This window comes from Taudactylus pleione, unplaced genomic scaffold (assembly GCF_031769625.1).
Source record: "Taudactylus pleione unplaced genomic scaffold, aTauple2 ptg000257l, whole genome shotgun sequence".
In the NCBI taxonomy this organism is placed as follows: domain Eukaryota; kingdom Metazoa; phylum Chordata; class Amphibia; order Anura; family Myobatrachidae; genus Taudactylus; species Taudactylus pleione.
Window position 1 is genome coordinate 497,262 of NW_028284659.1, and position 62,705 is coordinate 559,966.

The window sequence follows — 62,705 nt, forward strand, 5'->3', positions numbered from 1 at the left end:
GTGTGGCACAGAGCTAAGTGACCTTTGTGTGGGGTGTCACATTACAATCACGTCATTCTGGCCGCGCTCTGCGCTATAGAGATGCACAAAGTGGGTGTTACACATTCAGACGCACGGCTGTACACCAGGAAAAGTGCTTATGCTTACATTATCATAAAGTCACAGCCGTAACTGCCGCCAATGACGATAAAGCAGTCTTTGGCAGCGCACGGCTCAGAATCAGCCTCTAAGGGAGAGTTAAAATGATTTCCAGCATATGTAATCCTCAGCTATACACAAATACGCCAAACAATAGTTCTCCGAGTCTTTACCCACTTACCTGGCATGGTTGTATCGTTTCTGACCACGCCAGGCTGTGAGTTACCTCACAAGCAATGCGACCAGTCGGAAACGCACAGCGGGAGGCTGCCAGGAGATAATCTCCCAGCATCCGCCATTGGCAGAGACACCTCCTGGCCCATCTGCACCCCTGCATCCGCCACCAGTGTCTGCCCTGCAGCTGACCCTTGCTGATCGGGGAGCACAGCAGGACCCCCCGCCCGCTGGCTGCTACTCTCCACAGCCGCTGGGGAAATGTAAATCCAGGAGCCTCTAACCCTCTAGTATATACCTGGCTGATGCAGAGAGGACCATCCGGTGGGGCAGTTCCAATGTTGCAATGGTCTGACCATCGATACCCATACATGCCTACTCTCCCAGGATGGCCGGGAGTTTCCCGAAATATCGGGTTGTGCTCCCGGCCCCCCAGAAAAGTAGGCAAATCTCCCGGCCATCGTCACCCCCCTCCCCTCCCACAGCGGGGCTGACTGGTGACACAATTTGTGCTGAATTGCATCATCACAGCCCCGCCCCCTGCTTTGCAATTCCTTTAAGCTCAGCATTGTGAAGATTGGACGGAGCCATAATGACGCGATCACTCGGCCACGCCCCTGGTTCCGCTCCCAATACATCATCATTGCCGGCCACACCCTCTGCCGTATACAGACATTCAGCTCCCTCCCTGGAGGAGGGAGCTGAATGTCGAATGTCGGCAAGTATGTCGATAGTCCAATATATCAATGACCAATATGTAAAAAAAAAAAAATCAATATTTATGTTATGTGTTTAAAAGAAATGTTTAACAAAATCATGTTGGATCAGTTATAAATAGATGTTCTTGACCTAATTCTATCATTAAAATATAACCCAGTTAAGTGGTTACGAGAAAACAGAATTTAATTGTCTTAATTGCCATCAGCCTTCCAATATCTTCCCATAGTATCTCATTATTCCCAGGTGACAATACGGAAGTACATTGCGTTATCGGCCTTTTCTTCCTGCTTGTTCCGCTATTAATTACGCCTTTCCTGCCCTCACCCTTTCTCAATATTTACATTTGTCTGTTGAAGACGATATCTTTGTAATGTAATTACAGCATAATTCAGTTTGTCTGTACTTAGCCATGTATTTATCACCCTATGAGTAGCTCTTTGGCTACGTACAGTGCTCATTATTATTCCGGTTATGTAACAAAGTGCACAATTTGGAGATGTTCTTCCTCTATATTACACCCAGCAGGAAGTCAAACATCTAATGTAAGACACCGTTTGTGCCTGAATGGCCACATTAAACATTCGGGGGTAGAAGGGATTATTACATGCATAGCAAAGATAAGGGTGCGATATTCTGCTGCGGGAACACCTGCAAGTTTTTGCCTTTAGAATGATTACTCTAATAATACGGGAATACTCGCAGGAGATCCCGCAGCGACAGCAGATTGCACCCTATTATATAAGCCCCCAGGTATAGGAACAATTGCTGTCACTTTTTCCATTGCAGCCATGTGACAAAATCCCAAGCAACAACCCACAATTCATATAGTAATAAATAACTAGTACATAACTTCAAAGCACATGATAAAATACAGATAACTAGACCGGAATCAGTATGTAATACCGGCGACTGTTTAGCCGCCGGTTCAAATCCCGACACAAGAAGCCCGACATGATCCAGATGCTGGCTGGTAAGTACCCTAACCCTCCCCTCTCCCCCCACTAACCCTATCCCTCCCTTAGGGGTGCCTAACCCTAAAACTCCCATGGTGGTGCCTAACCCTAAGCCCCCCCCCCCCGGGGGTGCCAAAACCAAACCCCCCTTCCCGCACCCTAAACCTAACCCTCCTGGGGTTTTGCCTAACCCTAACCTACCCCCGGCAGTGCCTAACCCTAAATCCTCCCCCTAGGTGTGCCTAACCATAATCTTCCCCCCAAAACCTAACAGTAACCCTGCTACACTCCCTAAACCTAACCCTTCCTCCTCCACGGAGCTCACGTTAATGATGCCCGGGACTTACCTCGTTCGCACTGCCGTCCTTCGGCATTCTGTCGTCGGGATTCAGATAGGCGTCGGTATTTTGACGACTATCTGAAGTCCACCATCAGGCTCCTCATGTTGGGATATAGACAAGCGGCATTTAGTCCGCAAGTCTATAAACTGCATCCCAACTAGACCATTTCACAGTATATACACATACATTTCAGCTAACTCAACACAATTTACTTTAGCACAACAGGAATTTATTAATCTGTATAATAAGTGAGAAAGTCTGTGAGGTTGTCTGTTTGTCCTTTATGCACAGACAGAGCTTTGTACCTAGCAACACTAAATTTGGCAGGGTGGTGTAGTTTGGACAGGATTAGGTTTTTGCCTAAGTTAAACTTTGTCAGGGCCACACACTGTCACACAATCCCATAAAACTGGGACACTTAAATTACACAGGTTCAGGGGCTGAGGGGCTGGCTTCATACTCACACTGTCACACTCTGTCAGCCTCATGAGCATCTCAGCACTCAATGCATTTAGACTGTGGCAGGCATCATAATCAATCCACAGTCTTTGATCCTGGCAAAGCTTAGCATACGGCGATTACAAATACAAAACAGAAATTATATATCTGCACACATAAATATATTAGAAGTGTCTCATATACCTTGTCAATACTCCTAAATATTATATCAAGATGATGCAATAGTGGGTGCAGCCTAAACAACCAAATGAGACCAAACAAAAGAAAAAAACAAAAGCGTTTGTACCTGGTTGGCGCACTAATGGATTACTTAAAATATAATCTTTATTAATTTATCAATAAAATAGACTTAAACCATATCTCTCAGTTTAAATCAGTTTACAGTGAAATATATTTGTTAAAAGTAAAGATGAAAATCAAAATAATGAGTGATTGAATGTTGGTGTTCAAAATGAATAATGAGTGTATTAAGAAGCTACTGTATCTGTTTCTATTGTGTCTAATTGTTCTTTTTAGCATTAATATTCAGGTCAGAGGTTCAAAAATAGCAATAGGATAATCAGAAGTGCTCCAAGAGAAGTAAAAACATATCCACGTGAGACCCTAATATAAACCTAAGGCAAAAAAACCCAATGCGGATTCATCAGATTTATAGGTAATTTTAATACACATTGGAGAGAGATAACCAGTATCCTTCAGAATCATTGGCCAATACTACGGACAGACAAGGATTTACAAGAAATCCTACCACAGAAAGTGGAAACTAGCTGGAGAAGAGCTCGGAACATCAAAGGTCGACTAGTACATACTGTAGTCACTTTTCTACCATGCAAATGAAGAAAATCTTGAAAAATGGTTTCTCGGAATGTGGACATGTCGTTGCATGACTCCCAAACATTTGTCCTTGATAAATTTAACAAGATAAGGACAATCACAAGCCATATTACATGCACCATTGTGGGCACCAAATACCATCTAGAATGCCCATCTGGTAAAGTCTATGGGCCTGATATAGACCCGGACGCAAGTGGTCGGACGCATGTACGGCGTACGAGCCGAAAAATGCAAATTCAAGCGCTCGCTCGTAATTTCGTACGCAGCTATTCTTCCGCCCCATAGTCTACCAACCCCTCCTCTAGCTAACGAGCGAGCCAAATTGCGACCGTACATCTCCAATTGTGCATGCATGGAACGCTCGCACCAGTCCAAACCGGAAGTGGGCCTGTCAGTTTTCGATTACCTGCTCGTTCATTCTGCATACATCCTTTAATCGTATCATGCCAATCAACAGATCAGTTAGCTTAATTGCTCTTCACCTTTTTTTTTCTTTTTTTTTTTTCATTTTCAATAAACTTTACTCTTGTCCGTGTTTGTTTTTTCACGCAGAATACGTACGGTTTAAACAATGGTTTCCTTTATCCAAAATACATGTTTTGGGCATTTTTCATATTGTTTTCTGTGTTTTGTCTGACGCATATTTTACTTGTTTCATTTTTTGGGTTAAATTAGCTAACGCATGTCACTGCATTAAGCCAATCATAACTCTCATTAGATTTTTTAGCCTGTCGAACACATGACTCATACATTAACCAATAGAATGGTTCCTGTTAATTTTCCAAATACATTAGCCAATCAAAATTATTATCTGGTCTTTATTAAAACTGGTTTTTCATAAATCCTCCATTGCCATCATGAGAGCCTCTGCGTTCACCAGGCGGGAGCTTCTAGTCCCGACGGACGTAATGGACCGGCGGATAACCAGCCAGCCTCCCCCCATCAGCAACAGAGAAAAGCGATCCGCCTATGCGGAGGTTCGCCGCCGCCTGCGCTCCTTCGGCTCATGCCGACAGATTGGCCAGCTGGAGCGCAGGTGGTCGGATCTCCAACGATGCACGCCACGCTTGCTGGCATGTTTTCGCCAGCGTATAGCTGAAAGTAAGTTTTTTTTTTTCGCTTTCCATTTTTATTTTGCGGCCCTATCTGCGCGTGCATGTTTTCATTCTTGCCCTGTTTGTTTATTTACTACATATCTGCATGTGCAAGTTTTCATTCTTGCCCTGTTTGTTTATTTACTACATATCTGCGTGTGCATGTTTTCATTCTTGCCCTGTTTGTTTATTTACTACATATCTGCGTGTGCATGTTTTCATTCTTGCCCTGTTTGTTTATTTACTACATATCTGCGTGTGCATGTTTTCCTTTTTTTTTTTTTTTATTAATTTTTGAGGATGTTTTCAAGGTAAAAAATTAATCATAACTTAAATTGTTATCCATCATTTAGGGGCAGAGCGCAGTCTACGCCGGCATCGGCAGCAACGCCGTCGGCCTCGTCCCCTATCCCCAACTCCCAGCCAATCCTCCTCTCCCCACCCTACCCCTAATTCACCCTCCAACCCAGCCTGGGCAGACCCGGACGCCCATCCCTCTCCGATACTTCCCATCCCTCAAAATTCCCCCTCCCCTCAACCCCCCTCTGTCTTTTCATCACCCTCCCCTCCAACCACCCCTCTCTTTTACACCCCCTCCCCCCCTTCAGAAATCACCCCTCCTCCAACAGACCTGCATTTGCTGACTTTCGAGGAGGACGATGGTGGTGCTACAGGTCCAGGCGTCATTGGCAATGGTATGTTTCCCTTTTTTTGTTTTATTTTTTTTTGGGGGGGGATGTTATCCTTTGCCTGTGCATTTTTCAAATTTGACTTATTTATAATGTTTGTTATATATATCTTGATTTAAAAATGTCTATGATGTTTGGCCCTTACACATATCACACATGTCCAAACACTCATACTTGTATCTCTTGTTTACGGTACCCACAAAAGTAGTTTTTCAGCGTACTTCTCATTTTTTAAATTTTTGTTTTTTCAGAGTCATTTTTTGGAATTTACTTGGGCCAAGAATGTTGGCTTTGAATTGTAATGTTTGGCAAAATTGACACTTTTTATAAAGTTGTATTTCCTTTGGAAGTTGTTTGTCAAACAAAATTTCGGATTTTTTGTATTAAGCACCTCAATTTTTTAACCCACAGAGGACCAGAGGCGGCTGACGGAGGCAGCAGCTTGTGTGCAGAGGCTGAGGGGCCATGTTATAGGCAAGCCGGTGGTCCTCGATCACATGGCGGAGATCCTACGACTTTAATTTTTTTGTTTGTGCCAAATTTGGCCATGTTTTCTTTAAAATAAAATAAAAATTTCGTTTAAAGTCTCATTCCTTCTCTGTAAATATTATATTGTTTAACCTTACATAAGTCGACTAGTGCAGAAAGTATTTTAAAGTAATGTAACTTAGATTCTAGAAAGCTGAATTATGTAAGCTGGCACATTCAACACCTAACAATACTAATAGGTTTGTCGTTTTTTTTTGTTTTTTTTTTGCGGGTGTAAGGTAAATATTAAATGAAACCTGTTTAGGCCGAGATTAGAAAACATACTGATTCACCATAATACCTTGGGGTGTTTGTTTTGAGCCACTAAGCATCGTAAAATACTGCAAAATGTAAAACATTACAGGATTAGCCCTTAAGCAAGTTTGCATTTTTTGAACACGGTTACACTTGCATGTAATTTAGAAAGGAAATCTTTTTTTTAATGTAACCAACATTTATTTACTCAAAATTAAGAAACACAAAGTGGTTAAGGACAATAAATACACACAGTCAAAACACTCTTCAAAAATCAGCCTACACACCAAATATACAAAAACAAAACAATCAAGAACTGTTTGATGAAGTAGCATGCCAACATGATTCCACAAATGAGTTGATGACAAATTTGGTCCAGAAGTTAAATCCAATGTGTCCACATGAAGTCATTTTTGACGATCAGGTAGTAGACATGGTTTTCACGATAAATATTATGGAATAAAACACACAAACAAAACAAAAATTAAAATTGTTAATTACATTATTACATGTCTACATTGTGTCATCTCACTTCATTTTGGTCAATAATTACCTGAAAAAACGGGCCACAACATCATCACGTATGGCCCCCCCACATACAGACCTCCGACCAACCTCGGGGGGGCCATCCTCAGGCTGCATTGGGACACCACTCCTTATGGCGATGTTGTGAAATATCCCACACAGGACCACAATTTTCAAAAACCATATCCGGCAAATACATGAGCTTGCCACCAGAGCAGTGGAGGCATCTGAATCGGCCTTTTAAAAGGCCAATACAGCGCTCCACCACTTGCCTGGTGGCTGTAAATGCGGAATTATACTCACTTTGTGGCCCTGGTGTGGGAGCCAAATAAGGAGTGAGCAGCCAGGGCGTGCAAGGGTAGCCACTGTCTCCTGTGAACAAGAAATTACAACATCAGGATCACTGTGTATCAAGCTTTGCATTGCTTTCTAAAAAATGTCTACACTTACCCAGAAGCCACGCATCACCAGCTTGTAGGTTGTTTAATTTATGCCAAATCCCTGATTGACGGATGACGAATGAGTCATGTGCACTCCCAGGTAATTTTGCATTCAGGGACAGGATCTGGAGGGAGGCTTCACATACCACCATTACATTCAGTGAGTGATAGTGTTTTCTGTTCAGAAAAATGGCCTCCAGCCATGGAGGCTGAAGTGGTATGTGAGTACCATCCACAACCCCTATGATGTGTGGGAAGCCAGCAATTTGGTAAAAATTGGCCTTCGCCACACTAAGGGCACCCATATCCAAAGGCATTTGAATAAAATGATGGAGGTGCTTGAAAAGGGCCTCCATCACTGCCCTCAGGATCCTTGAAAAGGAGGATTGGGAGATTCCCGCAACTATTCCCACCGTGTTTTGAGGCACAGAAATGTAACACCGCCATAAATTGCGTAAGTGGTGGTATTGCTCTAGGACTGTCAATTTGCCGCTCAAGATCACTCTCTATTAATGAGAGAATGTCTATGATGATTTGGGGTGGAAGACGGTAGCACCTTAACACCTCATCATCGGGCATTCCAAAAAGGGTGACACGTGTTCTATATATCTGGGGCCGAGCACACCTACGATGCCTACCCCTGGGACGAGATTGAGGTTAGTCGGCTTCCGGCAGCATGGCCACAATAATACGACCAACATCAACCTGAAATGGTAAGAATTGTAGTTATGGTATGTTGCCCCCCAAAAAAACCAAAAAATACTTATCTTTATGATACAATCCAAAGATGCTTACATGCCGGGGTATTGTCATGATTTCAAAAACCTACATTTCAAAAGACCATAATAAGTTAAGATTTTGTGGTGGCCATTTTGTAATCTTGTTTTTTGAAAATACACAAAAATAAAGGGGGTAAACACACATTTCGAAAACTAGGAAACCGAGATTGAGAGGACTTCCACAATTTGACAGAAACAAAAAAAGCCAGAATTTGAACGCTAAATGGTTCGCATTTTTACAAGGGGAATCAAGCCTACAAAAGTGCGTTAAATGGTTCGCATTTTTCACAACCCCAAAAACCAAGAAAAAAACCGTAAAGACCCCAAAATATGCGAAGAACAAGACATGAACATTTAACAAACAAGTTAAAATCAAAACTTACCAATACACGATAAAGAAGTCACAGAACAAAAACGTCATTGGGGCACAGCCAAAAGAAACCTACAAAAATCAAAAAAAGGAGAACCATATTTTACAAAAGGATGAGGGGAAAAAACTTACACAGAAAAAACACCACAACTAAAAAAAACCACACCAAAAAATGCGAACGGAAAGTAAACCAAAAAAAATGCCTCTAACACAATCCAAAAATCTGCCAAACACAACTCCCTCCAACAAACCACTCCGAACAATGTAACCTCCAACAAACAACAACCGCCACCTCGACTCGAGGCGCCAAAAGCCATAAATAGTGTTTCTTTTCCCACTCAAATTAAGGACGGATCATAGGAAGGCACAATCAATGATGCGGTGGAATAATAAGGACACATGTATAAATACGTCACGGAAAAAAACAAACGGTCTGGTGTAGTTCTTGTTTTTGCTTGAAAAATGGCTACAGACCAGCCAAACAATGGCCAAGAGGCGGCCGGTAAGTATTTCTCACATTTCTAATCAAGGCTGATTTGGAAACAGAATATAGTGAAAGATTGACATCTAAATTCAAATTAATTTAATGTAAATAGGTGTTGAGGATGACATGGAAGAGGCTGCTGGACCCAGTATTCCGGCCAAAGCTGGCAAAAAGAAAAGGCAGCCACAATTCACAAGAAAGGAGATGGAGGTTTTGGTTCAGAAGTGTGTGGACATCCTGCCACAGGCAGACAGGAATATGGGTGTAAGCCAGAAGTGGAGAATGTGGGAGGAGATAGCCAGTGCTGTCAATAGGGTGGGTGATTATGTCCGTCTAGCCCGGGATGTCAAACGCCGGTAAGTAAAACCTTAAATTCGAAAAAAAACAGGGAAAAAAAATGCAGGAATAATGCCTACTTTTTCACCCACAGATGGCAAGACTTCAAATATTGCCTGAAGCAAAAACTGGCTGACAGGGCTAGGCATGCAAGGGGGATAGGTGGGGGTCCCACCCCTGTGTCATTGGAGCTGAATGATTTGGAAGAGCTGGCACAGGGGTGTGTGCAGGATGTGGAGGTGTTTGGCGATACGGACATGCCAGACTTTGCAGCTCCTCATGTTGTCCCAGGTAAGTGTTGTGATGTAACCAACTCTGAAATGTTATTGTGACAATATGTAGTTTCTAATGTGACTCTTTTCTCTTTTTTCTCACAGAGACACAGGCGGATGAGTCTGCTCCAGAGGGGAGCCTTGGCCGCAGAATTTCTGCTGGCTCTGCAGGGGAGGAACCAGTACATCCGGCTGAGGACCCTGCAGAAGCCAGTCCAGAGCAATCCCCCTCGCAGGCAGTGGCACTCCTCACAGAACTCAATTTTAAATCGTATTACCATACGGAGATTCTGCAGAGGATGGACGCCAGTCTGCTACGGGTGGCTGAGGCCCTGGAGCAAAATGCTGCGGCCAACGTGACCATTGGTCAGGCCCTGGCTGAAAATACCAGGGCCAACATCAGAATCGCCAATGCCCTGGAGCAGCTCGTTCGCCAGCACATGGTGGAGCCGACCTCCCTTCCTGCCGGAACATCAGGATCCTCCACCTCTGGCCCAACAACAGCCATTCCTCCAAATGTGCCTAGCCCTGTGCCTAGTCCAGATTCCACAACATCTGCCTCTGGACAGGCCAGCCAGAGGACATCCCGGACCCGGTCTGGCGCCCACCCTACCCCAGCCAAACGGGGAAAAAAACGATGACAGCACTGGCTAATTTTCCCACACTCCTTCTGTGCTTGCCCCATATTCCTTTCTGGCCAAAACTTCCCTCTCCTTTCTTGTGAATTATTTTTAATTTGTTTGTTTAAGTTGCCCAAACCTTTTAATATGTTTGTCCTAATTATTTGTTATTTGTGTCTAACAGTGGCCAAAAAGTGTTTTGGCAAAATGGTCCCGAAAACGTTTAAAATGTGTGTGTAAAATTAAAATTTTGAAAAATGATCTACATTGTATTGTGACATTATTTTATAAATGGTTTAGAGTTAATCCTGGCCCAAGCCAAAAACGACCTCCAAAAAAAAAAAAGTGTTTTTAAAAAAAGGGCTCTTTAAGGAACACTTTAAAATTAAAAAAAGGATGCAAATTCTCCTGGCCAAAGCAAAATGGTAAAATACACACAAACATGATGACATTATTGTTACAATAGCACAAAACCAAAATAAAAATAAAAAAACATTCCTACAAATGTACGCTAATTGATTGTGTAATCCTGAAATTAGCAGCTGTGATTTCCACCTGCGTACGGTTTTGTGCTAACCAAAAAAACTCTTTTCAAAACACATTACAAGCTGGTTTTCAATTCAAAGTTGATTGTTTTTCTGACAAGCCGTGATAAGTCGATGATACATCGAGGAGGCCCGGACCGGAGGACAAGCCCATCGCCATTGTGGTCGAGTAATCCACACCCCAAGCTGTGCGAGCAGTTTGAACGGAAAGAGGATCAGCCAGTGACGTATGACTTGGTACGAACACATTTGACGTTCGCATCTGAAAATTTATGTACGCCCAAAAAACGCCTCGCCACGCCTGCGTTTTTCCATCTCCACCCCCGTCAACGCCCAAAAATGGCCTGTTCTGTCAATCACATTTGACATGTCACTTCCTGTTCGCAATTTGACGAACGAGACAAAAAAAGCTCGCAATCTGCCTTACACACATGCGCAGTGGAACACCGGCGCATTCGTGGTTTCCTAACATCGGAACGCAACGAGCGTACTGATGCTAACGAACGGCTCTGAATGAGGGCCTATATTGGAAAGACATTTAGACCTCTCAAAGTACACACATTAGAACATGTGGGGACTATAGGCATTGCCAGCAGAGATATTAGAAAATGTAGAATTGTAACATCTGTGGCAAGTCACTTCCAGAAACTCCATAATAGTGACCCAAGTGGCCTGAAAGCTTTTGGCATGAAACATATACGTCCAGGGATACATGGGGGAGACTTCGACCGAGAACTCCTCAAAATGGAAACACAAATGTTTTTCCTTATGGACAGCCTATACCCAAAAGGATTGAATGAAGCCAATAGTTATGCTGTTTTCCTATGATGTTGATGTATATATGATTGTTAATGGTGTACAGATGTACATATAAGTGTCAGTAATATATACGAATAGTGCAGAATGTGTTTAAAGCATATTATTTCAGATATACCTATAACATCAATGAATTTCCTCTGGAAATATTCTAAACATTTTCACCCACACTATATACAGTAAGTATTTTTATATCCTCAGATAAATGTATTTTGTGAAATCTTTTACAATTGAAAAATACCTTTAATATATTAACAACATTGAGAGTTGCTCATGAAATTGTTAAGGACTGAGGGTTAGTCTTGGTTAGACCTGGTGAAAACAGCCTAGAGGGCTGATTTGCATGATTTGGTGGTAGCCGAAAGGCTAGAGGTGAGAGCCAACCTTTGGGGTGTTGGAGCAGCCTTGAGGGCCGATTTAGATGTAGGAAGTGGGGGCCAATAGACTGAAGGTGTGATGCAGCCAATGGGCTGTTGAAGCAGCCTTGAGGGCTGGTAGCGGCCTGAGGGTCGGGAGCAAGATGCAGCCTTTGGGCTGGTTTACCATGGTAAGTTGTGACCTGGGGCCCCAGGGTTAGATGCAGCCTTTGGGCTGATGAGTCTTACATGAAAGACGTAGCTCTGCTACCAATGTCGCTGGGATGACACTGCGACGGTGCACTGGTTTGCGCACTGGGAATACAAAGTTGCTACCAATGCCGCCAGGATGACACTGGCGACGATGCACGGGATAGCGCACCTGGAACACTGAGTTGCGGCCTATGTCGCCGGGTTGACACAAGTCGCCGGGCTAGACTGGCACTTCAGGAGGAAGCACACCGTGCCGCCTAGATGACAAAAACGACACGAGCAGGTGGAATGCAGACTGCGCCACCTGGATGGTACAAACAGCTGCAAACAAACGCAGCAAAACTTGCACAGTAACTCAACTGAGAATCAGGAGACTGGAACAACCAGAAGTATGAGCAACTCTATCACCGGCATGGAGTGCAGGGCTGGCTGTACATTTAACAGATACAAAGTACAATCAGAGGAAGCCTTGTAAGTCTCCCTAATGACAGACCAGTGAGCAGCTGGCCTGTGCATACTGACAAATACATTAGTGAGCAGCTGATACTGCACACAGGCAGACAGTTAATTACTGAACACCTGTGATCAGCACACAGGATTAAATGCAGTGTCAAAATGATCTGCTAACCGCTGTAATGGCTCAACAATTTCTAACAATACGGAGAGTAATTTTTTTATACCAATTTATACTCAGGTGCATTCACGTACTGTTAGGCATATTACGCACATATTCACTGTGTTCTATCCCCCTATCTTCTCTTTCCTTCACTTTTGAGGCGCACACTCATATTATTGTTTTGAAAGATTTGTATTTTGATTGATCACATTGTTTCTTTTCACCAATTTCCTATCTCTTACCCATTACAGCACATCGTACTATTGGGTAACATGAAGGAGACTACACCATGTACACAATTGTATTTTATCACTGGTAGAGAATATAGTAGGGTATTAAGGTAATTACACATGCACAGTTTATTAAATAACATACTACTCAAATTATGTTATTTATATATAAATAACATAATTTGAGTAGTATACAGTATATACAGTAGTATACAGTTTATTAATTAGACTTATAGGTAACTGAATTTTGCTGCAGAGTGTTATTCTTCCTCCTGTGCCTGCTTTATTAAGTTGACTTATAGGTAACTAGCTTTTTCTTCACCGAATCCTTCTGCTATTGTTTCTAATACCTTATGATTGGTAATTGTTAATTTGTTAAAAGGATTCTCTCCAGCCTGTTGACCAAAGTGAAGGCTTGATTTATTTCTAGCCCTTGATGTTTGGGATGTGTTGCTTGTTTAGTTAAGCCATTTTTATTGCTAGCTTTCTTTTGGCTGGCCAATGGGGGGGGGGGGGTTAATTAATTAGTGTCCACACTTTCCTGCATCTCTGTATAAGTGTCAGTAACTAGCTGGATAGCTGGCTGGATGCTGCAGGTTTGCAAAGGACAGGTTTTTTTAAGTATAAAAACTGTAGCATTAGACCTGCGTTAAACCGAGGTTAAACAGAAGGTGGGAACTCTAAAATACAAAAACAAAAAACCACAACGGTCTAAAGATTCAGGACAGTTACAACTGGATTCCCTGCACAATCAAGCCAAGAACATAACACTACGATTGCTGTGAATACTTCTGGCCTTTGAATTCGCACATACATCTCAATGCTTATCATACTTGTCCCCATGTTAGTTTACATCTTTCTCTTTGAAACATGGTCCTTTATCTTAGCTCTCCTGCCCAGCCTCACATCCTCTATCTTAGCTCTCCTGCCTAGCCTCACATCCTCTATCTTAGGTCTCCTGCCTAGCCTTACATCCTCTATCTTAGCTCTCCTGCCTAGCCTCACATCCTCTATCTTAGCTCTCCTGCCTAGCCTCACATCCTCTATCTTAGCTTTCCTGCCTAGCCTCACATCCTCTATCTTAGCTCTCCTGCCCAGCCTCACATCCTCTATCTTAGCTCTCCTGCCCAGCCTCACATCCTCTATCTTAGCTCTCCTGCCTAGCCTCACATCCTTTATCTCAGCTCTCCTGCCTAGCCTCACATCCTCTATCTCAGCTCTCCTGCCTAGCCTCACATTCTCTATCTCAGCTCTCCTGCCTAGCCTCTCATCCCCTATCTCAGCTCTCCTGCCTAGCCTCACATCCTCTATCTCAGCTCTCCTGCCTAGCCTCACATCCTCTATCTCAGCTCTCCTGCCCAGCCTCACATCCTCTATCTCAGCTCTCCTGCCTAGCCTCACATCCCCTATCTCAGCTCTCCTGCCTAGCCTCACATCCTCTATCTCAGCTCTCCTGCCTAGCCTCACATTCTCTATCTCAGCTCTCCTGCCCAGCCTCACATCCTCTATCTCAGCTCTCCTGCCTAGCCTCACATCCTCTATCTCAGCTCTCCTGCCTAGCCTCACGTCCTCCATCTCAGCTCTCCTGCCTAGCCTCACATCCTCTATCTTAGCTCTCCTGCCTAGCCTCACATCCTCTGTCTACTTACAATCTGCGTTATTATTCACATTCTGCACACATTACATCCCCACTTTTAATCCTCTCAATAACAAACTTGTTAATCTGCATACATATTTACCATCACTGTTCTCTCACTTGTATTTCTACAAATCTCTTGCACTCATATTTCATTTACATTTCCAAATTTCATTCCTCTTGTTTACTTATAAACGCCATGACAAGGTTTTCTTCAACTCCCTCCTTCACTCAGTCTCTACGTAATCCTCTGTTCTGCCCCCTGCTTCCACCTTTATCCTTTCCCCCTTATCTCTTCCACCTCATCCTCCCCTTCTCCCCCCTCCTCTGTCTGCCTACTCTTCACTCCTCTCCCATTACTCCACTTTCTTCCTGTTCTACCCCCCTCTGTCCTACTAACCCACCACTAATCCCTCCTCCTACTCTCCTCTCCCTGTCTCTTCACCCCACTGCCATCCACATCTCCCTTCCTGCCCACCTCCTACAGGTTCCCTCTCTAGCTTAGGTACCCTCACCATCACTAAACTCTATTCATATCGGTCCCCCAAATTTATATCACCTCCATGCTACAGCAACCTGGATAATCTTATTCACATCTCCCCCACAAACGCTGTCTCTCTGTCCTGTGCCCTCTGGAATGCCAGGTCAGTCTGTAATAAACTGGTCCCCACCCATGACCTATTCCTCTCCAACTCCCTGAATCTCCTAGCCATTACTGAAACTTGGATCTCACCCTCTGACACCACTTCTCCTGCTGCTCTATCATCTGGGGGCTTTGCCTTTTCCCACACCCCCCGGCCTGGGGGTTGCCATGGTGGTGGTGTTGGGGTCCTTCTATCCACCAGTTATTCCTACCAGCTAATACCCTCTGAACCATCCCTTACATTTCCCACATTTGAGGTTCATGCTATACGCCTCTTCCAACCAGTAAACCTCAGAGTAGCTGTCATTTACCACCCCCTGGCCCTCCCTCCAAATTCTTTGACAACTTCGCTTCCTGGCTTCCTCACTTTCTCTCCTCAGTGCTTCCCTCCATTATCCTAGGTGATTTTAATATTCCTATTGACATTCCCACAGAATCCTCTGCAGCTAAACTCCTTACCCTCACCTCTTCATTTGGTCTTGACCAATGAACCTCATCACTCTCCCATGTGAGTGGGCACTCACTTGACCTGGTCTTTACTCACAGTTGTGATATTTCTGATTACTCCAATTCCCCATTCCCCCTTTCCGACCATCACCTTCTCCCTTTTAACTTATCCCTCTCTCCTTCCCCTCCTCTACCTCCAAAGGCTACCATTGCTAAGTGTAATATTGAGGCTATTGACACTGTTGCTTTTTCCTCCCTGATGGACTCTCTTCTCTCCCCTATCCTTTCTCTCTCCTGTCCAGAACAAGCTACTTCCCTGTACAATTCCTCCCATACTTCTGCTCTTGACTCTGTTGCACTGGCAATAACTATTCACCCTTGCAGATCCACACCACAACCCTGGCATTCCAAATGCACCAGATACCTGCAAAAGTGTTCAAGAATTGCCGAGCGTCAGTGGAGAAAATCACGCTCTAAGGCTGACTTCCTCCATTTCAAATGTATTCTCTCATCCTACAGTGCTGCCCTGTCCCTCTCCAAACAAACATATTTCAAGAACCTCATCTCCTCCCAGTCCTCAAACCCCTGGCGTCTCTTTGCCACTTTCAACTCCCACCTCTGCCCTTCTCCTCCTCGCCTCTCCTCCTCGCTCTCTACCCTTGACTTTGCCACCTACTTTACATCTAAAATTGACTCCATATGTGAGGGCATCATATCCCATCAGACCCTCAGCACTCCTCCCCCTCCTTTCCCTGACCACCCCTCCCTTTCTGCCTCACCAACTCTGACATCCTTCTCCCCTGTTTCTGGAGAGGAACTCATGGCCCTCATCCGGTCCTCCCCTCCTTCCACCTCCCCTCCTCACCCTATCCCTTCCCATCTCCTCTGTTACCTGTCTCCTTCTGCCTGTTCCCATCTTGCTCACCTCCTTAATCTCTCCCTATCATCTGGCACTGTCCCTTCTGCATTCAAACATGCCCTTGTCTCCCCCATTCTTAAAAAATCCTACCCTTGTTCCTAACACTCTCTCCAACTACCGTCCCATCTCGCTTCTCCCTTTTGCTTCCAAACTCCTTGAGCATATTGGTTACAACCGCCTCACCACCTTTCTTTCCTCCCACTCTCTCCTTGACTCATTAAATCTGGCTTCCGTTCTCTCCACTCCACTGAAACTGCCCTCACAAAAGTCAGCAATTACCTCCTTGCTGCTAAATCCACTACTACCTGCTCACTCTCCTTGACCTCTCTGCTGCATTTGACACTGTAGAACAACCTCTTCTCCTGCAAATCCTTCACTCTCTTGGTTTGCATGGCACTGCCCTCTCCTGGCTTTCCTCCTACCTCTCTGATCGTTCCTTCTCTGTGTCCTCTCATGACTCCTCTTCCCCCCCACTTCCACTAACAGTAGGAGTTCCCCAAGGACCTCTCCTTTTCTCCATATATACATCCTCTTTAGGTGAACTCATAAACTCCTTTGACCTCCAATATCATCTCTATGATGATGATACTCAAATTTACCTTTCCACCCCTCGCTCCTTACCCGTATTTCCAACTGCCTCTCTGCTGTCTCTTCATGGATGTCCCAGCGCTTTCTTACACTTAAAATATCTAAGACTGAGCTGATCATCTTTCCACCCTCTTCCACTACCTCACTTCCCACAATTTCATTATCTATTGATGGCACAACTATCTCCTCTAGCCCCAAAGTGCGCTGTCTTGGAGTTATCCTAGACTCTTCCCTCTCATTTAAACCACACATTCAGCACCTCTCGCAGTCCTGCCATTTCCACCTAAAACATATCTCCAGGATTAGACCCTTCCTCACCCAGGATGCCACTAAAACACTCATCCACTCACTGATCATCTCCAGATTGGACTACTGTAACCTTTTCCTAGCTGGCCTCCCAGTCTCTCACCTCTCTCCACTACAATCTATCCTCAATGCTGCTGCTCGGCTCATCTTCCTCTCCAGATGTTCTACATCTGCTTCCCCTCTCCTTCAAGCCCTTCACTGGCTCCCCTTCCCCTTCAGATGCCAATTCAAGGTTCTTACACTCGCCTACAAAGCCCTCACTAATTCCTCTCCCGCATACATTTCTGACCTTCTCTCCCTTCACACTCCTGCCCGTCCACTTTGCTCAACAAATGCATGCCGCCTCTCTTGCCAACTGATTACTTCCTCCCACTCCCGCATCCAAGATTTTGCCCGTGCTGCTCCCTATCTTTGGAATGCTCTCCCTCTCCCTATCAGACTCTCCACCTCACTGCATATCTTCAAATGGACTGTCAAGACCCACTACTTCATCAAGGCCTTCCAGCTCTCTTCCTAACTCTCTTCATGCTATTTCCTCGCTATCTTCCCCTTCTGTGTCAACCCTGTCTGTCTGCCCCTCCCCATTAGAATGTAAGCTCTCACGAGCAGGGACCTCTTCCCTCATGTGCTTCTCTTTACATTTTCTTCGACTCTTTACTCCCCATAAGGGCACCTAACACGTGACTGCCAACTCCCTGTTGCTTATTGTGAGGGGCGTTTCAAGAGAGGAGGGAGCCCAGGTTCAGTCTCTGTCCAGGACCCCCTCCTCTCTCTCCGGTGGCCGGTACACGCACTGGGATCAGTGCCGCAGTGGTATAATCTGGGCACTAGTCTGTGCCCATAGTCTACAGTGCATGTACAGGTCACCGTGAAAATGGCAGCTATTTTCCAGGCTTTTTTTGGCAGTGCTGACACCGGCACCAACGTGGGACTCCAGAGTATAATATGGGTTCAGGGTGTGTGGTGTGTGATCCCCAAACATATCTACAGGGGACCTCAGTAGATATTAGAGATATTTGCCTCATTCCCCCATTTTCCACCACAATAGCAGCAGCTTTATGGCTGAATTTACCAGGCTACAGAATGCTTCGGCCCCTGGTCTGAAGATGGCGTTCGCCATTATAGCCTATCGGCAGCATTTCACTAACAGCACCGGGTCACTCACCACTCTCGCATGTGCGTTTAGCAGCCTGTACGTGCGCAGTAGTGCGGAAAATGAAAAGTAAAGTGATCGCTAATGTTTCAGTTGGTTTTTACACATCGCAGGGACGGACTCCATGATGGCGGTATTTAATTTGTTATTACTGACAATAACGACAAATACAAATTTTGATTATCGGGTCAAAAACCTGATAAATAGTAAATCACTCTCTAGTGAGTTAATAGGTTTCATTCACATGCTGGTTACCTTCACTTCATGTAGTTCTTCCTCCCAACATTCTCAGTGGTAAGTAGTTTAAGTCCCCTGCCAGGGGCGCAGCAATACCTATAGGGGCCCCACAGCAAAATGTTTCTACAGTTTATACATTATGATTATTATTGATCTAACTATCTGCCAGCTTAGGTGACATACAATGTGTAAATGAATATTGATTAGACTATATTAAGTAATATAAATGAAAACAAAAATATTTAAAAAGAAAAGATGTAGTCTCCCTAATCCTAGTAGTTGTGCTCCTTGTAGGAGATGTGGGTGAGTGGGTAAGCTTGTAACCATACACAGCTACACCTCCTCCCAGGCAGCAGCACACTGGTAAGGACAGAAGCTGTAACTAGGCTCAGGGCCAGGGCCGGTAGGTTCAGGGCCAGGGCCGGTAGGTTCAGGGCCAGGGCCGGTAGGTTCAGGGGCAGGGCCGGTAGGTTCAGGGGCAGGGATGAGCCCCGTAGCAACCGCACCTCTTGCACTTAATGTAGCTACGACCTTGTACCCTACTCAGTTTACCCAGGTAACATGCATAGGTCCTGATTCTAAGTCGGGAGTAAAGCAAATAAGAACAGGTATTTTGCACCTTAGTAAAACCATGTTGCACTGTGGGAGGGGATGGGAGGGGGGGCTGCGGTGGCAGATATAACATGAGCAGAGAGAGTTAGATTCAGGAGGGACCTGTCCTAGATCACATCTGTAAGAAGAAATCAAAAGCAGCCAGTATTCACTCTACATGCAGAAATAATGTATGTATTCCCCCCCCCCCGCAGTGTGACTTGGTTTCTTCCAGATATACGGCTTCTTCCTTTTCTTTCATCAGCCCCACAATACATCTCTTTCCTTTTAATCTTGGTTTGGGGAAATATGGACATGGCGCGGGTAGCTTGGTGGTAAGGACTAGTGTATCTGATTATTGCACTTGCAATGTTGGTCTGTAGGCTAGGACACGCTAATACTTACTACTAATGGTTCTGAGGTCCTGACCAATCTGATAAGGTCACTTAGTGGAACATAGAGAATAGAGAATCACAGACCCAACATAGATCTTTTCAAAAATCTTTATTGCTCTTTATTTATTCTTAGGGCAATCCTCAGGAAGCACACATTTCCCCTCCATATTCTTATAATACCCTGGCTTACAGATACAGCCTGTTATACATTGCATGGTGCAGATTTCTATCTTTTTACCAATGTCTTCGCAGTTTCGACCACAAGCGCTGGCGCACTCTGTGTACGTTGTGTTCCCACAGCAGGAATCGCACTTTTCCTTATCCACACAGCTCCCATTGGCATCCAGGAATAAGCCTTCCTTACAGAAACAGCCCTCCTGACACTTCTTATTAATACAGACAGGAGACTCTCTGTAATTCATGCAGGATGGAGGACAGGAACTTCCACACGGGTTATATACTTTGTTCTCTCCACATTCCATAGGGGTGGCTGTAATAATACAATAACATAGTGACAGTAGTACAATACTCTGTAGACCAAAGATTCATCCTGTCTCTAATGAGGTGATGCATGACTTTCCCAGCGGGTTGGGTACGGCCTCAGGATGGTCAGCCTGCCAGCAGCGGAATCCAGATGGTTAAAATGCAAACAATTTCTGTAAGTACTCTGAGGCTTACCCTAACCTTAACCCTCACATACCCCTACCACAGCGTAACATTAACTAATTAGTAGCGTTATTGTATACTTACTTTGTGTACTTGCTGAATTTATTAGCATGAAGCCCAGACCTGCAAAACAGAGAAGATTTATACGTTTTGTATTGGTAGAATGATGAATATGATGATTAAATACTGTCCCAGTAGAAGATTATGGGCTCCATATGACAATGGTACAAATATCTTGCAGCATAATTCATTTATTATCACGGTGATACCAATGACAATGTCACCGGTATTTACCATAGCGTACCTATCCGACAACATCTAGCGGTGTCTCCCTCCACCTTGGTGTCCTCTGCTGAGCTGCAAGAGCTGGAAGGCTGTGCTGGGTCCACATTGCTGGCGATGGGATCCATACTGCTAACGCCATCACCAGATGCCATGACATAAGCAGTTCAGTCACAATCAGCGACAAGCTGAGCTTAATACTGTTTGCTAAAAACCGCACTAAGGTCATCACAGCCCCATTAGAGAGTGCTAAAGGGCTTACGACTCATTCTCAAATGGAGCCCTCAATAAAATCCCATTAGAGGTGCCTCCAGGGTTACATATTATCCCAGCAACAGTGCTTACAGAAATATTTACCATCCTTGTAGAGATAGGCATAGGGGTATGTGTACTGTACCGAGATATGTTTAATATGCTAGCGGACGGGATCGCGACCATCGATACATCGATGCCAGAATCCCGACGCCCGGCATAATACCAAAGCCGATATCCCGAAGACATCAGGATTCCGACATTGACAACCCGACCTCCGACATCCCAAAGGTAAATATATGGGTAAGTATTACACTTAGCCCAGGGATGGGGAGGTTAGGGTTAGGCACCCCCATGAGAGATTAGGGTTAGAAGCACCCCCCGAGGAAGGGGTAGGATTAGGCTGCGGGATGGGGGGGATTAGGCTTAGGCACCCCCTGGGGAGCTTAGGGTTGGGGCGGAAAGGGAGAGGGACAGTGTACTGGACCTATGGGCTTCTGGCGTCAGGATTTGAAATGAACCATAGCAGCAAAGTGTCTATAGGATTAATAACCATCCTTGTAGAGATAGGCATAGGGGTATGTGTGCTGTACCATAGCAGCAAAGTGTCTATAGGAATAATTACCATCCTTGTAGAGACAGGCATAGGGGTATGTGTACTGTACCATAGCTGCATAGTGCCTATAGGAATAATAACCATCCTTGTAGAGATAGGCATAGGGGTATGTGTACTGTACCATAGCAGCAAAGTGTCTATAGGAATAATTACCATCCTTGTAGAGACAGGCATAGGGGTATGTGTACTGTACCATAGCAGCAATGTGCCTATAGGAATAATTACCATCCTTGTAGAGATAGCCATAGGGGTATGTGTACTGTACCATAGCAGCATAGTGCCTATAGGAATAATTACCATCCTTGTAGAGACAGGCATAGGGGTGTGTGTACTGTACCATAGCTGCATAGTGCCTATAGGAATAATTACCATCCTTGTAGAGATAGGCATAGGGGTATGTGTACTGTAATATACGGTAGCAGCAAAGTGCCAATAGGAATAATTACCATCCTTGTAGAGATAGGCATAGGGGTATGTGTACTGTACCATAGCAGCATAGTGCCTATAGGAATAATTACCATCCTTGTAGAGATAGGCATAGGGGTATGTGTACTGTACCATAGCTGCATAGTACCTATAGGAATAATTACCATCCTTGTAGAGATAGGCATAGGGGTATGTGTACTGTAATATACGGTAGCAGCAAAGTGCCTATAGGAATAATTACCATCCTTGTAGAGATAGGCATAGGGGTATGTGTACTGTAATATACGGTAGCAGAAAAGTGCCTATAGGAATAATTACCATCCTTGTAGAGATAGGCATAGGGGTATGTGTACTGTACCATAGCAGCATAGTGCCTATAGGAATAATTACCATCCTTGTAGAGATAGGCATATGGGTATGTGTACTGTAATATACGGTAGCAGCAAAGTGCCCACAGAATAAAATATAAGCAAAGTCGGGGTACCTATAGGAAAACATTCCACCACAATGGAGTGCCGAGTTTAAAATGTCAACCCAGCATATTGTCTACATGAGTAAATACTAGGGGTGTGCACCGGCCACTTTTCGTGTTTTGTGTTTTGGTTTTGGATCTGGATCTTTCTTCGTGTTTTGGATCTGGATTGGTTTTGCCAAAACCACCCTTCCGTGTTTTGGGTTCTGGGTTTTGTGTTTTGGATCTGTATTTTTTTGAAAAAAAGCATAAAAACAGCTAAAATCACAGAATTTGTAGGTTTTTCTGCTCCTATGCTATTATTAACCTCAATAACCTTAATTTCCACTCATTTCCAGTCTATTCTGAACACCTCACAATAGTGTTTTTATGTCCAAAAGGTTGCACCGAGGTAGCTGGATGACTATGCTAAGCGACACGAGTGGGCGGCACAAACACGTGACCCATCTAGGCGTGATACTGCAGTGGCAGACAGGATGGCAGTTAGAAAAACTAGGCCCCAAACTGTACATAATGCAAAAGAAAAAAAAGAGGTGCAAGATGGAATTGTCCTTGGGCCCTCCCACGCACCCTTATGTTGTATAAACAGGACATGCACACTTTAACAAACCAATCATTTCAGTGCCAGGGTCTGCCACACAACTGTGGCTGAAATGATTGGTTCGTTTGGGCCCCCACAAAACAAGCTGGCAATTAATGTGTCCCTGCCCAAACTGGCTCTACGGAGGCAAGATGTCATCCTCATCCTCCTCATCCACCAATTCCTCACCCTCTTCAGTGTGTACATCCTCATCCTCACAAAGTATTAACTCGTCCCCACTTGAATCCACCACCACAGGTCCCTCTGTACCTTCTGGAGGCTGGTCTCCCTGGAAGAGCTGATAATTCATTTTGATGAACATCATCTTCTCCACATTCTGTGGAAGCAACCTCCTACGCCTTTCGCTGACAAGGTTCCCGGCTGCACTAAACACTCTTTCGGAGTACACACTGGAGGGGGGGCAACTCAGGTAAAATAGAGCCAGCTTGTACAGGGGCCTCCAAATTGCCTCTTTTTCCTGCCAGTACAGGTATGGACTGTCTGACATGCCTACTTGGATGCTGTCACCGATGTAATCCTCCACCATTCTGTCAATGGTGACAGTATCATATGCAGTGACAGTAGACATGTCAGAAATTGTTGCCTGGTCCTTCAGTCTGGACCAGATGTCCAAACTTGGTCCTGCCTGCCCTGCATCACCGCCAGTGGGTTGCTTAGGATACCTAAGTTTTTTCGTGGCAGCCCCAGTTGCGGGAGAAAATGAAGAAGGAGCCGTTGACTTGTCACGCTCCGCTTCAACTGACAGTGAGTTCACCAGCAGGTCTTTGCACCTCTGCAGGCTTGTGTCGGCCGGAAAGAGAGACACCACATAGGCTTTAAACCTAGGATCGAGCACGGTGGCCAAAATGTAGTGGTCTGATTTCAACAGATTGACCACCCTGGAATCCTGGCAAAGCGAATGAAGGGCTTTATCCACAAGTCCCACATGCCGAGCGGAATCTCTCCGTCTTAGCTCCTCCTTCACTTTCTCCAGCTGCTTCTGCAAAAACCTGATGAGTGGAATGACCTGACTCAAGCTGGCAGTGTCTGAACTGACTTCACGTGTGGCAAGTTCGAAGGGCTGGAGAACCTTGCACAACACGGAAATCATTCTCCACTGCGCTTGAGTCAGGTGCATACCCCCTCCTTTGCCTATGTCATAGGTGGATGTATAGGCTTGTATGGCCTTTTGCTGCTCCTCCATCCTCTGAAGCATATAGAGGGTTGAGTTCCACCGCGTCACAACCTCTTGCTTCAGGTGATGGCGGGGCAGGTTCAAGAGTGTTTGCTGGCGCTCCAGTCTTCGGCACGCAGTCGCTGAATGGCGAAAGTGGCCAGAAATTTTTCGGGCCACCCAAAGCGTCTCCTGCACGACCCTGTCGCTTTTCAGAAAATTCTGCACCACCAAGTTTATTGTGTGAGCAAAACATGGGACGTGCTGGAATTTGCCCAGATGTAATGCCCGCACAATATTGGTGGCGTTGTCAGATATCACAAATCCCCAGGAGAGTCTAAGTGGGGTAAGCACTGGGCGATGATTTCCCTCAGTTTCTCTAAGAGGTTGTCGGCGGTGTGCCTCTTACTGAAACCGGTGATACACAGCGTAGCCTGCCTTGTAACGAGCTGGCGTTTCTGAGAAGCTGCTACTGGTGACACTGCTGCTGTTGCTGCGTAAGGTGATACATCTACCCAGTGGACTGTCACAGTCATATAGTCCTTAGTCTGCCCTGTTCCACTTGTCCACATGTCCGTGGTTAAGTGGACATTGTGTACAACGGCATTTTTCAGGAAACTGAGGACACTTTTTCTGACGTTTCTGTACAGTCTCGGTATCGCCTGCCTAGTGAAGTGGAATCTAGATGGGATTTGGAACCGGGGATACACTACCTCCATCAATTGTCTAAATCCCACTGCACTAATGGCGGATACCGGACGCACGTCTAACACCAACATAGCAGTCAAGGCCTCAGTTATACGTTTTGCTTCAGGATGACTGCTGTCGTACTTCATCCTCCTCGCTAAGGACTGTTGGAGGGTCAATTGTTTAGTAAAAGTAGTGGTGTTCCTACTTCTTCTCTGGGATGATGAACGACTCCCAGCAGCAGCAACAGCAGCAGCGGCAGCAGTAGGCGTAGCAATGCAGGATCCTCCGGAGGAATCCCGGATAGGAGAGTCAGTCATGCCAGTGACATGGCCTGCAGGACTACTTCCGATCCTGACTAAGGAGGAAATTGACGAGGAGGGAGTTGACGGTGTGGTTTGCAGGCGCTTGGATACAACAGGACAACGGGATTTAGGTGTCTCTGGACTGCTTACGGTCTTAGCCAAAGTTTCTGAACTTGACAGTAACTTTTCATGAACGCGCTGCAGGTGCCGTATAAGGGAGGATGTTCCTAGGTGGTTGACGTCCCTACCCCTACTTATTTCACCTTTACATATGGTACATATGGCAAGACAGTTGTTGTCCGGATTTGGATAGAAATATTGCCAGACCAAAGAGGTGGAATGTTTGGTCTTCTGCCCAGGCATGACCGTGATGGGCTTTTTCATCCCACGGACAACAACTGTCTCCCCCGGAGCCTGATTTAAACAAACCACATCACCATCAGAATCCTCCTCGCCAACTTCCTCCTCAGCGCCAGCTACACCAGTATCCTCATCCTGTTGTACTTCAACAGTGACATCTTCAATTTGCATATCAGCAAGTGGACTGTGGGTGCTCCTTTCAGCACTTGCAGGGGGCGTGCAAATGGTGGAAAGAGCCACCTCTTCCCGTCCAGTGCTGGGAAGGTCAGGCATCGCAACCACCACCACACTTGGACTCTCCTTGGGGATTTGTGATATCTTCTTAGAAAGCACAGTTCTTCGCTGTGCTTTTGCCAGCTTAACTCTTTTGATTCTTTTAGTGGGAGGAGGGCTTCCATCGTCATGTGAAGCTGAACCACTAGTCATGAACATACTAGGGATCGACCTTAGCCGTTCCTTGCCACTCCGTGTCGTAAATGGCATATTGGCAAGTTTACGTTTCTCTTCAGATGATATAAATGTTTTTTTCAAGGTCATTTTCCTGAACTTTGTCATTTGGGATTGTATGTGCCCACTACTATGACATTGGGCATCGGCCTTGGCAGACGACGTTGATGGCATGTTTTCGTCTATGTCATGACTAGTGGCAGCAGCTTCAGCACTAGGAGGAAGTGGTTCTTGATCTTTCTCTATTTTATTTTTATCGGAGAAAGTTTGGTCCTCCATTTATGTTATATCGATTTGATATATACGTGCGGCTAAACACAGAAAATATTTTTTTATTTTTGCTGGAGAGTAGTGCACTTTGTGGGTTACACCAGCCTTTAAGAAATGAGCCAGCCGGCTTTTTACTTATGGGACACAGGCGCACGCTTGGCGCTGCTCCTTGTTGATGCACGTTCGGCTACTGCGCACACAATTCACAAAAACAGAAAATTTATTTTTTTTTGGTTTGGAGTGTACTTTGGGGGTTACAGCACCCTTTAACGGTCAAGCCAGCCGGCCCTTTACTTATGACACAGGCGCATGCTTGGCACTACTTTGTTGATGCACGTGCGGCTACTGCGCACACAATTCACAAACAGAAAATATTTTTTTTTTTGGTTTGGACTGGAGTGTACTTTCGGGGGTTACAGCACCCTTTAACGGTCAAGCCAGCCGGCCCTTTACTTATGACACAGGCGCACGCTTGGCACTACTTTGTTGATGCACGTGCGGCTACTGCGCACACAATTCACAAACACAGAAAATAATTATTTTTTTGGTTTGGACTGGAGTGTACTTTGGGGGTTACAGCACCCTTTAACGGTCAAGCCAGCCGGCCCTTTACTTATGACACAGGCGCACGCTTGGCACTACTTTGTTGATGCACGTGCGGCTACTGCGCACACAATTCACAAACACAGAAAATTATTTTTTTTTGGTTTGGACTGGAGTGTACTTTCGGGGGTTACAGCACCCTTTAACGGTCAAGCCAGCCGGCCCTTTACTTATGACACAGGCGCACGCTTGGCACTACTTTGTTGATGCACGTGCGGCTAATGCGCACACAATTCACAAACACAGAAAATATTTTTTTTTTTGGTTTGGACTGGAGTGTACTTTCGGGGGTTACAGCACCCTTTAACGGTCAAGCCAGCTGGCCCTTTACTTATGACATAGGCGCACGCTTGGCACTACTTTGTTGATGCACGTGCGGCTACTGCGCACACAATTCACAAACACAGAAAATAATTTTTTTTTTGGTTTGGACTGGAGTGTACTTTGGGGGTTACAGCACCCTTTAACGGTCAAGCCAGCCGGCCCTTTACTTATGACACAGGCGCACGCTTGGCACTACTTTGTTGATGCACGTGCGGCTACTGCGCACACAATTCACAAACACAGAAAATAATTTTTTTTTTGGTTTGGACTGGAGTGTACTTTCGGGGGTTACAGCACACTTTAACGGTCAAGCCAGCCGGCCCTTTACTTATGACACAGGCGCACGCTTGGCACTACTTTGTTGATGCACGTGCGGCTACTGCGCACACAATTCACAAACACAGAAAATAATTTTTTTTTTGGTTTGGACTGGAGTGTACTTTGGGGGTTACAGCACCCTTTAACGGTCAAGCCAGCCGGCCCTTTACTTATGACACAGGCGCACGCTTGGCACTAATTTGTTGATGCACGTGCGGCTACTGCGCACACAATTCACAAACACAGAAAATAATTATTTTTTTGGTTTGGACTGGAGTGTACTTTGGGGGTTACAGCACCCTTTAACGGTCAAGCCAGCCGGCCCTTTACTTATGACACAGGCGCACGCTTGGCACTACTTTGTTGATGCACGTGCGGCTACTGCGCACACAATTCACAAACACAGAAAATATTACTTTTTTTGGTTTGGACTGGAGTGTACTTTCGGGGGTTACAGCACCCTTTAACGGTCAAGCCAGCCGGCCCTTTACTTATGACACAGGCGCACGCTTGGCACTACTTTGCTGATGCACGTGCGGCTACTGCGCACACAATTCACAAACAGAAAATAATTTTTTTTTTGGTTTGGACTGGAGTGTACTTTCGGGGGTTACAGCACCCTTTAACGGTCAAGCCAGCCGGCCCTTTACTTATGACACAGGCGCACGCTTGGCACTACTTTGTTGATGCACGTGCGGCTACTGCGCACACAATTCACAAACACAGAAAATAATTTTTTTTTTGGTTTGGACTGGAGTGTACTTTCGGGGGTTACAGCACCCTTTAACGGTCAAGCCAGCTGGCCCTTTACTTATGACACAGGCGCACGCTTGGCACTACTTTGTTGATGCACGTGCGGCTACTGCGCACACAATTCACAAACACAGAAAATATATTATTTTTTTAGCACTTGGGGGGAGCACCCCTGATGGACAGAGCACCCCCTGGACAAAACTACAGCACCCCTTTAGGACTGGGACACTGCACAGGACTTTGGAGTGGACACAGCCCCTATGGAGAACTGACTGCATAACACAGTCCAGCCAGCCCCTATGGACTTTGAAGTAGTGGACACAGCCCCTATTAGCAACAGCAGCACAGCACAACACAGCCAGCCCCTATGGACTTTGAAGTAGTGGACAACAGCAGCACTACACTACACTACACTACACAGCCCTAACTCCCACCCTCCCTCTTCACTGTCCACAGCCGAGTGAGAAAATGGCGCCGACGCGGGTACCTTATATAGGGTCCAAAACCCGCGAGACTCGGAAGGCGGGATGATGACGTTTTGCCTCGATTTCAGATCCGAGTCAGGCGGGAAAAGTCGAGCCTGACTCGGATCGGACTCGGATCGGGGGGGCTCGGGGGGGTTCGGATTTCAGAAATCCGAACCCGCTCACCCCTTGTAAATACCTACTTAAAGAGTATAAATGCTTAAACCTCATCACAGCCTACAGTACAGTATATACACTAATCTGAGGGCTGTGACCAGAAAATCACATACCTGCCCCATTGTAGTCACAGTATCTCTCTCTAACTCTCCTGTGTAACCAGAGATTCCAAAGTGATAATATCCAATCACATATGTAAGTGTCGGGCACCCAGGAAGAACTACTGCTACCAGCAAGACAAGAGGACAATTTACCAGCAGCCAGAAGGGGCCGTATTGAGAATGGGCTACTTATGATACAAATGAAATACATAAAGGAATGGTATTATCAGATATGAACTCACCAAAAGTCATCAGTAGGTTCATTGATGTCAGTCCCATGTTTAATAAATGTTCTTGATCGGTTTCCTGCATAGGAAGTGAGAGATTGGGAGAATGACAAAAACACAGAGTAACATACACAACTGAGAGCCGCACAGAGCATATAACAGTCTGTGATACCAAGATACATATCATAATATTTCATTAAGGAACCAGACATACATTTAGTGAGTAGTGAACTGAAATGTAGAAACTATATGACAACACCCCTTTCAGATATGAGAGCCGGGAAATTGCCGGATCTAGTATCAACCTGGCAATTTCCCGTGTCTCAGCCCGACCCTGGTAAGGAGCACGGTCGGGGACCTGGGACCAGTGGCGGGCTGGGCCGGGGGGCAGGGTGCCATGTGCCCCACGGGCCGCAGTGTCATGCGGGCCGCGGCCCGGTGCAGTCTGTGTCACTGTGACACAGACTGCACCGTGTGTGTAGCGCTGACCGGATGGAGTTTGGTCAGCGCTACACTGACAAACACACAGTCGCTGGCTCCGGCAGCTGTGTGTTTGTTTAGGTCAGCAGCCAATGAGAGTCTGTGGTTTTTTTTATTTCGTATTTTATATTACGTGTGTCTGCTGGGGGGGGGGTGTCTGGCACTACTGGGGGCACTACAAGGGGGGGGGTGTCTGGCACTACTGGGGGCACTAAAGGGGGGGGTGTCTGGCACTACTGTGGGCACTACAAGGGGGGGGTGTCTGGCACTACTGGGAGCACTACAAGGGGGGGGACTACTACTACTGGGGGCACTACAAGGGGACTACTATTACTACTGGGGGCACTACAAGGGGGGTGGGGGACTACTACTACTGGGGACTACTACTACTGGGGACACTACAAGGGGGGGACTACTACTACTGGGGGCACTACAAAGGGGGGACTACTACTACTGGGGGCACTACAAGGGGGGGACTACTACTAATGGGGGCACTACAAAGGGGGGGGACTACTACTACTGGGTGCACTACAAAGGGGGGGACTACTACTACTGGGGCACTACAAGGGGGGCTACTACTACTGGGGGCACTACAAGGGGGGTACTACTACTACTGGGGGCACTACAAAAGCGGGGGACTACTACAAGGGGCACTACAAGGGGAGGGGACTACTATTAGGGGCACTGCATAGGGGTGAGGGGACTACTACTAGGGGCACTGCATAGGGGTGAGGGGACTACTACTAGGGGCACTACATAGGGGGAGGGGACTTCCACTGGGGGCACTGCATCGAGGGATCACTGCTAGGGGCTCTATATAAAGGGCAATACTGGGAGTACTGCATAGGAGGGAGACTACAACTGGGGCCACTATTTAAGGGGCATTGCATAAGGGTTACCACTATTGGGGGCACTGCATGGGGGTGGACTGCTACTGGGGCACTATATAAGGGGCACTGCATAGGGGATACCACTATTAGGGTCACTATATAAGGGGCTTACTACTGGGGGCACAAGGGGCACTGTACATGGGGGACCACTACTGGGGGCACTATATAAAGGGCTTACTACTGGGGCTCAAGGGGCACTACATAGGGGGGATCACTACTGGGGGCACTACTGGAGGCCTGCATAAGGGTGTTCTCTCCTGTGGCACACGGGGGCACTGCATATGGGCACTACGACAGGGGGCTGCCCTAATCTTTATTTTTACCTTACATTAATCCCATATGGACCCGCCTCCTCCATGGAACACTTGAGGGGGGGGGGCGCCGTAGCACGCATATTCTTCGGGCACCCTGGCTACACGCTACTCCTCTGCCAGGGTCGCCTGCATGCATTTGCACCCCAGGCTAAAAGTTGCCAGCCAGCCCCTGCCTGGGACTTCACCCCGGGTTGTTTGCATTCATACTTACTTACCTAAATCAATGCGCGTTCATGTGCAAAAATCCGGGATTTAGATGTAAGCGTGAAAGGGATATAAGTAGTACAGGAGGAGTGTTATATACAGTACGTACCTGTGCAGTACAGCCAGTGTGTTCTGTGCACGTTACAGCAGCTGGGCAGGAATATATATGATTTTGGGATGTGGGCGTGGTCAGGTTATAGGCGTGTCCTGTGTATTAATCATCATTTAGCCCTGGGAGTTACCCTGTTATACTGTACAGGAATGATGATAGTGTTGGTGTTCTGACATTCACACTAAGCAATTAATAAAGCACCCAGATAGATGGTAAAAACCGTTGGTAACGTTTGCTCCTTGGCAAAACAATGTTGCACTGCAGGAGGGGTGCAGATGTAACATGCCCAGAGGGATCAGGATTTCAGAGGGGTGAGTCCTAGCGCAAATCTAAAATTGCAGTGGAAAAGCTGTACACAGTGGGTTACATGCAGAGGCGGCCAGTATATACTGTACAGGTATTTGCACCAGTTGCATTAGAACATGGTATGTCCCGGGAACACATGGCTCCTTATTGATATGCTCTTATCTCCATACTTGGTGACTTAGCAGTCAGGTTAGAGGTGCGGGGTTTGTGGCACAGAGCTAAGTGACCTTTGTGTGGGGTGTCACATTACAATCACGTCATTCTGGCCGCGCTCCGCGCCATACAGATGCACAAAGTGGGTGTTCCACATTCAGACGCACGGCTGTACACCAGGAAAAGTGCTTATACTTACATTATCATAAAGTCACAGACGTAACTGCCGCAAACTACGATAAAGCAGCCACTGGCAGCGCACGGCTCAGAATCAGCCTCTAAGGGAGAGAGAAAATGATTCCCAGCATATGTAATCCTCAGCTACACACAAATACGCCAAACAATAGTTCTCTGGGTCTTTACCCACTTACCTGGCATAGTTGTATCGTTTCTGGCCACGCCAGGCTGTGAGTTACCTCACAAACAATGCGACCAGTCAGAAACGCACAGCGGGTGGCTGCCAGGAGATAATCTTCCAGCAGCCGCCATTGGCAGAGACACCTCCTGGCCCATCTGCACCCCTGTACCCACCACCAGTGTCTGCCCTGCAGCTGACCCCTGCTGATCGGGGAGCACAGCAGGACCCCCCGCCCGCTGGCTGCTACTCTCCACAGCCGCCGGGGAAATGTAAATCCAGCAGCCTCTAACCCCCATAGTATATACCTGGCAGATGCAGAGAGGACCTTTCGCTGGGGCAGTTGCGATGTTGCAATGCTCTGACCATCGATTGTCCAATATATCAATGACCAATATGTAAACATATAATCGATATTTATGTTATATGTTTCAAATATTTTTTTTACAAAATCATGTTGGATCAGTTATAAATAGATGTTCTTGACCTAATTCTATCATTAAAATATAACCCTGTTAAGTGGTTACGAGAAAACAGAATATAATTGTCTTAATTGCCATCAGCCTTCCAATATCTTCCCATAGTGTCTCATTATTCACGTGACAATACGGAAGTACATTGCGTTATCGGCCTTTTCTTCCTGCTTGTTCCGCTATTAATTACGCCTTTCCTGCCCTCACCCTTTCTCAATATTTACATTTGTCTGTTGAAGACGATATCTTTGTAATGTAATTACAGCATAATCCAGTTTGTCTGTACTTAGCCATGTATTTATCACCCTATGAGTAGCTCTTTGGCTACGTACAGTGCTCATTATTAATCCTGTTATGTAACATAGTGCACAATTTGGAGCATGATGTTCTTCCTCTATATTACACCCAGCAGGAAGACAAACATATAATGTAAGTCACCGTTTGTGCCTGAATGGTCACATTAAACATTCGGGGGTAGAAGGGATTATTACAAGCGTAGCAAAGATAAGGGTGCGATATGCTGCTACGTGAACACCTGCAAGTTTTTGCCTTTAGAATGATTACTCTAATAATACGGGAAGACTCGCAGGAGATCCCGCAGCAGATTATACCCCATTATATAAGCCCCCAGGTATAGGAACAATTGCTGTCACTTTTTCCATTGCAGCCATGTGACAAAATGTGCTAGGGAATAATTGCAGGGAGACAGGATGAGGACGTGTAAGGCAATGAGGCATCTCGCTGCAATGATGACCTGATTGCTTGTCTAAGCCTTAATTTGAAGCCCCACAGAACTGTAACCAGACACTTTACCACCCGAGCCGAGTAAGAACACTAACCCCCCCCCCCCTTGTTCTGCCAGAGGAGGTGAGACCTAAGTACTATGGGGGCCCCTATAAGCATTACACTGCCCTCCTGCCCTGTGCTGCTCCTCCCTACCTGTTATTGCTGCTTCTGCTGACTCCCAGCTTTGGTCTAGAAGTTCTCTCATCTATTCCAGCTCTGACTGACAATATCTATTATTGTTTAAGATTAAGCTCAGTTGCTGATTGGCCGGATCCAAGAACACTGGGGACTCTTCCAGGTCCCAAGCAACAACCCACAATTCATATAGTAATAAATAACTAGTACATAACTTCAAAGCACATGATAAAATACAGATAACTAGACCGGAATCAGTATGTAATACCGGCGACTGTTTAGCCACCGGTTCAAATCCCGACACAAGAAGCCCGACATGATCCAGATGCTGGTTGGTAAGTACCCTAACCCTCTCCGCTCCCCTCACTAACCCTATCCCTCCCTTAGGGGTGCCTAACCCTAAAACTCCCATGGTGGTGCCTAAACCAAACCCCCCTTCCAGCACCCTAAACCTAACCCTCCTGGGGGTTTGCCTAACCCTAACCTACCCCTGGGAGTGCCTAACCCTAAATCCTCCCCCTAGGTGTGCCTAACCATAATCTTCCCCCCAAAACCTAACAGTAACCCTGCTACACTCCCTAAACCTAACCCTTCCTCCTCCACGCGGCTCAAATTAAGGATGCCCGGGACTTACCTCATTTGCACTGCCGTCCTATGGCGTTCTGTCGTCGGGATTCAGATAGGCGTCGGTATTTTTACGACTATCTGAAGTCCCCCATCAGGCTCCTCGTGTTGGGATATAGACCGGCAGCATTTAGTCCGCCAGTCTATAAACTGCATCCCAACTAGACCATTTCACAGTATATCACAATTTACTTTAGCACAACAGGAATTTATTGATCTGTATAATAAGTGAGAAAGTCTGTGAGGTTGTCTGTTTGTCCTTTATGCACAGACAAAGCTTTGTACCTAGCAACACTAAATTTGGCAGGGTGGTGTAGTTTGGACAGGATTAGGTTTTTGCCTAGGTTAGAACTTCGTCAGGGCTACACACTGTCATACAATCCCATAAAACTGGGACACTTAAATTACACAGGTTCAGGGGCTGGCTTCATACACACACTGTCACACTCTGTCCGCCTCATGAGCATCTCAGCACTCAATGCATTTAGACTGTGGCAGGCATCATAATCAATCCACAGTATTTGATCCTGGCAAAGCTTAGCATACGGCGATTACAAATACAAAACAGAAATTATATATCTGCACACATAAATATATTAGAAGTGTCTCATATACCTTGTCAATACTCCTAAATATTATATCAAGATGATGCAATAGTGGGTGCAGTCTAAACAACCAAATGAGACCAAACAAAAGAAAAAGAGAAAAGCGTTTGTACCTGGTTGGCGCACTAATGGATTACTTAAAATATAACCTTTATTAATTTATCAATAAAATAGACTTAAACCATATCTCTCGGTTTAAATCAGTTTACAGTGAAATATAATGGTTAAAAGTAAAGATGAAAATCAAAATAATGAGTGATTGAATGTTGGTGTTCAAAATGAATAATGAGAGTATTAAGAAGCTACTGTATCTGTTTCTATTGTGTCTAATTGTTCTTTTTAGCATTAATATTCAGGTCAGATGTTCAAAAATAGCAATAGGATAATCAGAAGTGCTCCAAGAGAAGTAAAAACATATCCACGTGAGACCCTAATATAAACCTAAGGCTATAATACCCAATGCGGATTCATCAGATTTATAGGTAATTTTAATACACATTGGAGAGAGATAACCAGTATCCTTCAGAATCATTGGCCAATACTACGGACAGACAAGGATTTACATGAAATCCTACCACAGAAAGTGGAAACTAGCTGGAGAAGACTCGGAACATCAAAGGTCGACTAGTACATACTGTAGTCACTTTTCTACCATGCAAATGAAGAAAATCTTGAAAACTGGTTTCTCGGAATGTGGACATGTCGTTGCATGACTCCCAAACATTTGTTCTTGATAAATTTAACAAGATAAGGACAATCACAAACCATATTACATGCACCACTGTGGGCACCAAATACCATCTAGAATGCCCATCTGGCAAAGTCTATATTGGAAAGACATTTACGCATATTAGATGTAGAACATGTGGGGACTATAGGCAATGCCAGCAGAGATATTAGCAATGCAGAATTGGAACATCTGTGGCAACTAAGTCACTTCCAGAAACTCCATAATAGTGACCCAAGTGGCCTGAAAGCTTTTGGCATGAAACATATACGTCCAGGGATACATGGGGGAGACTTGGATCGAGAACTCCTCAAAATGGAAACACAAATGTTTTTCCTTATGGACAGCCTATACCCAAAAGGACTGAACGAAGCCAATAGTTATGCCGTTTTCCTATCATGTTGATGTATATATGATTGTTACTGGTGTACAGATGTACATATAAGTGTCATTAATATATATGAATAGTGCAGAATGTGTTTATAGCAACTTATTTCAGAATATACCTGTGGAAATAGTATAAACACTTTCACCCACACTATATACAGTAAGTATATTTATATCCTCAGATACATTTATTATGTGAAATATTTTACAATTGAAAAATACCTTTAATATATTAACAACATTGAGAGTTTCTCATGAAATATAGACAGTGATGGCTCAGAAATGTCCAACAATACGGAGAGTCATTTTTTGGTACCAATTTGTACTCGGGTGCATTCATGTACTGTTAGGGATATTACGCACATATTCACTGTGTTCTATCCCCCTATCTTCTCTTTCCTGCACATTTGAGGCGCACACTCATATTATTGTTTCCTATCTCTTACCCATTACAGCACAATGTACATATGAAGGAAACTACACCATATACACAATTGTTGTACTATCTCCTTATATTTATTTTTTTACATGCTGGAACCATCATATTATTGTATTGTATCACTGGTAGAGAATATGGTAGGCTATTACGGTAATTACACATGCACAGTGGATTAAACAACATACTACTCAAATTATGTTATATACTGTGTATATGCACAGTGGAGTTTTACAGAAGATAACAACTTTAGTCAATATGATGGATGTATCAATTAAGATGAATAAGCAGAATTAATTGGACATCATACCAGTGTTATCTAGTTCTGAGGACCTACGGTGACTGGCACTTTAATATAATAATGGGATTTATCACATATTTGTTCATCCCTTCACTTAAATGTTTAATTATTATTATCATCACTGTTTTGTATACATATTGATATATTTACAAATATCTATTCTGGGGTATTGATAGGGGCACTTCATCTGATACATATATCAGGATAACATGTATCTATTCAATACTGAGGGTCTATGTACTAAGCAGTGATAAGAGACAGAGTGAAAAGTGATAAGTCTGTGATAAGGTACCAGTCAATCAGCTCCCAACTGTCATTTTTCAAACACAGCCTGTGAGATGGCAGTTGGGAGCTGCTTGGCTGGTACCTTATCACTTTCTTATCACTTTTCACTCTGTCTCTTATCACTGCTTAGTACATAGATCCCTAAGATCACTATTTTTAATCATGAGATAGAAGATTTGCCGTTTACTGGGAGGAGATACTAATATGATGTTTTACTCTTAGATTGACAATATAGTCATAAAATGGGGATATCGTATATACCTACTATTTTATTTTTTAACACAAATAATTGTTCATTGATACTGATTTTGGGGTAGTTAATGATAGGTACCCATTTAATATTAATATCACTGTTAGAATATGAGACTGAGAATTGTTTTATTGTTTGGAGGAGATAATAACATGATGTTTTACTATTAGAATGGTATGAGGTTACTGTATATACTTACCTTTTTAGTCTTAATACTAGTGGTTATCCATTAATACAGTTTCCGGGGCAGTAATTGATAGATGTGTCCACATACAGCTTTCCTAATATCGAGCCATGTGGCCATACGTGCCATGCCTTAAATCTGCAAATTAGCGCACGCCTTGTGATTTTTTTTCTTAATTTGCTACATTAATATGATACTTAATACAAATACTTTTGCAGGAAAAAAAAAAGGGGATCTATCTAATTGCTACTTGTTGTGGTTCATGTATGCACTCCGTAAGGCAGCTATTTTGATTGGCTGTGGACTAACATGTGACCCGATCGGTATTGATCATGTGAATCGTAGGGAAGTATAGGCAATTGGCCAAACATCTGCCTCGTGTCTGTCAGTCACACAGCGAGACACGTGGGGCGTGGACGAATTATGATCATGCCATGACGTAAGATCGGAGAGTGTGGTGGCAGGGATTGGTCAAGCCGCCCACATGATTCTCTGAGGGGATCTGATTGGCCTTTCTAATGAATAAATATTATGACGAGACAGTCGGCTTATCCTTCAGAAAGCATCTCAGTGAAACACGTGCGTCAGCACATCTGTTACTATGTGTCAATGTTAAATGTGAATAATGTACATTGTATTCGTACTGCCCGGACAGCAGTGGCGTAACTAGGGCAGGGCGGGGTTCGTGCCCTGGGCGCCGTTGGACCGGCGGCGCGGGGGGGGGCGCCGCCACCCACGGTACCGGCCCGCCCTAGTTAGCCAGTGTAGCGCCGACCGCAATGAGTGCGGTCAGCGCTACACATTTACACAGGACCGGCGCTAGGCTTCCAGCGCCGGTCCTGTGCTGCACGCCTGAGCCCGTTCCCTCCCCCAGGAGGCGGGCTCAGGCTGTGCATAACACACGCATCACCGCCAGCGCTGGCGGCGATGCGTGTGTTAAACAGCAGCCAATGAGAGTCAGATAGACTCTCATTGACTGCTGCAGCACCCACTGCAAGAGCCGGACTTCCGCCGGACTTCCGTCCGGCTTCTGCAGTAATGGGACTGACGTCATGACGTCATGACGTCTGTCCCATAATGCTGAGCGCGCCCACCCGGGCGGGAGCGGTGTTGCGATCAGGACCAGGAGCAGGAGCAGAGATTCAGGTAAGTATATTTTTATAGATATATATATATATATTTTTTTATTTCTTTTGTAACCTATCAGCACAACGGGGGAGGGGGGTGGCTACTACCGGGGGGACCTCTACTGGGGGAGGGGTGGCTACTACTGGGGGGACCTCTACTGGGGGAGGGGTGGCTACTACTGGGGGCACCATTGGGAGCACCTACTCTACTGGGGACTACTACTTGGGGGGGAACTACCACTGGGGGCATTATGAAAGGGACCTACTAGTAGAGGCACTGCACTCGGGGGACTACTACTGGGGGCAATAATAGGAAGGGCCACTACAGGGGGCACTGGATAGGGGGGATCACTACAGGGTGCCTGCATAAGGGGACCACTACTGGGAAAACTGCATGGGGGGGACTACTGCTGGGGGCACTATATAAAGGGCACTGCATAGGGGGGGGGACTACTACTGGGGGCACCATATAAAAGGCACTGCATAAGGGGATACTGCTACTGGGCGCACTGCATTGTGGGGACTGCTACTGGGGGCACTGCATAAGGGGAACACTACGTGGGGCACTGCATTTGGGGGGGCCACTACTGGGGTTACTGTATAAGGGGCACTACTATGGGCCTGCATAAGAGGGACCACAACTGCATACTGGGGGTACTGTAATAAAGGGGTGTGTCATGTTGACACGCCCCATTTTTAAGTGACCACGCCCAATTTTTCCCCGCGCATATCGGTGTTAGGGGGGGGGGCTCCGTTTTCAAATTTGCCCTGGGCTCCAAATACCCTAGTTACGCCACTGCCGGACAGACTGCTACACTATATGACAGTATTATAGGTCTCAGTGAGACCTCAGTATTCCCATTATTGTAACACCTTTTACTAATCTATACAGATGGCCAGGGATGTGGTAGCCCTGGTAGTGGGGGAGAGCAGATACTCAGAGCTAGCCCTCACAAAGCAATTGTGGATTTAATCTGCATAGTGGAAGTGAATAAATATCCCTAGCGGAGCTGTCCTGACATGTATATATATTCTTCTATGAGAAAGAGTCTCACATGCCAATAAGAGGTCACAATTTATCATTTACTTTTCCTCTTTCTATATGGGATGAGATAGATAGCTCCCATTAATAACACCAGGTGAATTATAACTCCCTGAAGAGTTATGAACTTGGTGTCCTTTAAATAAATAGGAGTCACTTGCATTATGGCAGATAGTTAGCCTATACCATATAGATAATCTTTGGGTTCTTAATATTAAAGTAAACCTGAATGGCAATAGTCAATGTGGCTCATTTAACTACTGAGTACTGGATCAGTTATGCGATTGATCTAATATAATTACTGAGTATAATTTAAACCTCAGTATCTGAATAGTGGGATTGTTTATATTGGTGTAATAGGATGTCACCATATAAATGACAAATATATTTCTGATACCAACTGATACTAAGTTTTCTATTACACAATTATCTGTTTGCGAGAATATCTGTGAAATACCAGAAACGATGAGTAATTAAGTTGTGAACAGTGAATATTAATGCTAAAAAGAACAATTAGACACAATAGAAACAGACAGCTTTCTAATACACTCATTATTTAATTCGAACACCAACATTCACTACCCGACAGTGAAAAGACTGAACGATAACGATATCGTAGTCGTTCACTACACTGCAGGGTGCTCACACTGAACGATATATCGTTCAGTGCAGGCACAATCAGTCATCTGCAAACATGCTGAACCTGTTGATATCGTCAGGTTGACCAGCACGTTTGCATGATGATAGATGTCTAAAAGATGTAATTTTCAAACAATTTTCAAATGGTGTTCAAACGATTATCGAACGATTTTATCGTTATCGTTCAATCGTTCAACTTAATCGTCTAGTGGATACCCCCCTTAACTCATTATTTTGATTTTCATCTTTATTTCTAACCAATATATTTCACTGTAAACTGATTTAAACTGAGAGATATGGTTTAAGCCTATTTTATTGATAAATTAATAAAGGTTATATTTTAAGTAATCCATTCGTGCGCCAACCAGGTACAACCGCTTTTCTCTTTTTCTTTTGTTCATACGGCGATTACAAATAGCAGGAGAGATTGATCTCAGCCACACAGTTTTCTTCTTGTTACATTGTTTATATGACTGTTACTCGCATGTTCTGCTGTACGATTATCATTTCTCTTCCCTCTATGTTTGGTGTCTTATATGTCTCCCCCCCCCCCCCCTCTCCAATTCTGTGTAGTCGGCACCAAGATCAGCTACTAACTGTCATTGTATAGCTGGTGCTAGATAAATGACAGTTGGAAACTCATTGGTTGCTATGGGCAATTTCCTCTCTTTACTGTTTTCGTAGGTTTGAAGTATCTACCCTTTAATTTCCAGCACGCAGCAGGTGATCAGCTGACGTGATCGTTGTATGGATGTGCACTACGTCAGATTGCCGCTGATTCTGACCTTGTTGAGCAGATTTTATGTTGGTTTTTAATAAAATAAAATGAGGTGTACAGGGTAATGCATCAGCCTGCTGGATATTCCAATGATAGAGTGATGGGAAGTGCCTCGGATAAGGACAAAGAAGGCTGCGTGTCTTGACTGGACTCTCTCTGCTCCCTCAGATTAGCTTATACAGATTTATTTAAAGTACATGCAAATTTGGCATTTAGGCGTGACTTTCCACACTTGTATAATGACCTATTGCTCTAGTTATCACAGGCTAATGTGGAATCCAATAGCTGTTTTTGGATGATTCAAGGCGGAACTGCGCTGTAATAGACAGGGGCGTTTCAAGAGAGGAGGGAGCCCAGGTGCAGTCTCTGTCCAGGGCCCCCTCCTCTCTCTCCGGTGGCCGGTACACGCACTGGGGGCAGTGCCGCAGTGGTATAATCTGGGCACTAGTCTGTGCCCATAGTCTACAGTGCATGTACAGGTCACCGGGAAAAAGGCGGCTACTTTCCAGGCTTGTTTTTGGCACCAACGTGGGACTCCAGAGTATAATATGGGTGCAGGGTGTGTGGTGTGTGATCCCCAAACATATCTACAGGGGACCTCAGTAGATATTGGAGATATCTGCCTCAGTCCCCCACTTTCCACCACAATAGCAGAAGCTTTATGGCTGAATTTACCAGGCTACAGAACGCATCGGCCCCTGGTCTGAAGATGGCGATCGCCATTGTAGCCTATCGGCAGCATTTCACAAAAAGCACCGGGTCACTCACCACTCTCGCATGTGCATTTAGCAGCCTGTACGTGCGCAGTAGTGCGGAAAATGAAAAGTAAAGTGATCGGTAATGTTTCAGTTGGTTTTTACACATCGCAGGGACGGACTCCATGATGGCGGTATTTAATTTGTTATTACTGACTATAACGACAAATACAAATTTTGATTATCGGGTCAAAAACCTGATAAGTAGTAAATGGGCCCCTTAGTGAGTTAATAGGTTTCATTCACATGCTGGTTACCTTCTCTCAGTGGTAATTAGTTTAAGTCCCCTACCAGGGGCGCAGCAATACGAATAGGGGCCCCACAGCAAAATGTTTCTACAGTTTCTACATTATTATTAGAATTGATCTAACTATCTGCTAGCTTAGGTGACATACAATGTGTAAATGAATGGTGATTAAAATATATTAAGTAATATGGGCAAAATTTACTAGGAGGCGGTTCGACGGCGGTTTCTATTCTATTCTAAACCCCGGTGGTTTGGTGGCGGTTTCTATTCTATTCTAAACCCCGGTGGTTTGGTGGCGGTTTCTATTCTATTCTAAACCCCGGTGGTTTGGTGGCGGTTTCTATTCTATTCTAAACCCCGGTGGTTTGGTGGCGGTTTCTATTCTATTCTAAACCCCGGGGGTTTGGTGGCGGTTTATATTCTATTCTAAACCACGGGGGTTTGGTGGCGGTTTTGCAGAGGTTTCTAAATGACAGCCCTCTTCTATTCTAGAATGTGTTTTGACTGTGGTTTGGCGGCGGTTTTGCTATCTGCAGATTTACGAAGGCCAATACCGCTGCAAAACTGCCGTCAAAACACATTTTAGAATAAAATAGAACAAGGCTGTCATTTAGAAACCGCTGCAAAGCCGCCAACAAACCCCTGGGGTTTAGAATAGAATAGAAACCGCCACCAAACCGCCGGGGTTTAGAATAGAATAGATACCGCCGTCAAAACCGCCGCTTAGTAAATTTTGCCCATATAAATGAAAAAAAAGAAATTTAAAAAATATATAGTCTCCCTAATCCTAGTAGTTGTGCTCCTTGCAGGAGATGTGGGTGAGTGGGTAAGCTTGTAACCATACACAGCCACACCTCCTCCCAGGCAGCAGCACACTGGCAAGAACAGAAGCTGTAACTAGGTTCAGGGCCAGGGCCGGTCGGTTCAGGGCCAGGGTCGGTCGGTTCAGGGCCAGGGCCGGTCGGTTCAGGGGCAGGGCCGGTAGGTTCAGGGGCAGGGCCGGTAGGTTCAGCGGCAGGGCGGGTAGGTTCAGGCCAGGGCCAGTAGGTACAGGGTCAGGGCCATGGCCGGTAGGTTCAGGGGCAGGGCTGGTAGGTACAGGGGCAGGGATGAGCCCTATAGCAGCCGCACCTCTTGCACTTAATGTAGCTACGACCTTGTACCCTACTCAGTTTACCCAGGTAACATGCACAGGTCCTGATTCTAAGTTGGGAGTAAAGCAAATAAGAACAGGTATTTTGCCCATTAGTAAAACCATGTTGTGCTGCGGGAGGGGAGAGGGGGCTGGGGTGGCAGATGTAACATGTGCAGAGAGAGTTAGATTCAGGAGGGACCTGTCCTAGATCACATCTGTAAGAAGAAATCAAAAGCAGCCAGTATTCAATCTACATGCAGAAATAATGTATGTATTCCCCCCCCCCCTGCAGTGTGACTTGGTTTCTTCCAGATATACGGCTTCTTCCATTTCTTTCATCAGCCCCACAATACATCTCTTTCCTTTTAAACTTGGTTTGGGGAAATATGGACATGGCGCGGGTAGCTTGGTGGTAAGGACTAGTGTATCTGATTATTGCACTTGCAATGTTGGTCTGTAGGCTAGGACACGCTAATACTTACTACTAATGGTTCTGAGGTCCTGACCAATCGGATAAGGTCACTTAGTGGAACATAGAGAATAGAGAATCACAGACCCAACATAGATCTTTTCAAAATTCTTTATTGCCCTTTATTTATTCTTAGGGCAATCCTCAGGAAGCACACATTTCCCCTCCATATTCTTATAATACCCTGGCTTACAGATACAGCCTATTATACATTGCAAGGTGCAGACTTCTATCTTTTTACCAATGTCTTCGCAGTTTCGACCACAAGCGCTGGCGCACTCTGTGTACGTTGTGTTCCCAATCCCACTGCAGGGATCACACTTTTCCTTATCCACACAGTTCCCATTGGCATCCAGGAATAAGCCTTCCTTGCAGAAACAGCCTTTGACACACTTCTTATCACACACACGAAGTTCCCTGTACTTCACGCAGGATGGAGGACAGGAACTTCCACACTCCTTAAATTCTTTGTTCTCTCCACATTCCATAGCTGTAATAATAAAATAACATAGTGACAGTAGTACAATACTCTGTAGACCAAAGTTTCTTCCTGTCTGTAATGAGGAGATGCATGACTTTCCCAGCGGGTTGGGTACGGCCTCAGGATGGTCAGAATCCCGATGGTCAGACTGCCAGCAGCGGAATCCAGATGGTTTAAATGCAAATGATTTTCTGTAAGTATTCTGAGGCTTACCCTAACCTTAACCCTCACCCACCCCTACCACAGCTTAACATTAACTGCCCCCCCCCCCGCGCTCTAACCCTATACCTGCCCTTCGGCATCCTAACCCTCCCCTCCCGCAGCCTAACCCTAATACTTAAAGTTTGAAGTTGTCAGCATTTTGACCCATCGGGAACCCGCAGCCGGTATAGTGAGTGCCCAGATTCTGACCGCTTCCCTTACCAGCAGATATTGTACTTACAGAGACTATAGGTGCCACATGTCCTTTGGGTAATTATGTCTCACATTGGGGAATGCACATGACTGGCGCAGATCTAGGTTCTATCTGTGCAGGCTGTGGGCAAGTCTAGGGGTTATATCTTTTTCCTCTTAGTCTCCCCTATTGTTGCTCCCAGTGACACCTCACACCTCCCAGTGACACCTCACACCTCCCAGTGACACCTCACAGATAATAAGTAGCGTTATTGTATACTTACTTTGTGTTCTTGCTGTATTTATTAGCATGAAGCCCAAACCTGCAAAACAGAGAAGATTTATACGTTTTGTATTGGTAGAATGATGAATATGATGATTAAATACTGTCCCAGCAGAAGATTATGGGCTCCATATGACAATGGTACAAATATCTGGCAGCATAATTCATTTAGTATCACGGTGATACCAATGACAATGTCACCGGTATTTACCATAGCGTACCTATCTGACAACGTCCAGTGGTATCTCCCTCCACTGTGATGTCCTCTGCTGAGCTGCAAGAGCTGGAAGGCTGTGCTGGGTCCACATTGCTGGCGATGGGATCCATACTGCTAACGCCATCACCAGATGCCATGACATAAGCAGTTCAGTCACAATCAGCGACAAGCTGAGCTTAATACTGTTTGCTAAAAACCGCACTAAGGTCATCACAGCCCCATTAGAGAGAGCTAAAGGGCTTACGATTCATTCTCAAATGGAGCCCTCAATAAGATCCCATTAGAGGTGCCTCCAGGGTTACATATTATCCCAGCAACAGTGCTTACAGAAATAATTACCATCCTTGTAGAGATAGGCATAGGGGTATGTGTACTGTACCGAGATATGTTTAATATGCTAGCGGACGGGATCGCGGCCATCGATACACCAATGCCAGAATCACGACGCCCGGCATAATACCGAAGCCGATATCCCGAAGACATCAGGATACCGACATTGACAACCCGACCTCCGACATCCCAAAGATAAATGTATGGGTAAGTATTACACTTAGCCCGGGGATGGAAGGGTTAGGGTTAGGCACCCCCAGGGAGAGATTAAGGTTAGAAGCACCCCCACCGATGAAGGGGTAGGATTAGGCTGTGGGATGGGGGGGATTAGGGTTAGGCACCCCCTGGGGAGCTTAGGGTTGGGGCGGATAGGGGGAGGGATAGTGTACTGGACCTATGGGCTTCTGGTGTTGGGATTTGAAACGAACCATAGCAGCAAAGTGTCTATAGGATTAATAACCATCCTTGTAGAGATAGGCATAGGGGTATGTGTACTGTACCATAGCAGCATAGTGCCTATAGGAATAATTACCATCCTTGTAGAGACAGGCATAGGAGTATGTGTACTGTACCATAGCTGCATAGTGCCTATAGGAATAATTACCATCCTTGTAGAGACAGGCATAGGGGTATGTGTACTGTACCATAGAAGCATAGTGCCTATAGGAATAATTACCATCCTTGTAGAGACAGGCATAGGAGTATGTGTACTGTACCATAGCTGCATAGTGCCTATAGGAATAATTACCATCCTTGTAGAGATAGGCATAGGGGTATGTGTACTGTACCATATCTGCATAGTGCCTATAGGAATAATTACCATCCTTGTAGAGATAGGCATAGGGGTATGTGTACTGTACCATATCTGCATAGTGCCTATAAGAATAATTACCATCCTTGTAGAGATAGGCATAGGGGTATGTGTACTGTACCATATCTGCATAGTGCCTATAGGAATAATTACCATCCTTGTAGAGACAGGCATAGGAGTATGTGTACTGTACCATAGCTGCATAGTGCCTATAGGAATAATAACCATCCTTGTAGAGATAGGCATAGGGGTATGTGTACTGTACCATAGAAGCATAGTGCCTATAGGAATAATTACCATCCTTGTAAAGATAGGCATAGGGGTATGCGTACTGTACCATAGCAGCAATGTGCCTATAGGGATAATTACCATCCTTGTAGAGACAGGCATAGGGGTATGTGTACTGTACCATAGCAGCAATGTGCCTATAGGAATAATTACCATCCTTGTAGAGATAGGCATAGGGGTATGTGTACTGTACCATAGCTGCATAGTGCCTATAGGAATAATTACCATCCTTGTAGAGATAGGCATAGGGGTATGTGTACTGTACCATATCTGCATAGTGCCTATAGGAATAATTACCATCCTTGTAGAGATAGGCATAGGGGTATGTGTACTGTACCATAGCTGCATAGTGCCTATAGGAATAATTGCCATCCTTGTAGAGATAGGCATAGGGGTATGTGTACTGTACCATAGCAGCAAAGTGCCTATAGGAATAATTACCATCCTTGTAGAGACAGGCATAGGGGTATGTGTACTGTACCATAGCTGCATAGTGCCTATAGGAATAATTACCATCCTTGTAGAGATAGGCATAGGGGTATGTGTACTGTACCATAGCAGCAAAGTGCCTATAGGAATAATTACCATCCTTGTAGAGATAGGCATAGGCAGTGGCGGGCTGGGCCGGGGGGCAGGGTGCCATGTGCCCCCCCGGCAGCAGCGTCATGCGGGCCGCGGGCGCGGTGTAGACTGTGTCAATGTGACACAGACTGCACCACGTGTGTAGCGCTGACCGGACGGAGTTCGGTCAGAGCTACACATCACAAACACACAGCCGCCGGCTCCGGCAGCTGTGTGTTTGATTTAGCAGCTGATGAGAGTCGGACAGACTCATCGGCTGCTGCTCCCACTGCCAGAGCCGGACATCTTCCGGCTCCCGCAGTGGGTAATGGGTGTGACGCGTCACTCCCATGACGCGTCACTCCCATAATGCAAAGCGGCGGACGGAGGAGCTGATCTCGGCGGCGGGTCCAGGAGCAGGAGCGGGTGTCAGGTAAGTGTGTTTTTTTGTTTTGTTTTTTTATTATGTCTCTACTGCGGGGGTGGGACTACTGGGAGCACTACAGGGGGGGAATACTACTGGGGGCATTACAAGGGGGGGAATACTACTAGGGGCACTACAAGGGGGGAATACTACTACTGGGGGCACTACAAGGGGGGACTACTACTACTACTGGGGGCACTACAAGGGGGGACTACTACTGGGGGCACTACAAGGGGGGTACTACTACTGGGGGGGACTACTACTAGGGGCACTACAAGGGGAGGGGACTACTACTAGGGGCATTGCATAGGGGGGAGGGGACTACTACTAGGGGCACTACATAGGGGGGAGTGGACTACCACTGGGGGTACTGCATCGAGGGACCACTGCTGGGGGCTCTATATAAAGGGCAATACTGGGGGTACTGCATAGGGGGAAGACTACAACTGGGGCCACTATTTAAGGGGCACTGCATAAGGGTTACCACTACTGGGGGCACTATATAAGGGGCTTACTACTGGGGGCACAAGGGGCACTGCATAGGGGGGATCACTACTGGGGGCACTATTCGAGGCCTGCATAAGGGTGTCCTCCTGTGGCACAGGGTGGCACTGCATATGGGCTGCCCCTAATCTTTATTATTACCTTACATTAATCCCATATGGACCCGCCTCCTCCCTAGAACACTTGAGGGGGGGGCACCGTAGCACGCATGTTCTTTCGGGAACCCTGGCTACACACTACTCCTCTGCCATGGGCGTCTGCATGCATTTGCATAGAAGCAAAGTGCCTATAGGATTAAGTACCATCCTTGTAGAGACAGGCATAGGGGTATGTGTACTGTACCATAGAAGCAAAGTGCCTATAGGATTAAGTACCATCCTTGTAGAGACAGGCATAGGGGTATGTGTACTGTACCATAGAAGCAAAGTGCCTATAGGATTAAGTACCATCCTTGTAGAGATAGGCATAGGGGTATGTACATACGGTAGCAGCAAAGTGCCCACAGAATAAAATATAAACAAAGTCGGGGTGCCTATAGGAATACATTCCACCACAGCAGAGTTCAGAGTTTAAAATGTTAACCCAGTATATTGTCTACATGATTAAATGCCTTCTTAAAGAGTACAAATGCGTAAACACCATCACAGCAGATGCCTACAGTACAGTATATACACTAATCTGAGGGCTGTGGCCAGAAAATCAAATACCTGCCCCACTGTAGTCACATTATCTCTCTCTAACTCTCCTGTGTAACCAGAGATTCCAAAGTGATAACATCCAATCACATATGTAAGTGCCGGGCACCCAGGAAGAACTACTGCTACCAGCAAGACAAGAGGACAATTCACCAGCAGCCAGAAGGGGCCGTATTGAGATTGGGCTACTTATGATGCAAATGAAGTACATAAAGGAATGGTATTATCAGATATGAACTCACCAAAAGTCATCAGTAGGTTCATTGATGTCAGTCCCATGTTTAATAAATGTTCTTGATCGGTTTCCTGCATAGGAAGTGAGAGATTGGGAGAATGACAAAAACACAGAGTAACATACACAACTGAGAGCCGCACAGAGCATATAACAGTCTGTGATACCAAGATACATATCATAATATTTCATTAAGGAACCAGACATACATTTAGTAAGTAGTGAACTGAAATGTAGAAACCATATGACAATACCCCTTTCAGATATGAGAGCCGGGAAATTGTTGGATCTAGTATCAACCTGGCAATTTCCCGGGTCTCAGCCCGATCTTGGTAATTGGTTGTTTGCATTCATACTAACTTACCTAAATCAATGCGCGTTCATGTGCAAAAACCCAGGATATAGATGTACTGATATGGTGCATACACATGGTCAGATTTTTCCTTCAGATATGAACGATAACGATTTAAAAATCGTTCAGCCGTTCATATCTGAAGGAAAATCGTTCATATCTGACATGCCTGAACGATGGACGATCAACGATGCGCGTTCCCGATGGTCAGATAACGATATCTGATATCTGATGTGTTTGCAGTCAGACTTGGACGATTCCATTCATTTTAATGCAGTCAAAAATCGTTCAATCGTTCAAATCGTTCAAAACTTTGGTAAAATCGTTAAAATCGTTTAATCGTTCAATCGTTCATCTGACAAATCTGACAAGTCTGACAAATCTGACCGTGTGTATGCTCCATAAGTGTGAAAGGGATATAAGTAATACAGGAGTAGTGTTATATACAGTACGTACCTGGGCAGTACAGCCAGTGTGTTCTGTGCACGTTACAGCAGCTGTACAGGAATATACAGGAGGAGTGTTATATACAGTACGTACCTGTGCAGTACAGCCAGTGTGTTCTGTGCACGTTACAGCAGCTGGGCAGGAATATATAGGATTTTGGGATGTGGGCGTGGTCAGGTTATAGGCGTGTCCTGTGTATTAATCATCATTTAGCCCTGGGAGTTACCCTGTTATACTGTACAGGAATGATGATAGTGTTGGTGTTCTGACTTAGCAATCAGGTTAGAGGTGCAAAGCAATTAGTAAGATCTATTCTACATGTATTGTGTTTTACAAGTAGTTCCATACAAGTGACCAAGAGAAACCTTATATGAAAATGCATGTAGTTATAGGTATCACTGTGTCTGAGACACCCCTAGTAGTGGGAGTATCACTGTTGAGGACCTTTTAGTGTAAAACATTTATATATGTATTTAATTCATATATATACAGTTGTCATATGTAAAATTGCCCATTTTTATTTATGTATGTGCCACACCCCTCACAGTAGGGAACTTGGAGCAGCCTGCTATGGAAACTATAGGGGCACAATACTCGGGACACTGCATGATGCCCAGTGATAGGGGAAAACTGTCCCCATGGAGGATCAGGTGAGCGCTGGGGAGAGCGGTGCCTGCAGTGAGCGGGAAGGAGCCCGCACGCGACCGCTAGTATAAAAGGTAGAGAGGGAGAGCTGCCCGTGGTGATAGGAGAGCGGTACTCACCGGAGGTCCGAGTGAGGAGCGCCGTGGACCGCAGTCTGTCAGGAAGCTGTTGCTGCTTAGGAAAGGAAGCAGCATAGGCGGGGCCACCGCGAAGCCTTCCCCTTCCTTGGTGACTGACAGTCGGGGGCTGGATTGGAGAAGAGAGCGCTGTCCTGGGTACTGAAAGCCCTGACCAGCAGGACTACGGGGAGCAGGTCTGTTAGATGTACAGTGTTTTGCACCACACAGAGTTGCCAGAAACTGCAGGGAGATATAGACAGGCAAAGGGCTATTTACCTGTTAGCTCATAGTAGTGTCTAAGGGCTCTATTTATTAACATTATTTTTACTAAAATAAAGTGAAAAAGGCTGTTTTGTGTTTTCACACCCTTTTCACATTATGTTAGTATCACCTTTAGTTATTACAGGGCAATTGGAGTAGAATTCGTAAAATTCTACTCCAAGCCCTAATTATCACTTATTTTTAGTAATCAGATCACATTTCCCATAATTGTAATGGGAAATGTGATCTGGCCAAAGTTACTAAAAATAAATTGTGAAAAAATATCGGGGAAAGCCCTGTGATAACAACGTCACCTGGTGGTGGCGCTATCCAGGGTCTCCCCCGGTTACCGGGCTCCTGCCCTGCTCTAATGGGCAGAGCAGAGCCCGGAGCCGGCCCTCAGCTGTGTGTTGTAAACAGACCACACGCTGATCTCTGCTAAAAAAGAGGAAAAAAAATTGTAAAACAAAATAACTTACCTGAGTCCAGGGACCGGTGATCGGAGCTCCGGTGATGTCTCCCCACTGGTCAGCTGGTATCAAATCCTGCACTGGGGCCCGGTCATCACCTGATGTAGGGTCCCCCGCCAAAAGCATAACCAGCCCAGGACTGCTCAGCCAGTCCTGGTTCCTAAAATGACGGGGAACAAAACGAGTAGGGTTCCCCCATAATTTTGGAACCTGCACCTGGCTGCAGGGTCAGTCCTGGTTTTAAATGTAAAGGAATAAAATGCGTAGGGGGTCCCCCTATATTTGAAACCAGCAACTGACCCAAACTGACCGGGGTGTAATGCCACAGCCAGGAGACCCTATCACCAGGTCTCCGGGGCCAAAGCATTCACACTCCAAGCCAGTCAGCCCAAGCCAGGGATCTTGGAGGAGGTGGGGACTCCCCTAAGAAGGGGTCATCCTTCTCCCAGAACTCCAGGCTTAGGCTGAAGCCCGTGGTTCTTCCCTGCACCCCTGGGCTGTGAATGTGAAAAATAGTTCAAAACTATTGTATTTTACAGTGGAACTACAGGTGCCAGCATGCCTGCCCTTTTGCACTTGTGGAACTACAAGTGCCAGCAGGTGGCCGGCACTCGTACCTCCACTGTAAAATAGTTTAAAAAAAACACAGTACACATGCACCGTATACAGTAGAACTTTAATACATACACCTACCGTACTCACATATATTTACCTGCTGCCAGATGTTCACGCCCGCTTCTCCCGTAAAATCCAATTGGAGTACCTAGCTGTACCTGTACAGTTAGCGGCCGCTGATTGGCTCCAGCTCCTGACTGACTGACCAGCCCACATGGGAACTGTCAGGCTGCTGGCTCATGACAGAGTCAATACTCTGTCCTCAGGAACCTCCTTATATAGTAGGGGACTTGAATTTGGTGCGCATGTGACATCACCTATGGTGCGCCTGGCCCTTTAAAACTATCTTTGAGCGGCCTGCGAGGCTCTATGCAGCCACTAATCAGACATAGGGGAACAAGCCGCTGGGGCCACACTGCAGCATGCCCCGAGCGGCTGAAGAAAAGGAGAGTCGGCTGGACAACGTAGCAGCGGAAGCTGGGAACCACCCACCTGCTGCCCCATAGTACACCAGCACTGCCAGATCCGGTAAGTAAGTGCCGGGATCTGGCAAGCTGTGACAGGAGGACTGTGAGCAAGATCGCAGGACCCATTATACAAAGTCCTGTGCCTGCACAGACCCCTAAAGATCTGAGATGTACAGTACGCTAACCATCGGTATAGTGCACATCTCTGAATCAGGACCAGAGACTCTAAGGGGTAAATTTATTAAGAATCAGGATTGTCCCAATTTGCAAAGTGATTCATCTCACTGTAATTCGCCTGAACTTGGGTACTTTAATCTCTTATTATCTCTCAAATTTACCAACAGGCGACTTGAGGCTAAACGAGTTTGCCGATGGTGATGTAGGTCGAGATTCTTGGGTGATTTTAAAGCAAGCTCAAGTGAGTTATGTCACCCGAGATTGCAGTGATTTCTCTCTGCACAACTCTCCCTAGCAAGCAGCCTGCACATATCAGTGAGATATGTGTAAGCTGCTTGTGTTGTACATGAAATAACGGGTTCATTAAAAAAAAAAATTACGTGAGGTCCCCCCCCCAAAAGACTAACCAGCCCGGGACTTGCCAGCCAGTCCTGGTTCTTAAAATTACAGGGGAAAAAATGTGCAGGGTTCCACTGTAATTTAAGAACCAGCACCAGGCAGCAGGGACAACCAGGTTCCAGGACTGTCTGGCAAGTCTGGGCTGGTTAGTCTTTTGGGGGGGGACCTCCCATCATTTTTTTTAACATTAACCCTATTTTAACCATTTACAGAAAGAAACATACACAAATCACAATGATTTGTGTATGTTTCTGATCATCTCGCAGCTCAGCGGGTTGAGAGTATGAAAAGTGATTTTGACGGAGAGTTTGCTCCTATCTCACCCGCGCTTGTCATCCCGATTCTTGGAAAATTTGTGAGATGTTTGTTTTAGGTGAAAAGTGCTTCCGATTTGGCCTGATGGTGATTTGATTCGAGATTGCTATCTCACCCGAGTTTTACGAGTGAGATGAGAGAAATCTCTCTCTAACTCACCCGACTTTTGGCTTTAGTAAATTTGCAAGCAGGAAAAAATGAATAAATCGCCCGAGATAGTCATCTTGACCTATCTCGAATCTTAGTAATTTACCCCTAACAATGGATTCCAGTGGGAATGAGTTAATATTGTGTGATGATGATATTAACAACATCAATGAGGGTGATGATGAGGATGATGATGGCATCTTCATAATTAACACTGTTAGCCCTAAGCCCATTGTTTGCTTGGTTTAACCAAACCACCAAAATGTTTTCTTTTGTGGGGACCCAAACAAACTAAGCACTTCAGCCACAAAAGTGGCAGTCCCTGTTGCTGAAGTGTTTTGTTTGTTAAACTATGCATGTCCTTTTTAATATACAAAATACGGGTGTGTGGGAGGGCTGAAGCATAATTCCACTGCGCACCTCTTTTCATTATGGGCTTAACACCAATTGATGTATTGGTATAAAGACTACTAGCCTGTTACTTTATCTCTCTTTACCCGTGCTGATGGATGATCTACTTTTCTACTAGACTTTACTCTGGCAGCAATCACCTGTACTGGCCTGAGGCCAGTGATTTGCTGGTTGGAAAAATGTGTTGGTAATATATTATATTATCTCTTGTTTAATGAAAACATTCTATAACATTGTTTAGTTTATTAAACTCCCGTCCTGTCTGCTACTGCAGTGCCGCAAAGTTCATAGATGTGCTATATTCTTTTACACTGCCGTGTGTTTGTGCCGCTGCTGTGTCACTTAGTTTAGCCAAGCAGCTCGCTGCAGCCTTTGGTCAATATGGGTGAAAATAATACTGTGAGCAGTGAGTTGGTCAAAATTTAAATGACTGGAAATTAATGTTATTGATGTTAATATTACTGTAGAAACAAAACGGGTACAAATTACGTGATTTTAGCTGTTTTTTGTATCATTCTTTAACCACTTAACTGACTATTTGTTTTCTAAAAACTGCCCCGAAATTGTGAGGTTTTTTTTCCGAGTGAATTATGTGATAACAACTTATCCAAAATAATTTAATTAAAAAAATATATTTATTTAAATATATTTGTAAAAAAAAAAAATCAGTTTTTCAAACACCGCGACCATCATTTTCTCAGCGGCTTCAGGCACCAGGTACACTTTAGGGGGTAAGATGGGGGGGTAACTTAACTTTTTCCCATCGGCTGCTAATGTCTGCAGCAACTGAGTGGGGGCGTCCTGCTGTGCTGACCAATCAGTGATCGGCAGCACAGCAGACACTGGGGGAGGGGGTGCAGGGAAGCAGGGGGTCCCTCTGAGAGCAGCAACTGCGGGATCATTCTCTCCTTGCAGCCGCCCACACTGTTTATCTGACTGGTTGGCTTATTGCGACCAGATCAGATAACGCACAGCCTGGTGTGGACGGGAAAATGCGACCATGCCAGGCCAGTGGTTACAGAAAACAAACCAAAACTGAAACAATTGAGGGTGGTTTAGCCAAAGCCAAAACATAGGGGTCAGCACTCATCTCTATATTTTATAGCAGACATTAAGGGCCTTATCAGGTGTGAAAAGTCGCATGGCAAAGTTATTGCCTCATTTGCCAGTTTTGATGCAATCTTTCCGCATAATTTCTCAATGCGCGCTCCCACTTTTCGCCCTATCCAATTACAAAACACACGAAAACGCATATGTGAGAATACTGCGCATGGCGAAACAAGCGAAAAGTACAGCACATGTTGGGGAAATCAGCCTGCACCCCATAAAAAGCCTAACTGACCCAGGAAATCAATATAGAGGTGTATTAATAGCCCTAATAAAAGTATTTTGGGTTTTTATATTGTGTCCAATGGTTGTTGTATGCATATTTACATAAGTGTGGAAAAATTCTATAAAGCAATTTCTTTTGGAAAAAATAATTGCTTTAGTTAAAATGGGGGTACATTACAATGGGGGCAAGTATATTTTTGTGTCTATAAAGTGCAGTTTTAAGAAAAAATGCTAATAAAACACCTGCTGCAGCCACCTGCAATCCTAAAAACACCTGTCCCATCCATACAGACCCCCAAACACCTGTCCCATCCATACAGACCCCCAAACACCTGTCCCATTCATACAGACCCCCCAAACACCTGTCCCATCCATAGAGACCCCCCAAACACCTGTCCCATCCATACAGACCCCCAAAATACCTGTCCCTGTACTATAAACCCATTTTCCAAAACTTTTTAAATTTTCACCCCAAAAATGACATAATTATTAGGGGGAATTAAGATCATTTAAATATGTTTTGCGTAATTACTCATTAGGGGGGTGTCCAAAGGGTCCTCAACCAAGGGCCTGATTCAGAAAGGATCGCAGTTGCTAATACGCACGCAATCGGTCCAATTGTTGCATTCTGCGTAGGCAAATTCATCGCAGTGCACGTACGCGAACCGGCCACTGCGATCACAGTGACTAAACAGACCCATCGCAGAATGAGTGACAGGAAGTGCCGTATGGGGAAGTGGTCGGGGAAACGCAGGCGCGCCAGTGCGTTTCAACGCCATTTCAGGACCGTGCAAAAACCATCCACTGCGAGGTCTCATAGCGTGCGCTGAATGTAGCAATTCCTAAGTAAGGTCAGAGCTTGTGCAAGTTGCATGAGGCTGCGATTGTGCTTGATTGTGCAGTCTTGCTAAACATTACGGATGTGTGTAAGGTAAAGTGGGCGTCTTTGTGTAGTGCTGCGATGGCGTAGCGATTAGCATATTATCACAGTTGATCGCAGCTGCAATTGCAATAGCGATCCGTAGTGAATAAGGCTCCAAGTCCTCACATTTTTAGCCAATAATAGAGATTTTGAACATTTATATCGCCGGCCTCTGAGATTGTGAAAATTTTTCGCCGCTTTCTGCCTATGGAGTTTTCACATCTGCGAACACTCTGGCAATTAAATAGCGCGATATGCTGGTATGTGTGAAAAGATTGCAACGGCAACTGGTTTTTGCCAAACGCGACTTTTCGCACCTAATTGAATATGGCCCTAAGTTTGAATACCTTGAAGTTGGTATCATTATTGTAATTATTTTATTCCGATTGCTACGGTAATCATTACCAATGTGCTGGTATTAGGGACAGTAATTAGCGCCCTGAAGTGATTTTGGCCCTTGTAGGTGTCACCAGTTCTGTCTTAGTACATACTGGATTTTCTGGTTACTCTTATTACTGCTGCTGCGTCTTGATTATTTCATTCCGTGTCTCCACCCAAGCTTCCGGATGTTTGTGGATCCCTTCACGGAAGTGGACTTGGAATCACTCCTGGCAGGTAAGTTACTTCTTGAATTATAATTACTTCCCTAGCATGCAAATATGTCCCCAAATACACATTAATCAGATGCCAGCGTTACGCACATTAATAACTGTCACTGGGGAGGAATAAAATCATTTATCTTCCTGGAACTCTTCCTCCTTCCTCAATCTCAGCAATAACAGTCACCCATCACTATCCGTTAAAGACATTAACACGTATCCACATGTTCATACGTAATGCAAAAGCCCTTAGTATAGCTTTTACCTTTACCTACAAGGTTAGTGATATTAGTACAAGTCTGACGCCATCGCGCTCTCTGTGATACTTCCTGCAATCACCTCTACTTTATAAACCGGACTCCGTATGGCAAATCGCCTCATGTCAGTCCGTCTGTCTTCTTTACCCCTGCAGTACTGTTATTCCATTATTCAGAGATGAACGCAAACCCGATGCCCTGAGAACATCTGATGGTGGGAGGACTGCACATCATGTGCAGAACAGATCCTGCGTCGGCGCACTCAGTGCCGCAAAGCCACAGCATATGGTTTGGGGGTGGTGCTACCTGTGTTTCCAGAGAACAGGGACATGTTATTCCCATTTTCTGCGAGTGCCGAGGCCAGTACCTGTATCTTCCAATGCAGATTTACCGCCCTCACAATCGGGCAGGAGGTGGCCATACTAAGTAGGCTTACTCAAATGGCCGATGGTCATGATGTCGATCTGATCCTGCGTATTCGGACGCAGGAATCAGATCTGAGATACCAGCAGGAGGCGGCTTTTTCCTTCAGACCCCGCCTGCGGCGTTAGCAGATTTCTTTGCAGCAGCTGCTTCCAATTCTAAATAAGGCCCTATCTCTTATTATATAATAATACATTTATGTTCCTCTCACACTGAGCCTAACCCCTAACGTCCCAATGAATCCCTTTCACTACCAGTATTATATAGTTCATGTTCCCCTATTACAGTTAATATAAAATATTACATGGCTATGAGATTGTTGGTGCACTTTCTCAGGTTGTATAGCTGACTCACTAATTAGCAGATATCCTTACTTACTGTATGTATCTTGTAAATTGGTTGCAATTACTATCCTGAGAGTAGCTGTGATGATCAGGTTACTGAGCTAAAAGGTGAGAAGATCCCGGTTCAGAGGTGCACGCCAACTACACGCTAACTGCACACTAACTGCATGCAAAGCCGATATACACGCAGTTGGCCGATAATGGAAGAACTGCACATGTGTCTCAACGGTCACCGCACGTAGACGCAGAGCAAATTTGGACGCAAGAGCCATGGGCGTTTCTTGGAGGTAACAGGGAGGTGACTAGCCAGATGTGGGCATGTCATAGTCAGCGACTAAGTCTAAAGACGCTGTCAAAGTCAAATAATTGGATATGATCGCTTGCAATTATTATCTGACGATCTAGTCGTCTATGGTCTGATGAAGAGTAAATTGAACGCTACTTTGCGTTGGCGCAATCCGATGCGCACAAATACGAATCCACCACACACACATACACTGATGCACATAACGCACACACATAAACATATATGCATACACATAGACGCTCGTATGTGAAATTTCCTATTTCAATGCACAGACGCGCATATGTGAAAGCATATGTATAAAATGGTTCCCAGTCACAATAGTTAATAACCAGAGTTATTAAAGGTATTATTAACTAATAATTATGATGTACTATGTACTTAAATGAGATCTAAGGTTTAGAACATAGTGGACATGTCATGTTTGGTATCCTACTAAATCCCTGTTTATTTGCAGACTTCCGTTCCTATCGGCAGAGAAGTCACATCTTGTGTCCGCTAGTTATGGATGATAGGGATTTATTGCATAGATTATTACCTATATGCAGAGTTGTAGCTAGTTTTAGCCAGTTGTTCGGTGGGAAACTACACAATGTGACCATTTGAAGACTAAGCCATACCCCTGATGACACCGTATGAACCGACCAATGACCAGATAAACCAGAAGCAAGAACCAATGGAAACCTGTCAGTTAGTTCCTTTGTTAACTCTGAACTCTGTAAGGTATATAAGCTGTGCCCCGATCCCCGTGTACAGACACCTTCTCTCTTTGATGATCACAGACTTCTGGATTGATGACTGTATACTGGGACCAGTGCGCATGCGTATGTATCGGCTTGTACTTATTAATTGCTTTTTACTCTAAGTGTTACATCTTTCATCGTGTAACCCCCTTTTACATAAATAACTTTTTGTGCTTTGGAACCACACGATTGGACTGGAAAGCAATTCTTTCATAAGCGACTTTCAGCGCTAAATAGCGACTAGCGACTAATAGGAATCAATAACGCAGTTGCTCTGATACAGACGGCCATGTTCAGACTGATAATCCGCACCTCCATAGGGCTGGTCTCTTCACACGAGAAAGGTGTAATACTAATTACTGGAGCTGAAAGGCTTCTCTCACTGTCTTTAGCCCCTTTAAGCTTATTACACATCTCTGCACTTCATGAACAATACTGAGGTCAGATAGTAGTGATTATATCCACAATGTAAGTCTGTTCCTGTACTGGACTGATCGGCCTCAGCAACACTCTGACTAAAGAGAGAGCTACAGTGTGTGATGCTCCCTGTCTAATGCAGTGTCCGGTTCTCCTTTCCAGGACCACTCATCAGGGAGATCTCCTCCTGCTCCGCTCCTGCCCCTCAGCAGCTGAGGAGACCTGGCTCTTCCCCAGTGCTTGCACGGTCTGACAAGGGATAATCCTCTGGTAGACGCCCTTATAAAGGGGTAATTCAGCTGGAATCCCCTCATACTAATTGGGTGGAGATATTGCATAACATTCTGGAGCATAGGCAGGGGGGGAACGTATCTCATGAGCTCCTCTGATTCTGGAAACCCGCTGAAGACCTCTCCGCCATCAGGAATGCAAATCTTCTCTTTGAATTGTACCTCAGTTGCACTGTCTGATCCCCGGCTGGCAGCACATTCACACTCTCTGAAGGCCTGATACAAAGGGGGATGCTCTGGGGCCACTGGGGGGTCTGTTTGCATGGCTACAGCGGTGATAATGTGTAAATGCTAGTATCAGACTTCCCCCTGTGTACTAGTGAGCACCTGAGTCTGCAAGCACTGAGACGCCTACTATTATCATCTCTGTACACTGTAACACCAGCGGTGATTCCGGATGTGCCAACACTGTCTGCACGACGTGCTCCAACCCTATATCAGGTGCAGTGTCTCCATCTGTACCTGACCTCTGTCGCTGCATCCCTGTGTCTGAACATACAGCCACTTATACTGACACACTCATGACACACCCATAACACAACCAAAGGACATGCCCATAACATGCCAATGACACACCCATAACACACCAATAACACGCCAATGACACGCCCAGAACACACCAAATGACACACCCATAACATGCCAATAATAAACCCATAACACACCGATGACACTCCCATAACACGCCAATGACATGCCCATAACACACCAATAACACACCCATGACACCAATGACACTCCCATAACACACCAATGACACACCCATAATACACCCATAACACACCAATAACATGCCAATGACACACCCAGAACACACCAAATGACACACCCATAACATGCCAATAATAAACCCATAACACACCGATGACACTCCCATAACACGCCAATGACACGCCCATAACACACCAATAACACACCCATGACACCAATGACACTCCCATAACACACCAATGACACACCCATAACACACCAATAACACACAAATGACACACCCATAACACACCAATAACATGCCAATGACACACCCAGAAAACACCAATGACACTCCCATAACATTCCAATGACACCCCCATAACACAATCAAAGGACATGCCCATAACATGCCAATGACACGCCCATAACATGCCAATGACACGCCCATAACACACCAATAACACACCAATAACACGCCAATTACACACCCAGAAAACACCAATGACACTCCCATAACATTCCAATGACACCCCCATAACACAATCAAAGGACATGCCCATAACATGCCAATGACACGCCCATAACTCACCAATAACACCTCCATAACACACCCATGACACTCCCATAACACATCAATGACATGCCCATAACACGCCCCTGACACCCCCATAATACACCAATGACACTCCCATAACAAAACATGACACTCCCATAACACATCATTGGCACGCCCATAACACCAATGACACCACCATAACACACCCATGACACTCCCATACCACGCCAATGACATACCCATAATATGCCAATGATACTCCCATAACACATCAATGACACCCCCTTAACACACTAATGACACCCCGATGACAGCCCCATAACACGCCAATGACACCACCTTAACACGTTAATGACACCCCCATGACACCCCCATAACACGCCAATGACACTCCCATAACACACCAATGACACCCCCTTAACACGCTAATGACACTCCCATAACACATCAATGACACTCCCATAACACACCAATGACACGCCCATAACACACCAATGACACCCCCTTAACACGTTAATGACACCCCCATGATACCCCCATAACACGCCAATGACACTCCCATAACACACCAATGACACCCCCTTAACACGCTAATGACACTCCCATAACACACCCATGACACTCCCATACCACGCCAATGACATCCCCATAATATGCCAATGATACTCCCATAACACACCAATGACACCCCGATGACAGCCCCATAACACGCCAATGACACCCCCTTAACACGTTAATGACACCACCATGACACCCCCATAACACGCCAATGACACTCCCATAACACACCAATGACACCCCCTTAACACGCTAATGACACTCCCATAACACATCAATGACACTCCCATAACACACCAATGACACGCCCATAGCACACCAATGACACTCCCATAACACATCAATGACACTCCCATAACACACCAATGACACGCCCATAACACACCAATGACACTCCCATAACACACCAATAACACACCAATAACACTCCCACAAAACATCAAAGACACTCCCATAACACACCAATGACATGCCCGTAATACACCAATGACACGCCCTTAACACGCTAATGACACCCTCATTACACCCTCACAACACGACAATGACACGCCAATAACACACCAATGACACGCCCATAACACACCAATGACACGCCCACAACACATCAAAGACACTCCCATAACACACCAATGACATGCCCGTAATACACCAATTACACACCAATAGCACGCCAATGACACTCCCATAACACACCAATGACACTTCCATAACACACCAATGACACTCCCATAACACACCAATGACACGCCCTTAACACGCTAATGACACCCTCATGACACCCTCACAACACGACAATGACATGCCAATAACACACCAATGACACGCCCATAACACACCAATGACACGCCCACAACACATCAAAGACACTCCCATAACACACCAATGACATGCCCGTAATACACCAATTACACACCAATAGCACGCCAATGACACTCCCATAACACACCAATGACACTTCCATAACACACCAATGACACTCCCATAACACACCAATGACACACCCTTAACACGCTAATGACACCCTCACAACACGACAATGACACGCCAATAACACACCAAAGACACTCCCATAACACACCAATGACATGCCCGTAACACACCAATTACGCACCAATAACATGCCAATGACACTCCCATTCACACACGCGAGGTTTTAAACTATCTCTGTATAGAGGCAGTTTTATATAGTATGATTATACAATGTTGTAAGACCATAGGGAATAAGAATATCCTCCCCTAGGGTGTTCTAAAAAGTAGTTATGAACAGACGAGAGAAATTACCCTCTGACCCGGAAGGGGTCTGACTGTTTGGTATATAAGGCAGACTGTTGGTATCCTTGTCACACAGCCTTGAGGAAGAGAGTTTGTCTCTCGAAACGCATTGGCAATTGGTGACAGGACAACCTGACTTGTGAGACGCACATTATGAGAAGCCCCCTGACGAGGAGTTAATTGTGAAATACAACCATCTTCCCGGCATCGCATCTTACATATTTTGGATTGCATATAAAGGTCCCTACCTCGTGTTCAGGTGCCATTTCACACAGGGTATCCGAAGGAGAGGGTGTCTGTGATTGGCTTAGCCAAAAATTAACAAACTACAGGCTCATTCAGACCCGCTCACTAGATGCGTACGCTCACACCCAGAATATACAAATTCAGCGCACACCCAGCAAGGCAGGTGATCGCACAGCAAGGCATAAGTACGCCCACTATGTCTTGGTATGCGATCGCTCTGTGTATGTAGATGCCCACCAGTCTGTCTTAAGATGCCCACTTGAGCATGTCATCTCCAGGAACACGAGGTAGGGACCTTTA

The 62,705-nt window shown here is 45.3% G+C and overlaps 1 protein-coding gene across 1 annotated transcript; it reads right to left on the bottom strand.

Moving 5' to 3' along the window:
- Positions 1-19,821: 19,821 nt before the first annotated feature.
- Positions 19,822-49,531, bottom strand: LOC148514834 (mucin-6-like). The gene is made up of 5 exons (XM_088480876.1): positions 49,517-49,531; positions 48,635-48,698; positions 44,564-44,602; positions 43,533-43,895; positions 19,822-20,192 (listed from the first exon to the last, which is right to left on the bottom strand). Exons 2-5 carry the CDS (start codon positions 48,669-48,671, stop codon positions 19,822-19,824), a joined length of 810 nt encoding a protein of 269 aa, XP_088337002.1. The 5' UTR covers positions 48,672-48,698; positions 49,517-49,531.
- Between the last annotated feature and the right edge of the window lie 13,174 nt (positions 49,532-62,705).

Excerpts from the sequence above, each read along its gene's own strand:
- LOC148514834 (XM_088480876.1), bottom strand. The coding sequence starts at position 48,671 with ATGGGACTGACATCAATGAACCTACTGATGACTTTTG. Across the intron at positions 44,603-48,634 it reads GAACCTACTGATGACTTTTG|GTTTGGGCTTCATGCTAATA; the intron begins GTGAGTTCATAT and ends TCTGTTTTGCAG. Across the intron at positions 43,896-44,563 it reads AAATACAGCAAGAACACAAA|CTATGGAATGTGGAGAGAAC; the intron begins GTAAGTATACAA and ends TTATTATTACAG.